The sequence below is a fragment of the Canis lupus genome, chromosome 15, assembly GCF_048164855.1.
Source record: "Canis lupus baileyi chromosome 15, mCanLup2.hap1, whole genome shotgun sequence".
NCBI classification, from domain to species: Eukaryota; Metazoa; Chordata; class Mammalia; order Carnivora; family Canidae; genus Canis; species Canis lupus.
This window is the reverse complement of record NC_132852.1, coordinates 5,378,275-5,449,873: the sequence shown is the minus strand read 5'-3', so window position 1 is coordinate 5,449,873 and position 71,599 is coordinate 5,378,275. Positions and strand designations below refer to the sequence as shown.

At 49.3% G+C, this 71,599-nt stretch overlaps 1 protein-coding gene and 1 long non-coding RNA gene across 2 annotated transcripts; one reads left to right on the top strand and one right to left on the bottom strand.

The window, feature by feature from the left end:
• Window positions 1-23,127: 23,127 nt before the first annotated feature.
• On the bottom strand, window positions 23,128-41,776 carry LOC140605392 (ubiquitin carboxyl-terminal hydrolase 17-like protein 6). The gene is made up of 4 exons (XM_072777661.1): window positions 40,454-41,776; window positions 25,238-25,431; window positions 23,527-23,711; window positions 23,128-23,252 (listed from the first exon to the last, which is right to left on the bottom strand). Exons 1-4 carry the CDS (start codon window positions 41,774-41,776, stop codon window positions 23,128-23,130), a joined length of 1,827 nt encoding a protein of 608 aa, XP_072633762.1.
• Window positions 41,777-52,908: 11,132 nt separating this feature from the next.
• Window positions 52,909-55,220, top strand: LOC140605442 (uncharacterized). Its single transcript, XR_012008099.1, has 2 exons — window positions 52,909-53,398; window positions 54,297-55,220. It is a non-coding gene; the product is annotated as an uncharacterized lncRNA (long non-coding RNA).
• Window positions 55,221-71,599: the final 16,379 nt, after the last annotated feature.

Here is a 71,599-nt window from a genome sequence, read left to right as displayed (position 1 = left end):
TGTTGCTGTTTCACTGTCCGGACTCTGGGGTGGTGCGTCACACAGAAATACAACCCGAGCACGTAAGTCAAGCTGGATTAAGAAAAAAGGAATTCATTGATTGATATCAGTCACTTATCCTGAAGCTTCCTTCCAGTGCACCCTCTCCACAGCCAAATGCCTCATCTTCCCTCCCAACTCGGGTCCTCTTGAGGGCTTTCTGTTTTATTGAGTCACTTCTGTACCTCAGATGTGAAGAACGGTTCTCCCTCTTGCCCACCGCAGCATCCGGTTCATTACAAAGGACTTTCCATTTTGCATTCTGACTTTCCACCGGATTCTATTCTCTCCGTTTTGACACACCAGACAACAGACTCTTAACAACGTTCATCCCTGGATGCGTCTACTGTGCGACCCCTGCCTTGGCTTCCTCGCCACGCTTGCCAGAGTCCACATCAGGATGAAGACCTCATCATCTTGCATTTCTGCGTACTCCTCAGTCGCCCTGCTCCATCCCTGAATGGGTACTGATGTCCTCCGCAGGACTCACATGCCCTAAATGGAATCGAGCCATCTGTTCAGCCTTGTCTCAGCTGACTCTTGGTGCTGGCTTTGCTCTCATGGGACAGTCCCGTGGCCCTTCTATTTCTTGAATGAGTTACACCGTTTCCTACCATGGGGTCTGCGTGCATGCTGCTCCCTCGGGAGCGCTCCCTCGCCCCTTCCCATAATGGGCTCTTTGACCTAGTTACCTAGAAGTAATCTTTCAAGTCTCAGCTTCTGCTATTTGCTTGGAGACTTCCCCACAACCATCTCACTGAGTTTAAAGGAGAACAAAGTAATATGTTATTCACCGAAGACAAAACTTACTGAATTTATGGTATATTGAATAGGGAGGACAATAGGAAAACTCTTCAACCGCAGAAAACCTTAACCGCAAACAATTCTGCACATGTGGAAAGAGTATTGGGGGGCACTAATTAGGGATGGGAAGATGGAATTCAACAAATGCTTAGAAAGGAAGTCATGAATTCAGAAGGGGCCTGTGAGCCATCTGAGCCCCGTGACACTGACTTCCACGTAGATCCCAGAGAGCAGGGAGCGGGCTGTGCTGGGCAGGTGCAGCCGGGAAGCTGGTGGGGTCGCAGGCCGGAGCATCCCGTGCTGCAGCCGGGCCAGGTGCGGGCACCTGTGCAGCAGGCGGGGCAGGGACAGGTGCAGGTGGCGGCCACCTGGGAAGGGCCGGCTGGCGGGTGTGGGCCGCCGGGCCCGGATGGTGTGGGCCGCCGGGCCCGGAGGAGGACATGGCCCGGGATGCAGGTGGTGGACACGCAGGTTCCCAGGAGGCCGAGGACGGGAGTGAACCCGCAGTAAGCAGACTGGAGAGGGAATCGGGGAGACCCCGGGCGATGAGCTGCAGTCGACCTGGGACGGGCCGGCAGTCCGCGGGCATCAGCGTGGGCACCGTGTGCAGGCCAGGCTGCGTGGAGTCCCGACCTGAAGTCAGGACGGTCCTCGCTCGGCCCGGCAGGCCTTGGTGGCACAGCACATGCTTGCCGAGAGCTTTGCAAGCGTGAAGCAGGATCTGAAGCATTTTGGAAGGCTTTTCGCATTGATTCCTCCCACAGACGTAGGGAACAGGTGCTGTCCTTATTCTCAGTTTTCGTTTGTGGACATTAAGACTGAGAGCTTAAATAAAATGATTTTCCAAAAACATGCAGTGTATTGGGCAAGGGCTATGTCTGCTTTCCCGATGACAGACATTTTCGTTGGGAGGGACCCCGGGGTGCCACTGCAATACAATTTAAAATGTGTCTAGATTGGGATTGTTAATGTTTCTAGGGCATTATTTCCCAACCATGACTAAGAGCCAGACACCATGTATCTAAGCGAGTATTTATCACATGTAATTTTGATCAAACATATTTTGATTGAAAAATCAAATCTTAAAAAAGAAATCAAATCTTACCACGAAAAGCATTTATAAATCTATTACATAAAAAGAAAATCAGATGCATAAGTATGTTGGATATTAAGAACGTTTTTGGGTGCCTGAGTGACTCAGTCGCCTAAGCGTCTGCCTTTGGCTCAGATCACAATCTCAGGGTCCTGGGATCGAGCCCGACACCTGCTCAGCGAGGAGCCCGCTTCTCCCTCTCCCTCTCTCCTTCCATCTACTTGTGCTCTGTCTCTCTCTCTGTCTCTCAAATAAATAAAACAAAAATCTCTCAATTTTTTTAAATAAAAGGCAAAAGCAAGAACAAGCAAATGAAGGAGAAATATAAATATGTAATAATAGAGATTGATGGTTGGCAAAAAGTAAGGCGAGATTGGCAATACCCGCTGCTGATGACAGTGGGAGTAAAGGCGCTCATCATATTCCTAGTGGGAGTTTAAATTGCTCCTGGGAAGAGACAGCACTTTTTTTAAATTAAGCTCTCTATTTTGAGAGCATTACAGAAGCACATACGGTTGTAAGAAACACTACGTGGAGGCTCCGTGTGCTCACTCCCCATCTCCCCGCCCGTGACCTCCTGCGGCTCTCCTGCACAACACCTCCACGAGGCCGTAGGTACTGACGCAGTCCAGAAGCAGGACATTATCACCACGCACCTGTCTTCCTCCCCTCCCTGCTCCTTGACCCCTTGGGGCCGCGGAATCCTGGCTCCTTTCCCATGGTCTCCTCACTCAGGAGCCTTAATGGGATGGGAAGACCTGCGGCATTTGGGGGTTGGATTTTTCCCCTTTCCTTCCTTCCTTCCCTTCTTCCTTCCTTCCTTCCCTTCTTCCTTCCTTCTTTCCTTCCTTCCTTCCTTCCTTCCTTCCTTCCTTCCTTGCTATTCCTTCCTTCCTTCCTTCCTTCCCTCCTTCCTCCTTCCTTCCTTCCTCTTCCTTCCTTCCTTCCTTCCCTCCTTCCTCCCTTCCTTCCTTCCTTCCTTCCTTCCTTCCTTCCTTCCTTCCCTCAGAGCAAGTCTCTAAAGGTCCATCCACGTCATGGCGTGCATTACTGGCTTAGTCCTACGTGCTGCTAAGCAGTGCCCCTCGGAGCTGATGTACGACCTTCTGTTTACCTGCTCATCATTGAAAGGCAGCTGGGCTGTTCCCAGTTAGGGCTGCTGTGAACAAAGCTGTCGTAAATACTTGCATAGAGTTCTGCTGGTCTATGTCTTGGTTTCTTGAGGAACAAGAGCCCTGGTTGGATGGACTGGGTCCTAGGGTAGGGGCATGCCTTGTGCTTTAAATTGCCTGGCTGTTTTGCAGAGCGGCTGTACCACTTCTGATAAACAGCGTTTCTGGGATCCCATTTCTCTGCATACCCACCGGCATTTGGAACCATCACTATTTGTCACGTTAGCCATTCTCATTGGTGCACTGGGGTGGCTCCTGATTATTTTAATCTGCATTTGCTGAAGGCTGATGGTGTCGAACATTTTTTCTTTTTCTTTTTTTTTTTAAAGATTTTATTTATTTATTCATAGAGATGCAGAGAGAGAGAGAGAGAGGCAGAGACACAGGCAGAGGGAGAAGCAGGCCCCATGCAGAGAGCCCGATGCGGGACTCGATCCAGGGTCTCCAGATCATGCCCCGGGCTGCAGGCACTGCGCCACCACGGCTGCCCAAAATTTTTTCGTGTCATTTGCCTTCCATGTACCCTTTGGGTGAAATACCTCTTACCCATTTTCTACTTGGAATTTGTTTTACTGTTGAGCTTTGAGATTCTTCACATGCTTTAGATACTAATCCTTTGCCAGGTATATGGTTCACAAGGATTTCCTTTACTCTGTAGCTGTTTTTCTATCCTATCAACAGTCACTTGAAGCATAAAAGTGTTTACTTTTGATGAAGTGTAGTGAATTGATGTTGTCTCTTTGTCTCTTACAGGTCAAGACCTGAGCTGAGATCAAGAACCAGATGCTTACCCGCCTGAGCCACCCAGGTGCCCCATAGTCAATGTATTTTTGAACTGACCGTGAGACTTCCTCTTTGACTCATGGAATATTTAGATTCTGATCAGGACTCTATGGTCATTTTTTTTTAATAATTTTTATTTATTTATGATAGTCACACACAGAGAGAGAGAGAGAGAGGCAGAGACACAGACAGAGGGAGAAGCAGGCTCCATGCACGGGGAGCCCGACGTGGGATTCGATCCCGGGTCTCCAGGATCGCGCCCTGGGCCAAAGGCAGGCGCTAAACCGCTGCGCCACCCAGGGATCCCTAGGACACTATGGTCATTTTAATTGCTGTTCACCTATAGGATTTTTCTGTGATTTCTTTCAAGATTTTAAATCTTTCTTTCATTTTCAAAAAAAAATTAATCATGATATCTTGGCACAGATTTACCCTGTTTGGCTGCCCACAGCTCTTGAATCTGTTAGTTTATGTGTCTTGTCAAAATTTGCCAAGATTTAACCATTGACTGTTTCCAGGCCCCTCTTCTATTTCCTCTCCTTCTGGAACCACAGTGACACAAATATTAGATATTTGGGGTCGGTCTCCAAGCATCTACGTTCTGGAAAAATCCTCAAGGGTCACGTGGCGTGGCTCCAATCCCACTTCCATTCCCAGCACGCCAACTGACACACCAGGGGCATGAGGCCCCACTAGGCTTCGTGTTGCCCATTTACAATGCTCGGCTGTCCTTTCTCCTATGGACCCAGCCTGCATATTACATCACCACGTGCCCACCTCCGAAGATCCCTTTCCTCATTCGCTTTCTAAACTGAGCTTTCCAGAAAGTACACCGACACCTGGTTTGCTTCCTTCTGCCCAGGGTCTTCCTCTTCAGTGGGTTTTCATGCCTCCAATTCATTTTCTCAGTTTCGAGATGGTGACATATCCCATCTCGGGGTGGTCAGAAAGACAGAGCCTTTCTGTCTTGTCTCTGCTCAATTTCTAGAAGATCTAATCTGGACCCGGAGTCTTTCTTCTGGATCCATGATCTCAGAGGATTAGTGGATGAAATTACCCAGCTGTGTAAAGTTTATTCTACTGGGGTACCCGTGAAGCTCAGAGTTATATTGTGTGACCTCCTGGCCACTGGTCTGTGACATCAGTGTCAAGTGAGGCAAGCAGAGTGAAACACATTTCTTCTCTCCACACTCCTGTTTGTGATGCTCCTCCATTCACCCCCAGAGGGCCAGCGACCATCGCAACACCACATGTGTACCAGATTCCTAAACAAACCCTATTTGCAATCAGAAGTTAGAATTTTTTTCATAAACTCTGGAACTAGAAATCCCACACACGGCGTACATATTTATTTCAGACAATAATGTTTGCTGCAATAAAAATCTACTTATCAGTAAATAGAACTTCTCTCTTTTTCATTTCAAATCTTTAATCATTGTGAGTCAAACTGAATTATTCATAATTCTTAAAACAACATAATGTTTGGACATGTTTGCTATAATTTAAAGCAGCAATGTAGATGGAAAGAAAACACTTCTCTTTATTCTGCGTTTTATTTATTTATTTATTTTTATTTTTTAAAAATTTTTTTTATTTATTTATGATAGTCACAGAGAGAGAGAGAGAGAGAGAGAGAGAGGCAGAGACACAGGCAGAGGGAGAAGCAGGCTCCATGCACTGGGAGCCTGATGTGGGATTCGATCCCGGGTCTCCAGGATCGCGCCCTGGGCCAAAGGCAGGCGCCAAACCGCTGCGCCACCCAGGGATCCCTATTCTGCGTTTTAGCATATAAGTAAGCAATTAATCTCGGTTTGAGTTTATATGACTGTTTAGTAGTAATGCCTTCCTTTCCATTTATGCATTTAACTCAACATGCATTCCGTAATTTTTATTTCCTTTTTTTGTTGTTGTTAGAAATTTAGCCCTTGGGCAAAATAAAGGAAGTAATTACTTTTTGTCAAAAGGTTGCAAGACCGTAGCTCACGGATTATAAAGGAGACTTCATCAAGCCTGTATGTCTTCTATGCCTACTGTTATTTTACTTATCCTGACAGCCCTCAGAAGACAAAGCTCTTCATTAATGGACTCAACTATTACACTTCTAATTTTAACAGAAGGTTTTGGATATGTGGTGGTGTAAATGGGATATTATTTGAAAAAAAAAGTGTGAGTGAAATCCTTTATAATGTTCTCCTTTGATATATTTCCATTTAAATGGCCAATTTTATTAAAGTGCAAAGGGACCCTAGGCATGCACATTTGGTCATGAGTAGCCATGTCTCTTAACTCAACACAAGAGAAATCTTAGATCTAATGAGAAAACAGCCTTTTAAGGACAGCTCTTCAGAAAGCGGCTGAGAGTCTACTCATGCATTTAGATTTATTTGTGGGTATAAACATGCATATTATAGAGCATCTGGTTTTTACCTTTTCATAGTTTATCATCATTTAAAACTGCTGAATATGTTCCTCCTTGGACAAGTGATTTTGTCATGATTTTTCATGGAATGACTTAGCATAGAAGAGCGAAAATTACCTCGTTCTCATACAAGTGATTCGGAACACGAATGAATGATGATGCTTTTATTTTAAGAAGGATGTGACCATTTAAAATAATAGATTATCACTTTTAATATCGATAAACTCAGGATCTACCTTGGTAAAGATCTTGCACGAACCTACTTGGAGCAAGAATGGATTGGAATAGGCCAAAATGTGGAATTAAGAAAAAGATATTAAACTATTTTTTTTCTTTTTCTACTAGACTCTTTCTACTTTATTTTGGTACTTATCATTTACTCTAGGTATTAAAGAGCAAACCAAACAACAAACAAACAAACAAAACCCATACATTAAAAAAAAGAAAATTGGAGTTTGAAGTCGTAGCCTCTGATGTAGGGACTACTGTACAAACATTTCCTACTGTGCATTCAGGTCAGTACATGTGGAGGCAGAGACGGTGCAAGAGCTGGGCCAGCAGAGGTCGGGGCTGTGGAGGGCTGACAATGCCCTAGGGGTCTGGACAGCACCCCTTCAGTGGCGGCCCAGGCTGGGTCATCTCAGCCAGTTTCTTCAGATCCCTGCTGGTCATTCCTGGACGTAGCTGCTTCAGGTGGGGGCACGGTCTGGGACAGGTGGTGGTTTCGGGTGGGGTGATACTTGCAGGGCCATCTGCTAGAAAGCACTGCCAGTAACGGGGGATACATCTTTATCTTCAAGGGTATGAGTGGCACATATGACAAGCTTTGTTCCCCTGGAAGAAAGTCCTTCCTGTCCTGAGAGAAGCCCCACTAAGATCCCAGTGAAAGGCCCTGTCTAAGAGGAACATGGCGGGGGGCGTTCTAGGGTACAGGAGCAGCCCCCCAACTCCAGAGAGAGGCTGATTTGGCAGCCACTCTGGGTATCTCCCACTCCCACCATCCACTGTAGGCTCCTCATCTTCAACTGGCACCTGTTGGCTCGTTAGCATGAGCCAGACTCTCATCCCTGAGGGTATGTGCTGCTGAGGCTGAGGCTGCTGTGCGTGTTCATTCACCATCCAGTGTTGGCAATGGGCACCTAGACACATCCAAGGGTGTCACCTGCATGCCACTCGGTGACAACATCCCCCTATCTTCCCCTTGGTCTCAGGCCATTATTATACCTGCTAGAAGAGAGATTCTTCTTGTCCGCAGCTCCATTGGCACAGAATCTAAGGTGAACTTTCTTCTCATGAGCCCCTGCGTGAAGTGTTCTCTCTTAATGAAGACCTCCAAACCTACAAAGCCCAGAGTTTCAGGGACAGGAGGTCAGACTCCCTAAGTGGGTCCCTGGGGGTGACAGTGAGGAACCCCTCCATTTGCACCTTGGCCAAGACTCTTATCATGTTCTTGTTGGAGACATGGCACCAAAATGTGCACTTCGTCCTGGAGCCTGGTGTCCCATCTTTGTACAGTGTAGGCTCCTGGTGGACGGTATCACCTGTCACATTACCAGCTCCTCCTGATGCTTCCACAGGCCAGCTGTTTCTGGGATGGTATGGCTTGTGATCAGAACGGTGGATGTACTGGGCAGGACCCATTCCCCTCTCTTGCTGTAAAATGGGTCCTCCCTGAGTTAATGTTACTGAGTTAATTGAATTAATGTTAGTCCATTCTTGTAATGGAGGAACAAATATTCCAAAGCCCCTCACAGAGTGGAGATGGCTAAGCCCCTGAAAGTGAGAAAGGTAAATTCACATGCACAATACATATCATTTCTAATCAGGATGGACTGCTTTTCCCTTCTGATGTAAAAGGGGATTGATTTAATCAGTTTACCACCAGCGGGTGGGTGGTCTCCTTTTTTTTTTTTTTTTTTATTTATGATAGGCACACAGTGATAGAGAGAGAGGCAGAGACACAGGCAGAGGGAGAAGCAGGCTCCATGCACCGGGAGCCCGATGTGGGATTCGATCCCGGGTCTCCAGGATCGCGCCCTGGGCCAAAGGCAGGCGCCAAACCGCTGCGCCACCCAGGAATCCCAAGGTCTCCTAAAGAAATGCTTCTTAGGATCGACTCTGTCACTGGCAAGCTGGGAATTCCATAGTTTCAGCAGCTACGTGCCCTTTGCTAGGTGAGTCTCACACACAGTGTCCTTTCTTGCCAGCAGGCTCACCTCATGTGACCCTCATGCCAGCACTTGTGTGGCCAGTGATAAAGGCCAGATGTTGTCATAAGTAATTTTGTCCACCTTGTTGCCTAGTGCTTCTGCTGGGGTGGATGCTTTCTGGGGGGCATGCCGTGCAATGCAAAGATCTCTACCTTCTAGGTTTATCCCATATGACCGCCACCATGTCTACACCAAGATTTCCTGTCCCCACCCTCCTGACCGTTCTCCTTCTCATCCCAGGATATGTTAGCCAAGCCCTTCAACGCAGATCACATCTCTCTATACAGTCCAACCTGAGGCTACTTCTATTTCCACATGTGTGGCCCACCAGGTGCCCTGCTTGAAGCAAGGTAGCCTTACCACTCTCTGGTAGTACCTTCTCTGGGCTGGGCTGTCATTCATTTGTGAAATGACATTCATTTCTAACTCACACCCAAATACTGAGCTGGCCCATCGTGAGCCAAGCTCAAGCTTTTTCCTCCCATGTCAGCTCGTCACAAAGGATCACCCATATGTGTGTATGCTGACTGACAGGCCGAGTGCAGTTAGTGATGGGTGACATGGGGCCACTCGTTACCTATGTGTGAGACTTAACCTATGATTTGCTTAATGCTCACCTTCCATCTTGCAATAGATTGTTTCTGGACCACCCACACTGATGGTTGAATGGGTACATGATAGCCTAGTTCACAGAGAGTAGCAGTGGCCATATGGTTACTTTTTGCCTGTGGGACAGGTGCTCTGTCCCTATCAAGACTCAGTAGCACATTGGGAGATGTTCTACAAAAGACGTACATGCTCATAGAGGACAGCATGCGCTTGATCCACAGCCCGAAGCATCCACGATGTGGACTCCTCAATGGGGCTCACACTAATTCATCACTGATATCTCCAGAACTAGAACATGCCAGGTCCTATGGCCCACGTGTCACTGTAGCTCAAACCTTCACCTGGGACCACAGCAGGATCCTTCCTGTTTGGAGCCCCCTTAGAGCAACCACCTTGGGAGTCAACTGCTGTCTGAACTGAAGCGGTATTCTCGGGTGTAGAGCACACTGTGGCCACAGCCTGGCCTACGAGGCACCGTATGAGTCAGGATTCTTTAGAAGGATGGAAATTGGGACAGAATTCTTGCTACTTTGGGAAATCCAAAAAGATCTTACTCGTAAGACCTCAGACTGATTGGGCGGAGCTCACCCATAGTATGGAAGGTCCTCAAAGTTGACTGAACATTTGAGTTCAAATGTTTCTGAACATTAATCTTATCTGAAATATACCCTCGTCAGAGCATCTGGCCTGGGGTTTGACCGGTCAGCTGGCCACTCTAGCCTACCCAGGTTGGCACATGGGATTGACCGTCCCAGGCAGTGTTGAGCCTTCTTTGTGATGGGAGCTGTGTGATCAGTGATTTCTCCCTTAATTTTGATAATGTGTTTCAGCACCCCCCAAGCTGCATCTAAATATTTCACATAACATGGTGGGACTCTGAACGTGCACGGAGGACATCCCCATCACACGGAACACATCTGTCTCTGCACGGGTACATGATACATTAGCACGATGCCACCGATTTAGTGGATTAACATGGTATCAGCAGGATGTTCAGATAATTCAGGCCTCTCTGGAGGATATTATGGCAGAGAGTAGGATATTTAACCCAGCCTTGGGCCAAGCTCTAAATGTACCCTGTTTTTTCTGTGTGGGGGGGGGGGGTTTAATCCATGTGGATATGAACTTGTTCTGATCCCTTTTCTGATTGTCACCAGCTAACCTGTGTTTACCCACTCTGCTAAGGCCACAGCCTCAGGCATGGACACTGATGTCTGATGAAGTGGTGAGAAGCCTCTTTTCACCCTCCACGGCCAACATGGGCTTCGCAGGACACTGACTGGCAACTGAAATGCTGAGATGACGGGCATCACCTCCAGACCCTTTATGTTTGTAAGGGTGGCTCCTAATCCCCAAGAGATGGGGTATTGCTGCTGATGTGAGGTCTTGGCCACATGGGGACGGGGGCAGTTTCAGAGGCTTCCATGTGACCATGTGTATACGACAGCTTCTCAGCCACTAGGTGAGGCCCCGGTATGGGACCGGTGACACACTCAGACATGCCCACTCTACTTACTCATTTAAGAACTGAAGACAGGGGGGGATCCCTGGGTGGCGCAGCGGTTTCGCGCCTGCCTTTGGCCCAGGGCGCGATCCTGGAGACCCGGGATTGAATCCCATATCAGGCTCCCAGTGCATGGATCCTGCTTCTCCCTCTGCCTGTGTCTCTGCCTCTCTCTCTCTCTGTGACTATCATAAGTAAATAAATAAAAAAAAAGAACTGAAGACAGGGGATCCCTGGGTGGCGCAGCGGTTTGGCGCCTGCCTTTGGCCCAGGGCGTGATCCTGGAGACCCGGGATCGAGTCCCACATCGGGCTCCCGGTGCATGGAGCCTGCTTCTCCCTCTGCCTGTGTCTCTGCGCCTCTCTCTCTCTGTGACTATCATAAATAAATAAAAATTAAAAAAAAAGAATAAGACAAGGGTGTTTGTTTAAAAAAAAAAAAAGAACTGAAGACATAGCCATGGGGTGGGTCTGTGGACTGAGTGGGCCCGTTACAGACAGATTTAGTCAGGAATTCATTTGTCACCTGGTCCCCGTGTGCTCCCAAGTTAGTCAGGGAGCATGAAGATGCTTCGAGTCTCTGAACATGGATGCTGGCACAGACCAATATACTGCCCTAACCAGACACCAAATATTGGACACCCCCTCCCTAGTGTCAGGGACTTTGTCTATATAAATTCTAGACTGTGTTTGTACTGTGAGCGAATTATCAAAATTTGCAGTATACCCAAGCCCCAGTCTCATCATTAAGTAAAAGAAAATATTAGAGCAAGAAAATGGGCAGATTTCTTATGAATCTAACCCTAAGCAATCCGATGATTATTGTCTCCTTTCTTGTAGCTAGATTAATATAAATCGCAGAGAATGCATGTGATAAAGTGTGATATCCCAAGAATTAAGTTGTTATGAGTTGCATTTAACTGGGTGATCCCCCAAAAGACACCGATATCCCTGAAAATATATAAAATGGATGCTTCACATCATCATGGAATGTTGAAGTATTTAAGATCACAGCATTCATGTAAGACAAGATCTGTTCTTGCTAGAAAAAAAAGTGAAGTCTCAGTTCTCTGAATTTCCCAAAGATATGGGACAAATAATACCTCAGATATGCAATTCATTGGCATCAAGTTCTCCAGGTAATTTCTCTGGGATGAAGAGCAAGCATTGTGATAGATGACAGGGGGTCTGTTCACAAACATTTGTGTATCATTTTTTCCCCAGAAACTAGCAGTTATGTCCCCTAACAAAGAAAAGAACAGAGATGTAAAATATATTCCTATTGGATAGGCACTGTGTGTGTGTTGGGAAGATGGGAGCGTAGAATGCTGTTCCAGAAAAGATTCCTTCAAACTACATTACAAAAATCAAAATGAGCTTGTAAAGCTTGAAAACCTTTGTCTCCTACGTTTGTGGGTAGAGAATTTACGAGTTTTAACACAAAACCTCACAACCCGCCGTAAGTGTGCTGTCCTTCCAAAGTGCCTTATTTAACGGCAGATTCCAGGGAGCACTGGCATTTACTCTAGAAAGCACTTCCTGCTCTTTTTCTCCCTCGGATAGATCCAGAAACAAAACTACTTTAAGAAATGAAGTCACAATTCCGCGATATTTAGGAAAAATGGCTTACATAAAAGCATCCAAAATAATACTCCTTTTGTTCAAAATTTAGGAGGTAAATCATCAAGAATTAATATTAAAATAGTGTTATGTATGTTGTGAAATGTAAGGTTTTCTGGGAAATGACACCTGCCATTTTGCCAGGCACCCCCAAGTATTTCACTGGAAACAGATGAGGAATGGTTGGGTCATCCAGCTCCTTAGTGTGATGTGTGACTTACAAACAGAAAAACACAGAGCATAGAGTTTTAGATGTGTGCCTCGGGGCTTTCTTACAAGAACCCCTGAGGGATCCCTGGGTGGCGCAGCGGTTTGGCGCCTGCCTTTGGCCTAGGGCGCGATCCTGGAGACCCAGGATCGATTCCCACGTCGGGCTCCCGGTGCATGGAGCCTGCTTCTCTCTGCCTGTGTCTCTGCCTCTCTTTCTCTCTCTGTGACTATCATAAATAAATAAAAAAATAAAAAAAAAAGAACCCCTGAGCCAATGACAAGCATTAAGAACATTATAGATCTACCTTTGGATATAGAGTGAAAGGCAGGCAGCATTGTACAGGGGACTTGAGGCAATATTTTTAAACCTAGGATTTTCTAGTTTTTCTTGAATATGGCTCCCAAAGGAAAATGTACATGTCAAAACAAAGCAGGTGCAAGCAAAAGAATTCTCACAGAGAGAGATGCAATTGCAAGGGGATTCGACATCGCCTCCAGGCATGTTTGCAATAAGAGTATTAATGACCGGGTAAGAAACATGGCAAGAAATATTTGATGCTGCTCAAGGGACAATAAAAGACCTGGAAACTTGCCTTCATTCAGTGGAGGGGAGTGAAAAGTGGGCACATGTCTACTTGCTTCTATAAATCTTCATACAGTGTTACGTAAATATTACACAATCCCAGAAAGAATACAGGTGGGCCATGTGGGAACATGCGTTCCCAGGGCCTGGGAAGGGGCCAAGGTCCAGAAGCCCGCCGGTGCTGATGGTCATGCGACGGGGACTGTCAAGCAGCCAAGTCTTTAGCACTGATACACACGCCCAATTGTTCGGAATTGTATTTTCCAGATTTAAACCTTGAGAAATGCGGGGGGGAGGAGCAAGATGGCGGAAGAGTAGGGTCCCCAAATCACCTGTCTCCACCAAACTACCTAGAAAACCTTCAAATTATCCTGAAAATCTATGAATTCGGCCTGAGATTTAAAGAGAGACCAGCTGGAATGCTACAGTGAGAAGAGTTCGCGCTTCTATCAAGGTAGGAAGACGGGGAAAAAGAAATAAAGGAACAAAGGCCTCCAAGGGGGAGGGGCCCCGCGAGGAGCCGGGCTGAGGCCGGGACGAGTGTCCCCAGGACAGGAGAGCCCCGTCCCGGAGACGCAGGAGCTGCACCGACCTTCCCGGGCGCAAAGGGGCTCCAGGGAGGTGGAGCAGGACCCAGGAGGGCGGGGATGCCCTCGGGCTCCCGGGGACAGTAACAGCAACTGCGCGCCCAGGAGAGTGCGCCGAGCTCCCTAAGGGCTGCAGCGCGCACGGCGGGACCCGGCGGGACCCGGAGCAGCTGAAGGGGCTCGGGCGGCGGCTCCGCGGAGGGGGCTGCGCGGCCCCGGGAGCAGCTCGGAGGGGCTCGGGCAGAGGAGGAGGCTCCGTGCGGAGGGGGCTGCGCGGCCCCGGGAGCAGCTCGGAGGGGCTCGGGCAGAGGAAGAGGCTCCGTGCGGAGGGGGCTGCGCGGTTCCAGGAGCAGCTCGGAGGGGCTCGGGCGGCGGCTCCGCGGAGGGGGCTGCGCGGCCCGGGAGCGCGAATCCACCAGCGCAGGCTCCGGAGCACAGGGCGCCGGGACACAGCCCAGGATCCCGCCTCCCCCGGGACAGGCAGAGGCCGGGAGGGCCCAGGACAGCGGGGACGCTCCTGCCCCAGCTGAGCAGAGCAGCGGCCCCGCCCCGGAGCCTCCAGGCCCTGCAGACGGAGTTCCTGCCGGAGCTGAATCCAGGGCTCCAGAGCTGCCCCGCCACTGGGGCTGTTCCTCCTGCCGCCTCACGGGGTAAACAACCCCCACCGAGCCCTGCACCAGGCAGGGGCACAGCAGCTCCCCCAACTGCTAACACCTGAAAATCAGCACAACAGGCCCCTCCCCCAGAACACCAGCTAGACGGACAACTTCCAGGAGAAGCCAAGGGACTTAAAGTACACAGAATCAGAAGATACTCCCCGGTGGTTCTTTTTTTGTTTGTGTGTTTTTGTTTTTGTTTTTGTTTTTATTTTGTTTTGCTTTTTGATTTGTTTCCTTCCCCCACCCCCTTTTTTTCTCCTTTCTTTTTCTTTCTCTTTTTCTTCTTCTTTTTTTTTTTTTTCGTTTTTTTTTTCTTTTTCTTCCCTTTTTTTTTCTCTTTCTCTTTTCTTTCCTTCTTTCTCTCCTCTCTTTTTCTCTTTTTCCCAATACAACTTGCTTTTGGCCACTCTGCACTGAGCAAAATGACTAGAAGGAGAACCTCACCTCAAAAGAAAGAATCAGAAACAGTCCTCTCTCCCACAGAGTTACAAAATCTGGATTACAATTCAATGTCAGAAAGCCAATTCAGAAGCACTATTATACAGCTACTGGTGGCTCTAGAAAAAAGTATAAAGGACTCAAGAGACTTCATGACTGCAGAATTTAGAGCTAATCAGGCAGAAATTAAAAATCAATTGAATGAGATGCAATCCAAACTAGAAGTCCTAACGACGAGGGTTAACGAGGTGGAAGAACGAGTGAGTGACCTAGAAGACAAGTTGATAGCAAAGAGGGAAACTGAGGAAAAAAGAGACAAACAATTAAAAGACCATGAAGATAGATTAAGGGAAATAAACGACAGCCTGAGGAAGAAAAACCTACGTTTAATTGGGGTTCCCGAGGGCGCCGAAAGGGACAGAGGGCCAGAATATGTATTTGAACAAATTCTAGCTGAAAACTTTCCTAATCTGGGAAGGGAAACAGGCATTCAGATCCAGGAAATAGAGAGATCCCCCCCTAAAATCAATAAAAACCGTTCAACACCTCGACATTTAATTGTGAAGCTTGCAAATTCCAAAGATAAAGAGAAGATCCTTAAAGCAGCAAGAGACAAGAAATCCCTGACTTTTATGGGGAGGAGTATTAGGGTAACAGCAGACCTCTCCACAGAGACCTGGCAGGCCAGAAAGGGCTGGCAGGATATATTCAGGGTCCTAAATGAGAAGAACATGCAACCAAGAATACTTTATCCAGCAAGGCTCTCATTCAAAATGGAAGGAGAGATAAAGAGCTTCCAAGACAGGCAGCAACTAAAAGAATATGTGACCTCCAAACCAGCTCTGCAAGAAATTTTAAGGGGGACTCTTAAAATTCCCCTTTAAGAAGAAGTTCAGTGGAACAGTCCACAAAAACAAAGACTGAATAGATATCATGATGACACTAAACTCATATCTCTCAATAGTAACTCTGAATGTGAACGGGCTTAATGACCCCATCAAAAGGCGCAGGGTTTCAGACTGGATAAAAAAGCAGGACCCATCTATTTGCTGTCTACAAGAGACTCATTTTAGACAGAAGGACACCTACAGCCTGAAAATAAAAGGTTGGAGAACCATTTACCATTCGAATGGTCCTCAAAAGAAAGCAGGGGTAGCCATCCTTATATCAGATAAACTAAAATTTACCCCAAAGACTGTAGTGAGAGATGAAGAGGGACACTATATCATACTTAAAGGATCTATTCAACAAGAGGACTTAACAATCCTCAATATATATGCTCCGAATGTGGGAGCTGCCAAATATATAAATCAATTATTAACCAAAGTGAAGAAATACTTAGATAATAATACACTTATACTTGGTGACTTCAATCTAGCTCTTTCTATACTCGATAGGTCTTCTAAGCAAAACATCTCCAAAGAAACGAGAGCTTTAAATGATACACTGGACCAGATGGATTTCACAGATATCTACAGAACTTTACATCCAAACTCAACTGAATACACATTCTTCTCAAGCGCACATGGAACTTTCTCCAGAATAGACCACATATTGGGTCACAAATCGGGTCTGAACCAATACCAAAAGATTGGGATTGTCCCCTGCATATTCTCGGACCATAATGCCTTGAAATTAGAACTAAATCACAACAAGAAGTTTGGAAGGACCTCAAACACATGGAGGTTAAGGACCATCCTGCTAAAAGATAAAAGGGTCAACCAGGAAATTAAGGAAGAATTAAAAAGATTCATGGAAACTAATGAGAATGAAGATACAACCGTTCAAAATCTTTGGGATGCAGCAAAAGCAGTCCTAAGGGGGAAATACATCGCAATACAAGCATCCATTCAAAAACTGGAAAGAACTCAAATACAAAAGCTCACCTTACACATAAAGGAGCTAGAGAAAAAACAGCAAATAGATCCTACACCCAAGAGAAGAAGGGAGTTAATAAAGATTCGAGCAGAACTCAACGAAATCGAGACCAGAAGAACTGTGGAACAGATCAACAGAACCAGGAGTTGGTTCTTTGAAAGAATTAATAAGATAGATAAACCATTAGCCAGCCTTATTAAAAAGAAGAGAGAGAAGACTCAAATTAATAAAATCATGAATGAGAAAGGAGAGATCACTACCAACACCAAGGAAATACAAACGATTTTAAAAACATATTATGAACAGCTATACGCCAATAAATTAGGCAATCTAGGAGAAATGGACGCATTCCTGGAAAGCCACAAACTACCAAAACTGGAACAGGAAGAAATAGAAAACCTGAACAGGCCAATAACCAGGGAGGAAATTGAAGCAGTCATCAAAAACCTCCCAAGACACAAGAGTCCAGGGCCAGATGGCTTCCCAGGAGAATTTTATCAAACGTTTAAAGAAGAAATCATACCTATTCTCCTAAAGCTGTGTGGAAAGATAGAAAGAGATGGAGTACTTCCAAATTCGTTCTATGAAGCCAGCATCACCTTAATTCCAAAGCCAGACAAAGACCCCGCCAAAAAGGAGAATTACAGACCAATATCCCTGATGAACATGGATGCAAAAATTCTCAACAAGATACTGGCCAATAGGATCCAACAGTACATTAAGAAAATTATTCACCATGACCAAGTAGGATTTATCCCTGGGACACAAGGCTGGTTCAACACCCGTAAAACAATCAATGTGATTCATCATATCAGCAAGAGAAAAACCAAGAACCATATGATCCTCTCATTGGATGCAGAGAAAGCATTTGACAAAATACAGCATCCATTCCTGATTAAAACTCTTCAGAGTGTAGGGATAGAGGGAACATTCCTCGACATCTTAAAAGCCATCTATGAAAAGCCCACAGCAAATATCATTCTCAATGGGGAAGCACTGGGAGCCTTTCCCCTAAGATCAGGAACAAGACAGGGATGTCCACTCTCACCACTGCTATTCAACATAGTACTGGAAGTCCTAGCCTCAGCAATCAGACAACAAAAAGACATTAAAGGCATTCAAATTGGCAAAGAAGACGTCAAACTCTCTCTCTTCGCCGATGACATGATACTCTACATAGAAAACCCAAAAGTCTCCACCCCAAGATTGCTAGAACTCATACAGCAATTCGGTAGCGTGGCAGGATACAAAATCAATGCCCAGAAGTCAGTGGCATTTCTATACACTAACAATGAGACTGAAGAAAGAGAAATTAAGGAGTCAATCCCATTTACAATTGCACCCAAAAGTATAAGATACCTAGGAATAAACCTCACCAAAGATGTAAAGGATCTATACCCTCAAAACTATAGAACACTTCTGAAAGAAATTGAGGAAGACACAAAGAGATGGAAAAATATTCCATGCTCATGGATTGGCAGAATTAATATTGTGAAAATGTCAATGTTACCCAGGGCAATATACACGTTTAATGCAATCCCTATCAAAATACCATGGACTTTCTTCAGAGAGTTAGAACAAATTATTTTAAGATTTGTGTGGAATCAGAAAAGACCCCGAATAGCCAGGGGAATTTTAAAAAAGAAAACCATATCTGGGGGCATCACAATGCCAGATTTCAGGTTGTACTACAAAGCTGTGGTCATCAAGACAGTGTGGTACTGGCACAAAAACAGACACATAGATCAGTGGAACAGAATAGAGAATCCAGAAGTGGACCCTGAACTTTATGGGCAACTAATATTCGATAAAGGAGGAAAGACTATCCATTGGAAGAAAGACAGTCTCTTCAATAAATGGTGCTGGGAAAATTGGACATCCACATGCAGAAGAATGAAACTAGACCACTCTCTTTCACCATACACGAAGATAAACTCAAAATGGATGAAAGATCTAAATGTGAGACAAGATTCCATCAAAATCCTAGAGAAGAACACAGGCAACACCCTTTTTGAACTCGGCCATAGTAACTTCTTGCAAGATACATCCACGAAGGCAAAAGAAACAAAAGCAAAAATGAACTATTGGGACTTCATCAAGATAAGAAGCTTTTGCACAGCAAAGGATACAGTCAACAAAACTCAAAGACAACCTACAGAATGGGAGAAGATATTTGCAAATGACGTATCAGATAAAGGGCTAGTTTCCAAGATCTATAAAGAACATATTAAACTCAACACCAAAGAAACAAACAATCCAATCATGAAATGGGCAAAAGACATGAACAGAAATCTCACAGAGGAAGACATAGACATGGCCAACATGCATATGAGAAAATGCTCTGCATCACTTGCCATCAGGGAAATACAAATCAAAACTACAATGAGATACCACCTCACACCAGTGAGAATGGGGAAAATTAACAAGGCAGGAAACAACAAATGTTGGAGAGGATGCGGAGAAAAGGGAACCCTCCTACACTGTTGGTGGGAATATGAACTGGTGCAGCCACTCTGGAAAACTGTGTGGAGGTTCCTCAAACAGTTAAAAATATACCTGCCCTACGACCCAGCAATTGCACTGTTGGGGATTTACCCCAAAGATACAAATGCAATGAAACGCCGGGACACCTGCACCCCGATGTTTCTAGCAGCAATGGCCACTATAGCCAAACTGTGGAAGGAGCCTCGGTGTCCAACGAAAGATGAATGGATAAAGAAGATGTGGTTTATGTATACAATGGAATATTACTCAGCTATTAGAAATGACAAATACCCACCATTTGCTTCAACGTGGATGGAACTGGAGGGTATTATGCTGAGTGAAGTAAGTCAGTCGGAGAAGGACAAACATTATATGTTCTCATTCATTTGGGGAATATAAATAATAGTGAAAGGGAAAATAAGGGAAGGGAGAAGAAATGTGTGGGAATTATCAGAAAGGGAGACAGAACGTAAAGACTGCTAACTCTGGGAAACGAACTAGGGGTGGTAGAAGGGGAGGAGGGCGGGGGGTGGGAGTGAATGGGTGACGGGCACTGGGTGTTATTCTGTATGTTAGTAAATTGAACACCAATAAAAAAAAATAAAATAAAATAAAAAAATAAAATAAAATAAAATAAAATAAACCTTGAGAAATGCATTCACAGAAAAGTGCTATATATGAAGAAGTCAAGGATATATATATATATATATATATATATATATATATATATATATATTTTTTTTTTTTTGTCAGTAGATCATGTAGTTCTGCACAACATTCCCTGGGTTCAACAAATACCAACTCATGAAACACACTACCATATTTTTAAAAGAACACACTAAAGTTGATAATTCGTGCTCACATGGGATACAGATACCAATCCCAGATGTGATATGCCCAAGAAAAAAAAGGGATATAGAGAGGGAGCATGAATTTCTGCCTCAAGCGCCCCGAGCCACATCACTTACTAGCAACACAGTCTTGAGAAAGCCATGTAGACTCTTTCTCTTCAACTATTAAATTGAGATATCACCACTTGCTTTACAGCGTTGTTGCAAGATTTCATGCAATCATGCCTGTAAATTGCACAGTGCTGGGCGCATGTGGGGAGATGGGCACAAAAATACATTTGTATTCTTCCTGTGTCAGGTTCTGTGGCCAACGTCAGGGTACCCAACCCCTGGTTTGCTTAAAGTAAAATTCTTTGCAGTGCCTAAGTCTTTTAATTTCTTCAAAAAACCATGATCAAATTCAAATGTGGATTTTTAGGCTACGAGTAGATTATGAATCCAATGCCTGAGAGAATGTAATTATTTCAGAAGAATAAGACACTGCTTTATGAAAGCATTCTAAAAAGTGCTCCAGACATGGAAGAAATTGCACTTAAAATGGATTCTTGTCCTTGTTATTTAATGCACTGGTGATGACAGGTGTGCTTTGGGAGTTAGATGTTTAATTGGGTCACTAATTCACACCATGGTAATAAAAAAAAAAAAGTAGATCTTTTTAGTTTCATACTGAGAATAATGATTTCCTTATCTTACCCAGTTAGATTCAACATATCGTGCAGTCAGCTTGTCAATTATAATGATTGTGTGTATTGGAAAATGAGAGACCCTTCAGGGCATTTTTGATGGTGTAAAAATTGAACTTTATTTTATTTGCTTATTATCTGACTCTCTGACTAGTATGTGAGATCCATGAGGCTGTGACCCTTATCTGTTTTGTTTGCTTAAACGGTGCCTGGTACATAATAAATATGCAATCAATTTATTTTGAAAGATTTGAATGAATGAAGGCTTTCACCTGGAAAGTGAATGGAATATTTGATCTTCGAGAGTGACTATCCTTGAGGCATGCATTAGATAAAGGTTATAAAAAAAGAGGGGAGAAAAGACCCATCCATGAGTGTTCCCCCAAACGTTCCTGACTTACCATTTGAGAATTTATTTTCCTCTGTGCATAGATTTGTTCTAGGCCATTCTGGGGCTACTATTTTGCTTATGTGATAAAGATCCTCTTCTTTGGTGATGGGTTAACAGTAGCATTTCCCTCGAGGCTGCTACACTTCCCTTTCTTTTTATAATAGGAGAAGCAAGTGTTTGCAGAAGGAACCCATCTCTAGTGAATTTAGGTAAAGATACAAATATGAAAGCTGTGAATGCAGATTCTAGTTTTACCAAAAAGTCTGAACAGAATAGAGAATCCAGAAGTGGACCCTCAACTTTATGGTAAACTAATATTCGACAAAGCAGGGAAGACTATCCACTGGAAAAAAGACAGTCTCTTCAATAAATGGTGCTGGGAAAATTGGACATCCACATGCAGAAGAATGAAACTAGACCACTCTCTTGCACCATACACAAGGATAAACTCAAAATGGATGAAAGATCTAAATGTGAGACAAGATTCCATCAAAAATCCTAGAGGAGAACACAGGCAACACCCTTTTTGAACTTGGCCAAAGCAAATTCTTGCAAGATACATCCATGAAGGCAAGAGAAACAAAAGCAAAAATGAACTATTGGGACTTCATGGAGATAAGAAGCTTCTGCACAGCAAAGGAAACAGTCGACAAAACTAAAAGACAACCTACAGAATGGGAGAAGATATTTGCAAATGACGTATCAGATAAAGGGCTAGTATCCAAGATCTATAAAGAACTTATTAAACTCAACAGCAAAGAAACAAACAAACCAATCATGAAATGGGCAAAAGACATGAAGAGAAATCTCACAGAGGAAGACATAGACATGGCCAACATGCACATGAGACAATGCTCCGCATCACTTGCCATCAGGGAAATACAAATCAAAACCACCATGAGATCCCACCTCACACCAGTGAGAATGGGGAAAATTAACAAGGCAGGAAACCACAAATCTTGATTCTATATACTGTAAATCCCTCCACTTCCCCTGGAACTTTCCAGTGCTGCTTGGTCAATAACTGGCTTTTCCCCTTACCTTCTAGCAATTCTTCTGGGGGAGGGTCCTGCTGTGCTGATTCTCAGGTGTGTGTACCTGGGGAGCTGCCCCGCCTTCTGCCAGGTGTACGGCTCAGTGGGAGTTTATCCTGTGAGCCCCCTGCTCAGTCCCAGGTACAGGGTGACACCAGGAGGGACAACAACAGTGCAGGCAGCCAGCTGTGCAGCCCTGGAGTCAGCTCCCGCAGTAACTACAACAGCCCCCAGTGTGCAGGGCCTGGGTGCTCCAGGGCGGGGCTGCTGACCTGCACAGCTCTGGGCCTGGCAGCAGGAGTGACCTGGCTGTCCTGGGTCCTCCCGGCCTCTGCCTGTCCCGGGGGAGCAACGGATCCTCGGCTGTGTCCCTCGGCGCCCTGGGCCAGGGGGCTTGCAACACTGTGAATGGACCTAAAGTACCACGATGTGAAATTCAGAAGCATCAGAGTAAATTTTGTACCAGGTTAACTTATCCCTTATTACAAATAAAATATATAAGCCCTTACAAAAGGTTTACGAAAATCATAAAATAGAGTAACAATGCAATGACAGGGAGGGGAAGGCTCCATTGGGCTATAGCCACCACGAGCCCCGTGGCAGGAGCTGGGGCGGGCTCCCGAGGTGACCAGGGGGCTGCTCAGGGGTCGAAGCAGGTTGTTTCGGAGGCAGGTGGTGGCTCTGACACTCTGGGGACCCCAATTGCAGGCTCCTGGGCCTACTCCTCTGGGGTGGCCGCGGGTGCAGGTGGCTCTTCCTCATCAGGGCAGGGAATCATAGGTTCGACCAGCATCTGCACTACCTTAAACTCAGGAGCCAGCATCTCGGCTTTGACCAAGTCCTCAGCTCCAGCAGCCAGGACCAGCTCCATCACCCTGAAGCTTCAGCAGGCCCCACAGTCGGAGCTGGGGCGGGCTCCCGAGGTGGTTCACAGGGTTGCTTCGGTCCTATGGCTGGTTGCTCCATCGAGTTAGGAGGCTGCTCGGGCACATCCATGACCTCGAGAGCAGGGGTGGCACCTGCTCCTCCTCCAGGCTCGCAGGGGTGCAGGGGGCTCCTGCAGGGCGGAGCAGTGAACTAGACCAGTGACGACTTTGCCTCCCCAGTGGGTGCCTCAGCGCAGGCCAAGCCCTCAGCCCCAGCAGCCAGGATGGCCTCGATCCCTTCAGGCCCCGACGGGGCAGTAGGCCCCACGGTCAGAGCTGGGGCACACTCCAGAGCGGGTTCAGGGTGTTTTGCTCGGTCCAAAGCTGTAGCTCCAAGAAGACAAAGTATCACCATCAGGGCAGACTGTCCACGTTCCTCCCAAATCAAGGCCACTCTTCCCACTGCTCCACATGTGTGGGGGCAAGAGCCCTGGGAGGTGTCCCCAGCCCACAGCCCGTGGGGTGGGGTGTGAGCCCACCCCCTGCTCCCGGCCCAGCTGCATAGAGGCTGGATCCGCCGGGCACCCCCTGTTCCCGCTCGGCCACCCACTCTGGCTCCGCTGCTGGAGGCGTCTGAATTGCTGGAGGTAACGCCGGGCATGGAGTTCCACGTCCGAGCCTGGCATGCGCTGCCTCATGAATTCCAGAATCATCCTCAGGGAGGGAAATTCTGGGAGCTGACAAAATTCATCCCGAAAATAATCCAGCCATATTTCCAGCATGCAGGAGATGGCCCTGGGGAGGGACAGGAGGGCACAGGTGTCAGAAGACAGGGCACCATCACTCACAGGTGTCCTGAGGAAGCCCTGCAGGACCCAGGGACCCGGCATCCCTTGCAGGATGTTGGAGGCAAGTCCTGATCCTCGTCCCCTTGCCACCTGGCGGACCTGCCTGCCACAGGCCTGCTCCCCGAGAAGGGGCTGGGATGCAGCCTCTGTGCGGGGAGCCCAGGCCCAGCGGGGTGACCATCACCATCTCTCCTGGAGAAGCGGGGCTCCCTCATCAGCCTGGTCCCTGCCCACCTGCCCCTTGAGTCCACCGGCAGGCGTACGGGGACGGGGGGCATCTGGCCTGTCATTGCCCTCACTGCACACACTGTCTTCTGGGTAGGTCCAAGCCAGGAGGGCTCGGGCTCTGTGTCCTGCCAGGGCTTGCCAGGAACTGCCCAGGACCGCCAACTTCCCTCCTGTGGCTCTGGGCTGCCTCACTCCCGAGGGGGCCCTGGGGGTGTCCTTCCACTGACTCTAATCTCCCATCTCCCACGGGGCGGGGGCCGCCTGGTCCGGGAGCCCCCACCAGCCCTCCTGAGCACCTGCTGTGCCCCCGGGTCCAGGTGCTACCAGATTGGGGAGTGCAATGCTTCCCACCCCCTCTGCTCTGGCCCCAGGTGTGGGGCAGAGAGAGGGTTGGGGGGCATGGAGAAGGACTCCTTAGGGGTCCCAATGCCTCCCACCAAGCCCGCATCCCATCCACTGCTCTCCTGTGCTCTTTTCCAGAAGGGGCCTTAGACCTTTACCCTGTCACGGGAATTGCAGATGTGTGGGGTGAGGGTGCAGCCTCCCCACCCCACAGCCCCCTCGCTGCCCTCCTGGAGAGGGAAGGCCCTCCTGCAGGAGCCGGAGTCACTCACATTTTCCAGCGCTGCAGGACCATGTCATTGTTACCCCACGCATCTACGATGCACCCATACCTAGAGGAGGGCGGGGGCATCCCATGAATTGTGCTGGGGACGTGACTTCTCATCATGGGGGCTGTCACCCTCTCACCCCGACTAGGCTGGAGCCCCGGGAGCCGTCACCTCTGTTCGTGGGGCCACGGGCAGCTCCCAGAGAATCGCCCGCACCTGCTGGGGACTCCTGAAGGCTTGAGCATGAAAGGGCTCCAGCCAGGCCCATGGCCCATATCCTAGTGGGCCTGAGGCACCCCGGGGTCCCCCGGTCTGGTTGCCCCAGGACACAGACCCCCGATGGACTCTCAAACCTCCCTTTCAATGGGGAAACAGGCCAGCTCAGGCCCCTGGTGATGGGTGGAGGAGGCACAAGTCTCCTCACAAGTGAGGAGGATGGCTGCTGAGCACAGGCAGAGCCCCTCTGGCCGACCCGCCACAGGCCAGGCCCCGGGGCTGCCCTCCAGGACCTGCTAGGCCCTGGGTTACCCTGCTCCAGGTGGGGGAGCAGCCCGAGGCCGGGAAGCTCACACCATCCCCAGCCTCCCCAGCAGCAGGTGGCCCAGCCCTGGGCTGCGGAGGGGCAGGTGCTCACTCGGTGGACAGCAGGTCCAGCACCTTGTCCGTGGTGGCGAATCCACGATAGTCGTCTAAGAAGCTGCAAATGGAGATGACATCTCTGCGCTGCAAGGCGAGCAGCAGTTGTCGGACTTTGTGCTCCAGCAACTCCGTCCGGCTGGACTTCATCAGGGCGATCAGATGCCCATTCCCGGCCAAGGCCCCTGCACCCTGAGGTGGGACGAGGGGACATGCATACTGCAGGGAGCCGCCGTGAGGCCTGAGAATCTATTTGCAGAAGATAAAATTGACATTCTACATGGAAGAGTAGCCTTTGTCATAGTGCATGGATTTCCCTAAGGAAAGTACAAGGTGTGTTTTGGGGGTGGGTGCATGGCTCCAGGAGCATGAGAGGCAGCACACTGTAGACCCGGGAATTTCCACACAATGCAGCTGAGCAATGGCTGATTCCCCACATGAGTCCAGGAGGGGCCACGTCCTGAGGTCTTCAGTCACCCCGTCAGGTGGCAGTGGGGTGGAGGACAATGTCTGAGGCCAGGAGCTGCCTCATTCACTATCAGTGTCTTCTGAGGATGAGGACACCTGTAGGTCACTGTGGAGGACACTCCAGGGGCCACAGACACAAGCTCCGTCCAACAGGTGGGTGGCAGGAGGGCCCTGAGCAGGTCCTGGCTTCTCAGGAGGAAGGATAAGGGAGCTGCGAGGAACCAGGAGCTCCAGCAGCTTCTGTCCAATCTGGTGAAGACCATTCTCAGGGGCTGAGTGGGGGCCCGCGCAGAGGGCGGCCGAGGGGGCTCGGTGCATGGCTGCAGCATCTCCAGGTGACGTGTGGCAGGTGTGGGCTGGGGGCTCTTGCTTGGCCAGAGGGCAGGTGTCTTCCTGGGCTGCGGGGGCCCGGCTGTGCATCCACAGGCATGACTGCTTCCTGGAGGACACAGATTCCCTGAATTCCCCACAGGGGCTCCCTGGATGCTCCTGCGGGTGTGCTAGCTGGGGCTCCACCGCGCTTTCTTTTGGGGGTTCTGGGTCCTGTCTAGGGGCATCTGGGCACATTTCTTGCCTGGAGTATGGAGGGGCATTTGGGAATTGTCTGCCAATTCGTTCCTGACAGCGGGACGGGTGTTCTCCTCAGGATACTTGGGTGGTGCCTGGGTGTGTCCTAACCCATGGCCCTGGGAGCCTGCCTGGAGCCCCTCGAGGGAGACTCTGCTGCACACCCAGGCTGTCAGCCCTGACACAGGGTTGGCGAGCTGGCTGTGGGGTGTCAGCGATCGGCACTTCCTGGGCACCAGGAGGTCCACCAGGTGGGCTGAGGCTAACTTTAGGGCTACTCAGAGGAGATGTGGAATGGGACTGGACAGTCTCATCAGGGGTCTCAGTATGTGTCTTCATTGGCAGGTTAGGCTCAGGGATTAAAACTTTCAGGTAAAAATGGAGATATCATATAGAACATCCTACACAAGCTTTTATTGAACTCCATGGGTACAGAATCAATATCCTAAAACATGGTGGCTTCAGAGATGACACTTTTATTCTCTTAGTGTCCAGGGATGACAAGTGAACATCAAGAATTCACCAGGGCCCCAGGGCTTGTGAAGCCCAGTCACTGACCAAGGCCTGTCAAAATGTTCCTGTTTCTCTTGGCCTCTGGTCAGTAAAGAAGACAAATAGACTTAGGTTTCAACCTTTCCTAGACTTATACAATTTCCTATACTTCATTATTCTTCACTATTTTATCCTGCACAAAGATGCCTCCTTTCCCAATGCAAAGGATCATGGTCACAAGTAGGAATGAATTGTCGTGACGACTCAAAAATGTTTCAGCAGACACTACCAATTCTGTGGGCGGAAGAAGCCATAATGACACTTTCAAACCACAAGCTAACCAGGTGCCCTCCTACCTGCATCTACACCTGCCAAGCCCACAATGTGGAAAAAGGCACAAGCCTACAACATATTCCAACTGAATCAAGAGAATATAAAGGATATTGGGGTGGAATTCCCTGAGGAACAGTTAAAATGAGGCATATAAACACTGGATTAAGGATAGAGACTCTTGTAGGAAAGGGAGTTTCAAAGGAATGTTTCCCAAAAGCATAAAACCAGCCAGAGAATTTCTCTTGTGGAGGACCCGGACCACACCTAGGCAGAAACTGGTATTCATCAAAACCTTCACAATCTTTGTAGATTGGGATCATAGTCCAGAGAGATGGAAGTGTAGAAGCCAAGCAATGGATGCCATATTCCCAAATGATTGGTTACAGCTACAAACATTCTGGCTGGTGAGGAGAACCTGTTCCTATGTGATACCTGCGCACCTTTCGGAGAGTGATCTTCCTTGTCCTAGAGCACTGACGTCTAACACTCCTTGGCTCGCTTGAGGTAACTGAGGAAGAAAAAGGACATTCATAGAGATATCCATTGAACATAGAAACTGATCAAATTCTGTTCAGAAAGGAGCAGGGGCAGTTAGGGAGGTTGAGAAAGACCTGAAGGTGCTGTCTGATGAGAGAGCCACCATTAGGACCTGGAATGGACTGAAAGGTCTCTATGAGAAAGGGACCACCCCCAAATCCCTTAATCCAATCAAGCAATTATAGCCGATTGGAAGATCTTGCTCTTTATGATATTTCAGTTTTTAACTGAAAGTTAGTTGACAAAATGGATATAACATCTTGAATAACCTCAAACCCTGACCCCATTTTTAATACCATTAGGTCTAAATTCAGCAGAAGTGTTGGTAAAATACCAATAGTTCAGGAAACATGAGTCCTGAGGCTAATTCCCATGCTAAAATGTACCAATATAATTTCACTTGCAGAAATTCCAATCTCCACCAAATCCACATGGACTCACACCTCCATTCACAGAGACACACACACACAGGCACACACACGGAGTCATAGAAATCGCTCTCATGAGGACATTAGCCTGTTGAAGCTGCTGATTGGCTCAATCCCTGCAGCAGCTAAGAGGATTAGGTGGATGTCTTTCAAGTGGCTGAAATGTCACGTGACCTTGGGGCAGTATAAAAGTCCGGGAGCACAGAAGTCGCCATTACTGACCGTCCCTCTCTCCCACGGGACACCCAGTCTCCTGCAGCGGAGTCTGTCCAGGACCTTTCTCAGCCTCTCCTGATGGGCGTGAGGACCACAAGTGCACTTCAGGTGAGTTTTCGGGCCACTGGTCCGACCTTCCCTGACAGAGCAATGGGACAGTGAGGAAATGATGGAGGGATTGGCCCTTCCTCCACGGGTTAAGGACTCTTTCTGGTCTAACATGTTCTGAGGACAGAGACTGAGCCAAGGCATGGCTGTGAATGCCCTGGACACCCGGAGGTTCCAATGCCAGTGGAATGGGGCCTCAGGTGTCACATGGGTGTGGGGTGGTGGACAAGCAGGGACAGAAGGCCTGTAAATGTCTCACTGGGCCCTGCAGACCTAGAGAAGACACAGGATCAGGGCGCCTGGGCAGCTCCGTTTTTCAGGGACTGACTTGGGTCGGGTTGTGATCTCAGGCTCTGGAGATGGATCCAGGCCCTCACTGGGTTTCTGATAACTGAGTGTCTGCTTCTCCCTCTGTCCTTCCTACAGCTCAGGTGATCACTCTCCCTCATACACACACACACACACACACACACACTCACTGTCCCATAAATAAATAAATTGGTCAATAAATAATTGACCTTTTTTTCAATAGAAGAATTACCTGGTTCCCAAGGTGAAAAGAAATTCACCTCCCAAACCTTCAATGGCAGTTAATTGGGGGCACTGCCACGAACACATGGAATGGAAGTGTTCAGATGGGCAGCTTCCCATCGAGTAGAGAAGAATGTGTTTTCCCAATGAATTTGGACTTAACTATGGCTTCCTCTGGAGTCACAAGGGGCATTCAGATATGAGAGAGGGAAGCCCACTTTCCTGACGCTTTTGCCCTTTGCGTGTTCCATGGTGCATCCCACTGGACCTCAATCGGGAGAGGTCCCGTCCCTGGTTTTGTTCCCACAGGGGATTTGGAGAGACTTAATGATAGTGTCAACAAGAGTCCTTCCTTAAGGGCGGCCTTCCTCAGAGCGGGGATGTGGCTTGGCCAGGAGAGCGTAGGCAGGAAGGAGGAAAGAGAAGTGACAGGGGGAAATGTGTTTGGCACCACTGTCCTGAAGCTCACTAAGGCCTCTTGGGAAGATGGTACAGTGAGGACGCCTAGGTCAGGTGAATAGGACTCTCTTGTTTCTTTTCCCTCAGGCTACCCGAAACCCATCCCTGAAGCAGACTGACTTGTCCCTCCAGAAGGTGGGACTGATGGCGGCTGGTCATGCCCACCTTGGGCCCGACAGTCCCTTGAGACCCCAGAAAGGCAAGAGGCCACAGATAGCAGGACTGGCCCTCAGAGTTCCCAGTCCAGAGGAGGAGGATCCCAGGGTGAGTGGGGAGGCTGGCATGGGTTTTGAAGCAGGAGCTCTGCCAGGAGTCTTGAGACAGGCTAGGCTCCCAGAAGATCGTGGCCCAGACTCAGTTGTCCATCGTGACATGGGCAGGAAATCCCCCAGGCTACACACTGGGACACTCAGAGGCTCTGAGCATCAGCCCCAGGGCACCATAAGATCAGATCGAGCCTTGTGTTTGTCCCGAGTCTTAATGATGTTTCCAACTGTCCTCAACCTGACACCTCCAATCCCTCTTCCCCTTTCCTTCCTTCCACGGGATGGGGAGTAAGCATCCAGAGGTCTTCACTATACTGACACCTCACTAGCAGATACGATGTCCCCTGTCCTCATCCCATGTGCCACTCCATGAGGATGGCGTCCCATTCGTGTGCTTGATAGATTCACTGGCATTTGAGTGGATGCACTGACCGTTGCCCCTTCCTCCCACAGGTGAAGTGCAGGGACTGTGGCGCCATTGGACACAAGGCATCAAGCACCAGATGCCCCATAAAACACTGAGCACGACCCTCGTTCCCGTGGCCTTGGGCTCCAGGAGGCTGAAGGAGAATGTGGAGCCGGGGAGTCATTGGGACCCAAGACACCAGGCTGGGCTGTTGAACCAGGCTGAGAGGGAGAAGGCAGGGAGACGAAGGTGAGGAATGGGGTTTGTGACCCGATGCCAGGGCTGATACGACAGACCCCGAGTCCGTGTGCATGCACAGTGTGCAGGGCGGCTGCGGGCAGAGCCAGGCTGGGCGATGCAGGCAGAGGAGCTCCCAGACTAACAGGGTCCACATTTGGGTGATGGAGCTGTCCCTGCTGATTTGGTGTGGGGTTTGAGGCTGGACAAATGTCCCTGCACCAGTGAATGTATGGAGCTTGGCACATGCCAAGGCAGACCCTTTCAGACTCTGAATGTAAGAAACTGCCTGGACGACCTGTTCAGCTCCCGATAGTTAGGATGAGGGGCAGAGGTGGGCGTAGAGTGGCTGCGGAGGGAAAGGACCAGGTGGCCCAAGCCCCGAGCAGGTGTCCGGCTGGAATCCAGGGAAGGGAGTTCCTTCTCCTTTCTATGCCTTCATTTCTGGTGCAGGCAGGAAGCCGAGCAGAGGAAGGCCCTGCTCCACAGGTTCCCCAGGAGACCCCGGGAGGGGCAGAAGCGCACCTGGAAGGAAGACACGGAATCTTGTGACTATGTGAGGGTGAGAGTGCGCTGCTTCCCGGGCTGTGCCCTTGGGGACTCCCTGGGCTCCATGGGCCTCCTGGGGGAGGCGGGGCTCCACTTCCTCTCTGACCAATGGCAGTTGAGCAGCGTGGATTTGCACACTTTTTTCCCTTGGTGCCCATGATGTTGCCTTATGCCTGGTATTTGGGCGAACACTGGCTGTTTGACGTGTGAAGGTCATTGGCGGGCACTCCTGGAGCACATACCAAACTCAGAGAAGAACAGGCCGCTGTCCTTTGTGACACATCATCCCACACTGCCCATCCCCACTCAGGAGCTCCCACCATGACTCTCCAGCAGCAGGACTCCTATCTCCTCATGAGCAGAGAGGATGGAAGCGCTGGTCCAATGGAGGAAGCATCGCTGTGAGGCAGGACTTTGCGTGTCCCCCCCATGTCTCAAGGACATCAACAGCATCCTGTCAGGCCTTTGTTTGGACGAGCGCTGCAGCCAGATTCCCTACTCCTAGGTCAACAGATCCCAACTCTTTCTTTCCCTGTTCCGGGGTAGGGGGTGGTTACTAAGGTCGTGGGCGTTTGTTGGTTTCTTTCCTGAATGTTCATTTTGCCTTGGTGCCGTGGCCAAACTCATGGAGTCCTGTGTGTTCTCTTTTCCCACAGTGTCCACACATGCCGATGCCCGTCTACACCACCAGGAGGCCTTCTATCCCTGAGCCTGCCCTGCCGATGGAACCACGTACTCAGCCCCCTGACATAAGACTCCGGTCCCATTCCACCTCTCGTCTCAGAAGCCCTCAAGTTAGCCTCAGCCCACCTGGTGGACGTCCTAGTGCCCAGGAAGTGCCGATCGCTGACACCCCTCTGCCGGCTCGCCAACCCTGTGTCAGGGCTGACAGCCTGGTTGTGCAGCAGAGAACCAAGAGGCCCTGCAGAGTCTCCCTCGAGGGTCCCCAGGCTGGCTCCAAGGGCCATGGGCTGGGACACACCCAGGCACCACCCAAGTATCCTGAGGAGAACACCCGTCCCGCTGTCAGCAACGCATTGGCAGACAATTCCCAAATGCCCCTCCAGACTCCAGGCAAGAAATGTGCCCAGATGCCCCTAGACAGGTCCCAGAACCCCTGAAAGAAACCGTGATGGAGCCCCAGCCAGCACACCTCCGGGATCATAAAGGAAGTCCCTTTGGGGATTTCCGGGAGTCTGTGTCCTCCAGGAAGCAGACGTGCCTGTGGATGCACAGCCGGGCCCCGGCAGCCCAGGAAGACACCTGCACTCCGGCCAAGCAAGGGCCCCCAGCCCAAACCTGCCACACCTCACATGGAGATGCTGCAGCCGTGCACCGAGCCCCCACGGCCGCCCTCTGCGTGGGCCCCCACTCAGCCCCTGAGAATGGTCTTCACCAGACGGACAGAAGTTGCTGGAGCTCCCGGTTCCTCGCAGCTCCCTCATTCCTTCCTCCCGAGAAGCCAGGCCCTGCTCAGGGCCCCCCTGCCCCCCACATGTCAGACGGAGCCTGTGTCTGTGGCCCCTGGAGTGTCCTCCACGGTGACCTACAGGTGTCCTCATCCTCAGAAGACACTGAGAGCGAATGAGCCAGCTCCTAGCCTCGGACATTGTCCTCCACCCCACTGCACCCTGACGGGGTGACTGCGGACCTGAGGACGTGGCCCCTCCTGGACTCATGTGGGGAATCAACACTTGCTCAGCTGCTTTGCATGGGAATTTCCGGGTCCACAGCCTGCTTCCTCTCATGCTCCTGGGGCCGTGCACAGACACTGAACCCCAAAGGCACACAATGCCCTTTTTTTAGGGAAATCCGTGTGCTGTGGAGAAGGCTACTCTTCCCTCTGGAATGTCAATTTTCTCTTCAGCAAATAGATTCTCCAAGAAGTGGAGGGAATTTCGAATGAGCACTTGTCACTCCAATGGAAATAGAAACTCAGACTTTAAGCTCTCATTGGCATACACATGTCTGCATTTGGGTTTTCAGCTGCGAACAGCCCCTGTGGGCTCTGCAAATGGACACTGTGTTTTCTCCTGAGATGAGTTTTCTAGACTGTGGTGGTAGCTTTGTGGGCACTGTGATGGGCAATATTTCATCTGCGCATTTCGATTATTCTCAGCCATAATTTAGAATCGTGTGTAGTGTTTTATTTCCCTTAATAAAATGTTACCACTGATGAATAGCGTGCATGTGTTTCATTTGATTTGGTTTCTGGGTTTTTTTAATCTCAGCAATTCTGAAACTCTCTATAGTTAATTTAATTCCTCCAGCCTTAATTAACTGAGAGGAGACAACAGCGTGATAGTTTTGGGGGATATGTAGACTTTGAGGGTCTCCTGCACACCCAGTCTCCTTGGTGAAGTACTGCATAGGGAACATTGACCCTGTGCACCCTGTGAGGGAGCCCTGTGTACTGTATGGGCCCTGGGTCACAGGTTGGTCTTTAATGGGATGAGTGGGTGGTTTCCCTCTATACATATTCTGGATCCATCTTTAATGTTGGATCATGATGCCTCCTTTCTGAGACCTGGGCAAGGAGATTTTTTACCCTCCTGATGATTTCCTAAGGAGGCAATGGTTGACAAGTCGTCCAAATAGCACGAGACCAAGGCCACAGTCTCTATCTATCTATCTATCTATCTATCTATCTATCTATCTATCATCTATCTATCTCATTCTCTCTCTGTCTCTCTTTCTCAGGGTTATCTCTGATATGGGCCCATGGGAAAAAACAATACAACACCATGCCAAATGAAACCAAACCACACCAAGCACCTCCATACTTGTATTTAGAGAATTTCTTTTTTTTGGAAAAACAACTGACTGCTCTTTTCTCACTCCAAAGCATCTGTTTAAGGGTGTTCCCTCTGTCTGTGCAGATGCCTGTAGGTGGAGGTAGAAGAGCTCCTCTATGAGCACACTAGGGTTTAAAAAGTCAGAATGCAGTAGAAAAGCCACAGTGTGTGATCCTTCTCCCACCCCCAACCCCTAAGTAACTCCCATTCAGGCAATCATTATGTGACCCAGGTCAGAGTCTGGCCCCTTGAGCCTCAAGCCCATGTCTCATCCCATGGATGTCGCCCTATTGCTATCTCATGGCTTCTGAGGAAAATGCAGCTTCCTGGGCACTCATGGGATGTGTGCAGTAATAGAAATGTTCCCTACTTTCTGGAAGCCTCAGAAGATCCCAGAGGTCCAAGGGTGCGAAGGCCTATCATCATGAGGGGATGCTGGGATTGGAACTAGCAAAGTAGCCTAAGAATTCTTGGACTTGCAGGAATATAGGGCGCAAGGGTGAGGATGCAGGCAGGCTTGAGCATAGGGCTTTAATGCTGGGCTCTCCAGCAGAATTGGGACTTCATGTGCAATTGAGAGGATTCCTTCCATGTGCACAGGGAGTCCAGAGAGAAAGGCTAGCGGAAGAAGGTCTGAGCAGGCCTGTTCTCCCCCTCTAGTCACCTTACATGTCTTTTGCTTCCCTGCCATCAAAACACCAAACCAAACCAAACCAAAGCAAACCCAACCAAACAGAGCCAAACCTATCTTCCCAAAGCAAAATCCACTCTCATCCAGATATGGAAGACGACAGAGTTATCTGAGCAAGCTGGTATAGGTTATGGATATTAGTAATAGATGGATTTAGCACCGTTGGAAGCACATTGGGTGAATCCTCCCCTCCTTCAGCCTTGGGGAAAAATGGGGCCACTTGAAGGTGGCAGGATTAGAAGCAGTGAGCAGCCAGCTTTGAGTGTGGAAATGATGCTGAGGACCTAGGGTCAGTGTGAGCATGTCTGACCGTGTCCTCATGCATCCCTCATCCCATTGCTTATCTTCTCTTTATATTGAAAGACCATTTGTCCAAACCAGGGTGGGTGGAGTGTTGGCAGCAATGTTTTTGGTCATATACAACCAGCACCGATTTGAAAACCCAGAGCACCTACACAAAGAAATGACAAACTACCGTGTAAGTCAATGACCTACAGCCTTGTATGGCGACAGACTTCTTTTCAGGAAATTATGGGCACAAAATATATATTGAGAAGTTAACCTATAAACCCGGCGTTTGATAATATTTGGAAATGCAAAGAGGCAATGAAATGCTTATATTTCAGGAGTTAAACGCATCCTGCCTGATTAGATCATGTTGATTGAATCACAGCCCCTTCACAATCCACCCCCACCTTTGACTGAAGAGAAGGTGCCTGGCAAGGACCCATCTCCCACAGGGAATTGCTCCATATCCCAGCAACTCTAACCTGTCCAGAACACTTGACAGTCATCCGTCTGTGTAACAATCTCCTGACAAGGAAGAGGTGGGCACAGGATTTCAAATCACTTCCACTCCAATATTGGTCCTTGGGTGACACCTCAGAAAGACATTCTCCACTGAATGAATGTGGGTTTTGAGGTTAACTAATGGGTGCTATGTAACAATTATATTTCTTAGGGGCAAGATTGACTAATGCATTGTTGAAAGGTAATTAATGCGTGATTATACAGATTCTTATGATTTGGGAGGCCATTCTCATGCTGTTTTAAACTTTGGTGACATATACATGCATTTAATGTTTCCATTATTTCCTTTAAGAATGAATTATAACATTCACGAATCACAGTTATTAGAAAAATAATGTGACAGTTTGAATTTTGTAGAGAAAATATCAGGGTTTTTAAAATTTTTATTTATTCATCAGACAGATTGAGATAGAGAGCTAAGCGGATAGATCTGTGCCAGTTGGAGAGTGAGATGGAGCCTCTCACTGAGCAGGGATCCAGACTGTGCACGGCAGACCCCAAAACCAAACCACATTGTTGGAAAAATCTTGAAAATGTCTCTGAGTTGGGAGGTGGATCGGACACGAGAGAGGAGGTCAGTGTAGCAAAGTGGAAAGGACTCAGTGCTTCCCACACCCTGAAATACTGAGTAACACCGGGCTCCCTGGATCTAATCGACTTGGATGTGGGGACATAGATGCCAAGACATGAACACGTTTCATTGTTTGTTTCTGTTTAAGATTTATTTGTTTATTTGTTTGAGACAGGGAGAGACCAGAGAGAGACCACAGAGTAGCGGGAGAGAGGGGGCCCGACAAAGAGAGGGAGAGAGATTCTCAAGGAGACTCCCCAGTGGCCGTGCTGCTGGATTCGGGGCTCCCTCCCACATTCCTGAGACCCACATGTCTGGCGTTATTTTTCATTTCCAGGTAAGAAGCATGAGACAGCAAGGCCCTCAAGCAGACATTATCTAGGACACTCCAAGGGCAAAAGCAGCCACATTGGAAGGAATTGGCAGCATCGGATTCCCTCCTGACGGCGGGGCTCTTCCTTATCCACCACCGTCTCCCGTCTGTGCACCCAGAGTGTCTTCACTCCATGCTCTTCCTCCGTGAGGGATTTCTTAAAATTCCATTCTCTCCCCGAGTTCCCTCCCTTGCTTATGGAGTCTTCAGGTTCCATGTGTCCTTCAATTCTTTGCTTCTGTGTGATCGCTGACAGGTGAGCCCCAACATGCTAGAGCCACCACGTGGAACTGATTTACTGAGATGTCTCCAAATGGAAAAATCCCTAATGCAACAAAATGTATTGATTCCATATATATTCCAAATCGTGTATCACACACAGTATCACTAAAAATTTTAAAGACAGCTATGGTTTTCTTTTTAATATTCCCCTGGCTATTCAGGGTCTTTTCTATTTCCACACAAATCTTAAGATCATTTGTTCCAAATCTCTAAAGAAAGTCCTCAGTGTTTTGATAGGGATTGCATTAAATGTGTGAATCGCCCTGGGTACCCTTGACATTTTCATAATATTACTTCTTCCAATCCTTGAGCTTGGAATATTTTTCCATCTCTTTGTGTCTCCCTCCATTTCCTTAAAAGTGTTCTGTAGTTTTTAGGGTATAGATCCTTTACCTCTTTGGGTAGGTTGATTCCTAGGTATCTTATGTTGAATAGCAGGGGTGAGAGTGGCCATCCCTGCCTTGTTCCTGATCTTAGGGGAAAGGCTCCCAGTGTTTCCCCATTGAGAATGATGTTTGCTGAGCTGTTTCCGTAGATGGCTTTTAAGATGCTGAGGAATGTTCCTCTATCCCTACACTCTGAAGACAGGATTAGCTCGGTCCACTGCCAGAAGAGTGAATGCAATGGCTTCTTCTAAGGAAACTAAAACACTGTATTGAAACCTTCTCATCTGACCCTCTGGTAACAGGAGGCTAATGTATTTTATGTCCCCTTATCACCACAGGGGTGGGGTTCTTTTCCCATTAAAATGAGCACTTTTAATAATATCACCGTGGAATGGATTGTTCTCATCTCCATGCCTTTACTGTGCTTGATTTCTATGAAGTGGAGAGGCAGAGCTAAGATGTGGTCCATCTGTGGTGTCTTCTATTGGAGCAGCTGGTAATGGGATGATGCACACCTCACAGGAGGAGACAATCTCCCTAGAAGCTGTTTCCTGTCTCCTGCCTGAGCTCAAACCTGCCACGAGACACATGCCCTAGGATATCTCCTGTGAAAAGTCCTGACTTTGTTTTCTCCTGCTGGACAACAGAAAAGCTCAGGAAGGGGAGTCAGGTAATCCTTCTGCTTACATTCACCCACCATGGCCAGGAACCTACCCTCCTTGTCAAGCTCACAGATCATTAATTGGATGTGGCCTCCCAGATTAAACCTCCATATCCTGCCATGGAATCTAGCCTTGGGGCTGTCCCCAAAACCCAGTTTCAGCCCAGATTTCTATTGTGAAAACAATTCCAGCCTGAAATCTTGCCGCAGGTTGATGGAGCCAGGACTCAACACATTGTAGCCTGGAAACAGGTATGAGGTCCACCTAGAACTCCATCCAGGATTGGCAATTCCAGTTTCCCAGGAAAGAACTCATGAATCTGGGGATCTCTGGGTGGCTCAGCGGTTTGGCGCCTGCCTTTGGCCCAGGGCATGATCCTGGAAACCCGGGATCGAGTCCCACGTCAGGCTCCGGGCACGGAGCCTGCTTCTCCCTCCTCCAGTGTCTCTGCCCCCCTCTCTGTCTATCATAAATAAATGAATGAATGAATGAATGAATAAATAAATCTTTAAAAAAAAAGAACTCGTGAATCTGTTCTGTGGGTCGCTCTGCAGATTCTTTGGTCTGTCCTCATGACTAATAGATCTTGATATAGAGAGACACCCCTCGATTGACTAATGGATACCTGGACAGGATGAGCATTGACGTCCAGACACCTAACCAGAGAATCCATCTGCTGACTGCCCAGCCTCCACCGTCCCCACAGTGTGCTATCCAACCATCTCCCGTCATCCCTCCTAGGGGTCTCTGCTAGCCTTGGGCAGAGATGGTGTGCTTCTGGTTCAATCTACTCCTCCCCCTTAATTTCTCATACAAGCATCTTCCTGGTCAGAGCTCTCATAATTGAAGAGACCCTGAAGAATAATGTCCCTATGTCCCATTGCATTTCTTCTTAAATGGCTGCTGGCGCTTCCCCTATATTGAGCCAGTGAGTAGGAGTGAGAAATTCCCATGGGGGGAGGATATGAATTTGAGCTGCAGGTGACCTAGAGGTGGCTGTGGAATTCCACTCAGGGGAAGCAGGCAAAGAAGCCTCTGTGAGGAGCCAGCCTGGAAATAAAACAACTGTTTCAAGGTTCTGAAATACTGGGGAGAAAAAGCCTGCACACCAAATCATATGTGGGAATTTTTTATTAAGAATAAAAAACCACACAACTTCGTAATAACATTTTAGAGCAAAAACAAACAAAGCAGATGCAATATTCTGCATAACAATTTCAGAGAAATAATATCAACAAGTACAGAAAATGTCTTCTAGGAGAAAACATGGTGTAATTTGCAGAACTCTGGATGGGATCTTTTTCTAAATCAGAAATTCAGACATTTATAAAACAATTTCAGATTAACTTGTTAATTTCTGTTTACAACCAAGTTACAAATTGCCAGGATGATTTCCCTACATTTGTTAGAAAATGGATTTCACTAAGACAAACTTGACATTCCGGATTGGGAAGCACGCTTTGACAGTCCTATAGATTTACCTAACGAAAAACTGTAGCATCTGTGTAGTGGGGGGAGTGTATGTGTAGGCGCACAAAAGCAGGACACTCAGCACGTGGTGGACTTGACCGTTTCCATCCAGTTCAGCGGAGGAATTGCTGGTTCACCACAACAGTCCAGGTGGAGACATATCCTCATTCCCACAGACACCTCCTCAGGGTCCTCTGCTGTGGAGGACAAGTCCCCGAGTCCATGAGCTGTCTCATTCCCTATGACAGTCTTCAGAGGACGGGGATACCTGCAGGTCCTCTTACGGAACTCTTGGCAAGACATGCACACAGGTTCCCTCACTTTTTATGACACAGTAAACTGTAATGGTCAAAAGAAACACAATTTCCAGACATGAAAGAAACCCTGACACTTTATATCTCTAATCTGTTTTTGTTACATGAAAATCTAAAAAAAAGCGTGATTTCTTCTGCACAGATCCTATTGTCCCTTACTCTCCAGTAAGGGTGCATGTCCAAGTTTGAATACAGAGTGAAAATAACATTATGATGTGATGTTACAACTGCACATCTACGGTCACAGTCAGAGGCGTTTGCTGGTCATGCAATAATTTCCATTCTACAAAGAACTTGTCAAACTCCTCTGTAAGAAATGAAATGATAACACAGAACACCTATAACCTGACCTCAAAAAGCTTTTGCTAGATTCATGAACTTGGCACTGTTTTCCAGAGGTATCAACCCAGGTCCAAATTTGAATTTGAACTGGTCTGAAATCCAGAGTCCACTGCTTCTGGGTCAGGAGGTGCCACAGAGCAGATGGTAGCAAAATAGTCATAAAAAGTTATGTTCAGTGGGAGGCTGGGCATTTCCCTTTGGAATAAGAGTCCTTGTTAGTTTGCTTCTCTTCAGTCTTAATGTGGGAGAGAGTGAAGGGAACATAATAAAATCACTGTGGTTCAATCAGGTCTGGATGCAGTTATTGCCCCAAAAGTAAGCACTTAATTTCCTTCCTACAATTTCCAAGCATTGACCAAGACACATCGCTAGCAAGACCCAATACATACTTATGTGTTCAGACAAAATTCTTTCAATATAAATAGAAGAAAAGCATTGGGAAGTGGGGAGCATGATGAGAGTGTCAAACATACTGACTTCAACCCCAGGTCCTCAGCATCATATCCACTCTCAACCCTGACTGCTCACTGCCTCTCACCTGCAAGTGGCCCCCACTCTCCACAAGGCTGAAGGAGAGGCAGGTTCCTGGATTGACCCCATATGAAATCCACACTATCCCAATATAAGATCATGACAAAGACCCAGGTTTAAATATCAGTGTCTCCTAGTTTCAGTTCAAGGCCATATCCCATGAACACACCAGATAGATGGTTCTTCCATACATACAGAACACACACTTCACACAACACAAAATATTTCCAGTATGGGACTGTGTTCGGGTTTGGAGTGTGTGAGTGACGCTGTGTGTGTGGGTGTGTGCGCCCATGTGCACCAAAGTTAGGAGACACATCCCTGGACTGCTTCCCCAGAACTCTGTCCCTTCTTGCTCGTCCTCTTGGTAGGTCGGGCTCTCCCTGGCACACGCGGGACTTTGGCCACGTCCCCGGCCACCTGAGGTGGGAGCATCCCAGCCGCAGTGGTGAGCAGGTCGACGGTCTGCTGAGGATGATTCTTCGGCATCTCAGGTCTGTATTTGGAGTGGTGAAGGATGACTGCGTTCGCAGGAAGAGCAATTTCTCTTCTCCTGACATTAAGTTCAGGCTTAGGGCGGTTGCATTCTTGGAGGCATCTCCACTGGTCTAATGTCATTTGTTGCCTTGAGGTCTCTTCCCCACGCTCCTCCAACGCAGGAAGGTTCACGGAGGGATCCGTTGCCGGCTCTCCTGAGGCCTCACCCACCACTGTGGGGTCTGCCTCGGGAGATGCGAGTCCTCCCTCTTTGACTGACTCCCTCCCAAGGTCTCTCTCCAGATCAGTCTTCTGCATATAAAAGAGGACATAGGCAGGTTGGCGCAGCGCGCAAGTCACATCACAGGCGCTGACCTTAGCATCATCCATTTTATACCACTGGCCATTTCCTGCCTTTACGAAACAGAAGTAATGTCCGCTGTGGCAACTCCTCCCAGCGTGCACCAGCACGGCATAGAGCACATAAACCAAGGGTCCTGCCCTCTGCTCAGACAGGTAGTGTTGCATGTCAAGGCGCTCAGGATATTGCACCTCCTTAGTCATTTTGTTGCCTGTCAAGTCTGAGAATCGTCTCAAGACCAGGATGAGGACCTTCGGGGAAGTGTGCAAAGTCAACACCTTGGACGCAGGCACCTTCTCCAGACACTTACTACAATGGTAGGCATTTTCACCTTCCAGCAGTTCGGGCTTCACCAACTGCTCCAAAGCTTGGCTGACGCTGTGAGCATCCCCGATGTCCAGGCTGATGTCCAGGTAAGGTTCCAGAGTGCTCGAAATGCCTTGGCAGTGGAGACACTGGATTTGAGACCTCCAGTACCCCCCAAAGAGTTGCTGGATGAGGGTGCTGTCCTGAGGACGCTCAGGGTCTGAGAGCTTGTCCTCAGGCAAGCATGCTTGCTGCATTGCATCCAGAATGAACATGAGATACTCATGGGCATCTTCCTGCTTGTGTCTGTGGAAGGCGGCGAGCAGGAGTGGCAGGGGCCGGAGCACACGTCCAGGATGGCAGAGAACCCGCGTCAGGTGAGCCTGCAGGGTACACAGCATGCAGGATGTCTGCCTCCTACAGGTGGTCCCGTGCTGCTGGGACAGCATGTAGCTGGCGAGGGGCTCTGTGTAGGTCAGACACTGTAGGGTCGCATTCACATAGCAAGTGTTGCCCATGTTCTGAAGCCCGGCTCCCACCTGGGAAAGGCTCTTCCGACTCAGAGGCATCTTGGTGGGAGGCAGTCCTGCTGATGCGGGAGCCAACGGGTCAGTCGGGGAGGAGAGAGTCTTTGATGCAGGGGATGTCGTCTCGGGCACAGAGGGTCCTCCGTGGACTTCAGCACCGCCTCTCCTTGACCAGCATGACTGGGGTTTGGGAGAGGCGCTGAACTGAGGCTCCTCTGAGGGGTGGAGGTGGGCAGCCTCCATGTCTGCAGAAACAGTGTCCACAAGATACATTCAACCAGGAGCTTCGGGTCGCAAAGGGATGCTCCTCTCACTGTGCCAGTTTCCAAATGTCAGATAGTGAACCTCACCTCCACCTTTATGGCTTTTGGGCCCTGGGATAAGGCACAAAGTCCTCTAATCCACTCTAATTGCTTGATTGGATTACGGGATTTGGGTGTGGTCCCTCCCTGACGGAGACCATTCAGGTCAGCCCAGCTCCTATTCTTGCCTCCCACAACAGGCAACTTTCAGATTATTCTCAACCACCTCAACTGTCCCTGCACCTTTCTCAACAGAATTTGTTCAGAGTTTCTATGTTCAGAGGAAACCTTTTTGAATGTCCTTTCCTTTGAGTAACCCCAAGGGAGCCAAGGAGTGTTAGACGTTAGTGCTCTAGGACAGGGAAGATCACTCTCCCAAAGGAGCTCAGGTATCACATAGGAACTCGTTCTCCTCACCAGCAGAATGTTTGTAGCTGAAACCAATTATTTGGGAATATGGCATCCATTGCTTGGCTTCTCCACTTCTATCTCTCGGGACTATGATTCCAATCTACAAAGATTGTGAATGTTTTGATGAATACCAGTTTCTGCCTTGGTGTGGCCCGGGTCCACCACAACAGGAATTCTCTCACTGGTTTAATGTTTTTGGGAAACATTCCTTTGAAACTCCCTTTCCTACAAGAGTCTATATCCTAAATCCAGTGTTTATATGCCTCATTTTACCTGTACAAGACTGCGGGACCTTGAACACAAGGCACCAAGCACCAGATGCCCGGTAACACACTGGGGTGCAACCTTCCTTCCCCTTGCCTTGGGCTCCAGGAGGCTGAAGGAGAATGTGGAGCTGGGGAGTCAGCGGGACCAGCGGCACCAGGCTGGGCTGTTGAACCAGGCTGAGAGGGAGAAGGTAGGGAAATGAAGGTGAGGAATGGGGCTTGTGACCCAAACGCCAGGGCTGATACGACAGACCCCGAGTCCGTGTGCATGCACAGTGTGCAGGGCGGCTGTGGGCAGAGCCAGGCTGGGCGAGGCAGCCAGAGGAGCTCCCAGGCTAAGAGGGGCCACATTTGGGTGATGGAGCTGTCCCTGCTGATTTGGTGTGGGGTTTGTGGCTGGAGCAGTGTCCCTGCACCAGTGAATGTATGGAGCTTGGCACATGCCAAGGCAGACCCTTTCAGACTCTGTATGTAAGAAACTGCCTGGACGACCTGTTCAGCTCCCAGTAGTTAGGACGAGGGGCAGAGGTGGGCGTAGATTGGCTGAGGACGGAAAGGACCAGGTTGGCCCAAGCCCCAAGCAGGTGTCCGGCTGGAAGCCAGGGAAGGGAGTTCCTACTCCTTTCCCTGCTTTGATTTCTCGTGCAGGCAAGAAGCCGAGCAGAGGAAGGGCCTGCTCCACAGGTTCCCCAGGAGACCCCAGGAGGGGCAGAAGCGCACCTGGAAGGAAGACACGGAATCTTGTGACTATGTGAGGGTGAGTGTGCGCTGCTTCCCGGGCTGTGCCCTTGGGGACTCCCTGGGCTCCATGGGCCTCCTGGTGGAAGCGGGGCTCCACTTCCTCTCTGACCAGTGGCAGTTGAGTAGGGTGGATTTGCACCCAGTTTTCCCTTGGTGCCCATGATGTTGCCTCCCACCTTCTATGTGTGTGAACACTGGCTGTTTGACGTGTGAAGGTCATTGGCGGGCACTCCTGGAGCACATACCAACCTCAGAGAAGAACAGGCCGCTGTCCTTTGTGACACATCATCCCACACTGCCCATCCCCACTCAGGAGCTCCCACCATGACTCTCCAGCAGCAGGACTCCTATCTCCTCATGAGCAGAGAGGATGGAAGCGCTGGTCCAATGGAGGAAGCATCGCTGTGAGGCAGGACTTTGCGTGTCCCCCCCATGTCTCAAGGGCATCAACAGCATCCTGTCAGGCCTTTGTTCTGGACGAGCCCTGCAGCCAGATTCCCTACTCCTAGGTCAACAGATCCCAACTCTTTCTTTCCCTGTTCCGGGGGAGGGGGTGGTTACTAGGGTCCTGGCCATTTGTTGGTTTCTTTCTTTCTTTCCTGAATGTTCATTTTGCCTTGGTGCCGGGGCCAAACTCATGGAGTCCTGTGTGTTCTCTTTTCCCACAGTGTCCACACATGCCGATGCCCGTCTACACCACCAGGAGGCCTTCTATCCCTGAGCCTGCCCTGCTGATGGAACCACGTACTCAGCCCCCTGACATAAGACTCCCGTCCCATTCCACCTCTGATCTCAGAAGCCCTAAAGTTAGCCTCAGCCCACCTGGTGGACCTCGAGGTGCCCAGCAAGTGCCGATCACTGACACCCCTCTGCCGGCTCGCCAACCCTGTGTCAGGGCTGACAGCCTGGTTGTGCAGCAGAGAGCCAAGAGGCCCTGCAGAGTCTCCCTTGAGGGTCCCCAGGCTGGCTCCAAGGGCCATGGGCTGGGACACACCCAGGCACCACCCAAGTATCCTGAGGAGAACACCCGTCCCGCTGTCAGCAAAGCATTGGCAGACAATTCCCAAATGCCCCTCCAGACTCCAGGCAAGAAATGTGCCCAGATGCCCCTAGACAGGTCCCAGAACTCCCGAAAAAAACCGTGATGGAGGCCCTCCCAGCACACCTGCAGGATCATTGAGGAAGCCCCTCTAGGGATATTGGGGAGTCTGTGTCCTCCAGGAAGCAGACGTGCCCATGGATGCACAGCCCAGCCCCCGCAGACCAGGAAGACACCTGCCCTCCATCCAAGCAAGGGCCCCCAGCCCACACCTGCCACACCTCACCTGGGAACGCTGCAGCCGTGCACCGAGCCCCCACGGCCGCCCTCTGCGCGGGCCCCCACTCAGCCCCTGAGAATGGTCTTCACCAGATTGAACAGAAGCTGCTGGAGCTCCCGGTTCCTCGCAGCTCCCTCATTCCTTCCTCCCGAGAAGCCAGGCCCTGCTCAGGGCCCTCCTGCCCCCCACCTGTCGGACGGAGCCTGTGTCTGTGGCCCCTGGAGTGTCCTCCACGGTGACCTACAGGTGTCCTCATCCTCAGAAGACACTGAGAGCGAATGAGCCAGCTCCTGGCCTCGGACATTATCCTCCACCCCAAGCACCCTGAGGGGGTGACTGCGGACCTGCGGACGTGGCCCCTCCTGGACTGATATGGGGAATCAGCACTTGCTCAGCTCCTTTGCATGGGAATCCTGGGTCCACAGCCTGCTGCCTCTCATGCTCCTTGATAGGTTCAGGGGATACGTAGACATTGAGGGTCTCCTGCACACCCAGTGTTCTGCGTGAAGTACTAGCCAGGCAATGTGGATCCCTGAGCATCCAGTATGGGTGCCATGTGCTCCACATGGGGCCGCGGTCGCACATGGTCTGTAATGGGATGAGTTGACAGTTTCATTCTTTATATATCCTGAAACCCACTTCAATGTTGGGTAATGATGCTTCCTTTCAGAGGCCTGAGCATGGAGATTTATCTCTCTCCAGATGATTTCCTAAGAAGGCAAAGTTTGACTAGTGGGCATGTAATGGTCCAAATAGCACAGGACCCAGGACTGGGTAGTTCCCTCTGACTGTCTGTCTTTCTCTCTCTGTCCCTCGTTCTCAGGCATATCTCTGAAGTGGGCCAATGGAAACAATACAACACCATGTGATACCAAACCAAATGAAACTCAGCAAAACCAAACCAACCCAAACGAAACCAAACCAAAGCACATCCATAGTTGTGTCGTGAGGATTTCTTTTTTAGGAAAAACAACTGACTGCTCTTTCCTCACTCCAGAGCTCCTGTTCAAGGGTGTTCCCTCTCTCTGTGCATATGGAGGGTAGAGGAGCTCCTCGATGTGCACACTAGGCTTTTAAAAGTCAGAGGGCAGTAGAGAAGCCACGGTGTGGGATCCTTCTCCCACCCTCAAGCCCTAAGTAACTCCCATTCATGCAATCATTATGTGACCCGGGTCAGATTCTGGTCCCTGGAGCCTCAGGCCCCTGTCTCATTCCATGAAAGCTGCCCTATTGCTGCCTCATGGCTTCAGAGGAAAATGCAGCTTCCTGGGCACTCAAGGGATGCATGCCACAACAGAAATATTCCCTACTTTCTGGAAGCCTATGAGGATCCCAGGGGTCCAAGGGTAGGAAGGCCTATTCTCACAGGGGATGTCGGGATTGGAGCTAGTGAAGTAGCCTAAGGATCCTTGGACCTGCAGGTGTGTAGGGCACAGGGGTGAGGATGCAGGCAGGCTTGAGCAAAGGGTCTTCAGGCTGGGCTCTCCAGCAGAACTGGCACTTCATGTGCTTGAAGGGGATTTGGTCCATGTGCCCAGGGAGACCAGGGAGAAAGGCTAGCGGAAGAAGGTCTGAGCAGGCCTGTGCTCTCCCCTCTAGTCACCTCACGTGTCTTTGCTTCCCTGCCATCAAAACACCAAACCAAAGCAAAGCAGACCAAATCTATCTTCCCAATGGAAAATCCACTCTCATCCAGATATGGAGGAAGACAGAGTTATCTGGACAAGCTGGCATAGGTTATGGATATACCATGAGCCTGAGACACTAAATCTCAAATTGTCAAGAAGCAAAACTTATATATGGAGAACAATAAAATTCATTCCAGTGACAAGAACCAAACATAAAGAATGTATCTATAAAATATGAGTGTAAAAAATTGAAGTTACCAAATGTCTTAAAATCAAAGAGTTGAGAAAACACGAAACCAGTGGAAAAGGGGAAAAAGACAAAAAAGCATCACGGAATTTTAAACTGCAGATATAGGAATCATTAGATGAACAGTCAAATTCTCTATACTGTGTTGTCCCACACCTGGAATACGCAGCCCTTTGATGTCCATACACATGGTGTTCATGGCATCTTGGGAGCTGATCTCCCGGGGGAGGGGCCTGCTGCACTGATGCTCAGGGTCTGTTCCTGGTCCGGCTTACACGTCCCCTTGCCTCGGGGCTGGACTCACTGTGAGCTCTTTCTGGTTTTCCTGCGTGGCTTTGTTCCCTGAAAGCCCCCTGTGCCTCTTTAGGAGACCAACACGAAATGGCTGGAATCTGATCTCCAGCCTGAGAGCAGAAAGATCAGGGTCCCGCTCTTCAGTAAGCACTCAGGGCCAAGCAGGAGTCACTGGGGTGTGCCAGATGCTGCAGATGCCTGTGGTGGGTGCCCAGACCAGTCTGCCAGAAGAGAGAGGGTTGCCCTGTTACTGTTCCTTCCAGGGTCTCTGCACTGAGAGCTGTCCCCCGGTGGTGCACCTACACTCTCTGCCTATCCCAGGGGAAGGGGCAGGGTCCCCACTTCCCTGTCCTTTGCAGGATTCCCATGTGGAGAGTGGTCAGCCGATTAGGCAAAGTGGTTCCAGTTTTAGGGCCAACTGAGCTGTGAGGCACCTTGCACTCTTGTTGGCCATGACCAGTGTCCACACCCCAAGGCTTGGGAACTCCACCCCCGTGGGCACCCCCATTCTTTCTGGGACTCTGAGAATTCTGAGACACTGTGTCCAGAGTAGTGTCTGCCCATTTCACCACCTGAGCTCATTTCAGGCAAGGTTGTGTCTCACCGGATCAGATTGCTAAGGCAGATTGAAATGTGGGCTCTGTGGCCCTTCCCTTTCCCGATTCTGGGGTGCGTAAACTGCCCGCCCTGCCATTCACCTTCTGATATATCACTTTGGATTCACGTCTCGCATCTCCCACCTTGCAGAGGGTGGTCGCTTTTCTACTGAAGAGTTCCAGCAATTCTTTTATTAAACGTCAGGTGGGATTCCTACCTTTTCACAACGATCGGATAGCATCTACCTACCATCAAGGATCCAGCTGAGCGGAGGTCCCCAGTTTTCGACAATCTTGCCCCTTCACTATCTTATTTCTTTGCAATTGTAATTTTGCCAGTGTTTTACACAGTTGAGCTCACTGAATTTTTAAATATATTTATTCTTGCGATAACAATAATCAATTATCTCAGGTTCCTCGGGGAGTTGGTACATACACAAAGCCTAATATATTCAGTAAGTAATTATGAAAATACAAGTATTGTGATGAATCAATTTTGAGTTTATGATGTGCAGAGGAACAGGGTTAGAGGATGACAATACCTTATTTCAAATCCAACAGTAGATACGGATGCATTTATCGGAAGCCGGAACGCCCACCGTCCTCCTAATTTCTGTTAAATGCACCGAATCCTATTTGGGAATTTTCAAATCGGATATAGAATACGCTTCTTGCTCAACTGTTGTTTAACTGATGTAGCAGGATCTGATGACTCTACCTTTGCTTATTTAATAGAGGATGCTCAGGCATAGCTGGTGGTTTTCCTATCCTGAGGAATCCACACACATGTAGAGAAAGTATCCTCTTCTCTTTTATAACGTAAAATAAATATGTGTCACTTGCTTCAAAAAGTTAAAATACATTGACACCAGACCTAATGAGGTATGAATACATGTGGAAAACCATTTGACTTTCTAAGACAGCATTTATAATCATTCCTTTATGTATGAATGTGTGTATTCTTTGAGTATCTGTGTGTGTTGGGGGTTTGTTTCAGGAAAGAGGGTCTACCTGGAGGAAGAGCAGACCTTGCCCATCCCACACCCCTGTCCTCCAAAGCCCCAACTACCCTGAAAATTCTAGTGATGAGTGACCTGTCACTCTTCCTGAAATTTTCTCTCTCCGACAACAATCATGTCTAAGTCGAGTTGTGACTCTGAGCCTGGGCTGTGGATCTCCTCCTAAATAGTTCCCTCTGTGCCCTGAAATCCTGTGTCAGTCATTCTGGCCGGAGCCACTTTGGAAAACCAACCATCCTCTACAGCCCTGGATCCAGGAATTCTAGATGAATGAAGACTGACAAGTATTTTTGGAATTAAAGGGTTTAAATTCACAAAGTGGAGTTAGATTTTGAATGACTACATCCAATGAAGTGTCTTTTATTGTTGATTTGATGTGAACTGACAGGAATCTTAAGTGAAATGGCAATAGGGCAGGACACATGAATGATGAAGGAAAAAGCCACAGAAAAATCCACATATGCAAGTCAATGTGTATAAATTTCTGTATCCAAACCTCTGCTGGATTAACATCTGCATTCAGACACACACACACACACACACGCTCACACACCCACACTATGAAAACCTACAGAATCATCCATTCAGCTCCCTGCACGATGTGGCCAGCACCTCCCGGATGACCTTCTCCCACCTGTGCTATCCACACCTGAGCAAGTCCACCCACCTATTCCCATTGCATAGGGGAGGTCACAGGAAGGAGCCTTGCACCGTGAGCTCAGACCAGCAGAGGGCGACGCTGGCCAGCCCAAGTTGTTCCTAGGCTTCCAAAGGACCCCACTTTGTGCAGCTGCTCAGGCTGGCAGGTGTGCAGCTCCACACTTTGGGCTGCAGCGTGTGCATTTGCTAGAGCTGCAGAGGCACGATGAGTATTGACAGAAGGTCTGGGGACGTGGTTCCCACCTTGCAACTCTAATGTTGCCACAGCTGGACACTGCCTGCTGAGGAAAGGAGAAAAATCTTTCCTGTGCTGTGCTTCCAATGCTCCGCAGTCCTTGCTCATCCCCTGTGCAGCCCCTGCACCTGGGGAAACCATGGCTTTCATTGGAAGCCTGGAGGCCCTACTGGGAGGTCAATATTGGTTTGGAAAAGAGTAGATCAGGTTGTGACCCTGTAAGTGCCAGGAAGTTTCTGATAATATTGCCCTGCGAGTAATGGGTCCTCCTGCTTCACCCCTGGCCAGGACCTTCCAAGCAGGGAAGGAGGGCTGAGGAATAGCTCTCAAGAGCAATGTTACTCCCTATCTATTTCTCCATCGACTGTGTGTCCATCTATCGCTGACGAGCTTCCCTGTCATCCATCTCTCCTCCATCATCTCTCCATCCTACACCTAGAAATTTCTCATTCCTCACAATGCACATATTCACTTTCACATAATAGGAGATGAGATGACTTTCCTGCCGCTCTGCACCTGATTTCACAGAAACTACTAAGGCAGGACTGTCTTGGCCCAGTACATGGTAGTTTTTAAACGTAACTGTCTCGTGTTTTCAAATGACTTAGCCTGTGAATAAATCCATTGAAAATGACATTGGCACAGGCATGTTGACTCCTCTCTTTCCTAGAAAGTCCTGCCTGCAAGGCTGCTGCTTCCTGGTGAATAGCTCCATGTCCAAGAGAAGAGAAAAAGGAAACACAGGAGCCCCCGTTTGGACAAACACCACAATGTCCTCCATTAACCTGGTCATGAACATGTCTGCACGTGGCCTGGCCCAGAGCCTGATCCTTTGTCCTCCTGAGCGCTTGCCCCATGGCCCATAGCCTTCCCCATCGCTGTGACACAGTCAGCACACGAGCTGCACTGGAGCTTCAGTTCTGTGAAAGCAAGCGTTCCAGAAGACATAGGACAACCACCCCCTTCTGGACTCTTCTAAATAGCACATGAGATAGTGAACATGCGTGTCAGCATAGATATCATTAAATTTGGAATAATTTGTGTGGAGTCAGTCTTCTTGGATGTGTAACTCATGAATCGAAAGTTGAGGAATAGATCGGTTCTCTGAAATAGCTGCAGTTTTGAACACCTGACCCAGGGTCACAGGGCACAGAGGGTCCCATTCGGGAGCAAATCCACAACCCGAGACTCAGAATCACAACAGGAGACCAGACGACACCTTCTGCAGGGTTTGCCTTGGATTCAGGAGCCTAGGATCCTGGGAAGCTGTTGCCCATCCCTGCCCAAGGGGACTGTCACCTTCTGGGCCTCCAGAATGAGGGTACCGGTGCCCACGTGTGTGCACAGAGGACCTCGTGGACCTGGACGCATGTACACACCAAGGAAGAACGTGTGGGTGGAGGTATGTCCTGCAGGTGACACCCGCCTCCAAGGTCATAGACATGAGGCCACAGTGGCCTGGGGACATCTGGGGGAAGCACCCGCTAGGATACTCCCTGTCCCACAGTCAAGACGCCGACCATCCCCATGGGCACAACGGCTTGTTGGTGTCAAACCGGGGAAGACTGGACAGTCATGTCTGAACCCAGGCGTGTGTCCAGGCTGGGGTCCTGGGTGCACACAGTCCTTCCCTGGGGCCTGTGGACAGGGCTGCGGTCGTGTCCCTGTGTGCACAGGCCATCGCCTGCAGGGAGGGGGGAAGCATTGGCAGCACGAGCACTGCCCCTGCAGCTTCCTCCAGGAGTGGGTCAGGGAGGGGGTCCCAGGGAGTGAGGTCACTTCCGTGTCACAGAGCCCAACAGAACTTGGAACCCCCGTAACCAGGCACCCACATCCAGTGCGCCCCAGCTCAGGCTCAGTTGGCTGGAGACATCTGCTAATGGAGGATGTTCTCTTGCTGCCGGCCCACCTCTCGGGGCTCTGGCTCCCAGGTACCCCGGGGGAGCCGCTTGTTCCAATGCTGTAGGCATTGGCTCCAGGATAGATACCAAGGCGTCAGGGCGGTGATCCGGAGGCGCCGTCAGGTAACACAGCGCAGGCCAGGCCAGGCCCCCTGTGCCACCATCCTGGGAGCCTCATCCCCTCCTCCTCAGTTTCAGGGTACCAGGAATGTGTGGGCAGGTCCCATGCAGGCTGGGGGACGCTGCAGGGCGGCACATTCCCCGGGGATCCCTTCAGGGTCACCCTGATGTCACAGTGGGCAGGGGGGAAACAGGGTTCCTGAGGTCCTCTACCCCCCCCGGAGTCACCCCGAGGCCCTGCAGCCACATCCCTTTCCTCTCTCCAGGGGCGGTGGGTGCCGCCTGCACTGTGGGGTGTCTGGGTGGAGGCAGCTGGGGGTGCAGCCCAGGCGAGGGGGCCAGACCAGGCGCTGAGGCCTCCTGCCTGGCTGCCGGGCACTGTCTCCACAGAGCTCCACCCGGGACGTGGGGCGCGAGCGGGAGGAAGGGGTCGTCTGCCCCAACACCTCCAGGAGCAGGGAGGTGCCCTGCGCAGCTAACAGAGGCCAGCGCGGGCTCAGGGTGAGTGCAGGGGCTGGGACCCCCGACACCCGGGCCCTGATGCGGCAGGAAGGGCACCGGGTCCCAGAAGCCAGCCTGCTACCCCCTGGGCCCCCCGACACTCCTGCTCCCACATGAGTCTGGATCCCCCCTCCCCACACCTGCCCCCATGGCCCTGCCCCTGCCTGGGCCAGATGCAGAGTCCCTGCGCACAGATGTGTGGGAACATCAGAATAGAGCCCTCAGGGGAGGCCTGGTCGCCCGGCGGTTAGCGCCTGCCTTCCACCAGGCCTGATCTCTGAGGCCCGGGATCGAGCCCTGCCTGGGCTCCCTGCACGGGCTGCTTCTCCCTCCGTCTGTGTGGCTGCCTCTCTCGGTCTCTCTCTCTGTGTCTCTGGAGGTCCTCGTATTGATCCAAATATTTTGAACATTTATCCTCTGAGATTGTTTCTTTATTGCATAGTTGGTCCTGTTTGTGTAAGAGACAGGCAGGGAGCTTGAGCGGGAGAGGGAGCCCCAGCTCCTCAAGCCCACGGGGCCCCAGCGCAGGGCCTGCCGGGGCGGGATCCCAGGCCTCCCGGCGGATCCCTGCAGGCTGCACGTCCCCTCTGTCCCACCTCAGGGTGCTGGGGCCGCGGCCAGGAAAGGGCATCAGATTGTCCCGAAGAAGCTCACCCGGACGGAGCTGCTAGGGCACGAAGACCGACAACTGCTGCTCGCCTTGCAGCGCAGGGACGTCATCTCCATTTGCAGCTTCTTAGACGACTATCGTGGATTCGCCACCACGGAGGAGGTGCTGGACCTGCTGTTCACCGAGTGAGCACCTGCCCCTCCGCAGCCCAGGGTTGGGCCACCTGCTGCTGGGGAGGCTGGGGATAGTGTGAGCTTCCCGGCCTCGGGCTGCTCCCCCGCCTGGAGCAGGGTCCCCCAGGGCCTAGCGGGGTCCTGGAGGGCAGCCCCGGGGCCTGGCCTGTGGCGGGTCAGCCAGAGGGTCTGTGCCTGTGCTCAGCAGCTGTCTTCCTCCCCCATCATGAGGCCTGGGCCTCCTCCACCCCGTCACCAGGGTCCTGAGCGGCCTGTTTCCCATTTGAAAGGGAGGTTTGAGAGTCTATCGGGGGTCTGTGTCCTCGGGCAACCAGACCGGGGGACCCCGGGGCACCCCGGGCCCACTCGGTTATGGGCCATGGGCCTCGCCGAGCCCTTTCATGCTCAAGCCTTCAGGAGGCCCCAGCAGGTGCGGGCGCTTCTCCGGGAGCTGCCCGTGGCCCCACGCCCAGAGCTGACGGCCCCCGGGGCTCCGGCCTAGTCAGGGGTCAGAGGGTGACAGCCCCCATTATGAGAGGTCACGTCCACAGGACGATTCATGGGATGCCCCCGCCCTCCTCTAGATATGGGTACATCGTAGCTGCATGTGGTGACGACGACACGGTCCAGCGTTGGAAACTGTGAGTGACTCCGGATCCTGCAGGAGGGCCTTCCCTCTCCAGGAGGGCAGCGAAGGGGCTGTGGGGCGGGGGGGCGGCTGCACCCTCACCTCACACATCTGCAATTCCTGTGACAGAGTAAAGGTCTAAGGCCCCTTCTGGAAAAGAGGGCAGGAGAGCCAGGATGGGGTGCGGTCTTGGTGGGAGACACTGGGACCCCTAAGGAGAACTTCTCCATGCCCCCCAACCCTCTCTCTGCCCCACACCTGGGGCCCAGAGCAGAGGGGGTGGGGAGCATCGCACTCCCCAATCTGGTGGCACCTGGACCAGGGGGCACAGCAGGTGCTCAGGAGGGCTGGTGAGGCCTCCAGACCAGGCGGCCCCCACCCTGTGGGAGATGAGAGATTAGAGTCAGTGGAAGGACACCCCCGGGGGCCCCTCTGGAGGGAGGCAGGCCAGAGCCACAGGAGGGAAGGTGGCGGTCCTGGGCGGCTCCTGGCAAGGTCTGGCAGGACACAGAGCCCGAGCCCTCCTGCCTTGGAGCTTCCCAGAGCGACAGTGTGTGCAGTGAGGGCAATGACAGGCCAGACGCCCCCAGTCCCCGGACGCCTGCCGGTGGACTCAAGGGGCAGGTGGGCAGGGACCAGGCTGAGGAGGGAGTCCCGCTTCCCCAGGAGAGACGGTGATGGTCACCCCGCTGGGCGTGGGCTCCCCAGAACAGAGGCTGCATATCAGCCCCTCCTCAGGGAGCAGGCCTGTGGCAGGCAGGTCCGCCAGGTGGCAGGGGCACAAGGAGCAGGACTGCCTCTGACACCCCGCACGGGAGGCCGGGTCCCCGGGTCCTGCACGGCTTCCCCGGGACACCTGCATGTGACAGAGCCCTGTCTTCTGACACCTGTGCCCGCCTGTCCCTCCATAGGGCCATCTCCTGCATGCTGGAAATATGGCTGGATTATTATGGGGACGACTTTTGTCAGCTCCCCGAATTTCCCTCCCTTATGAAAATTCTGCAATTCGTAAGACAGCACATGCCAGGTTCAGACGTGGAACTCCGTGCCCGGCATAACCTCCAGCAATTCAGACGCCTCCATACAGTGGAGCCAGAGGCTGGGGGTGAGGAGGCCTGGGGGTGACTGAGCTGGGGACAGGGTGGGCCCCGCCGATCCAGCCTCCATGCAGCTGGGCTGGGAGCAGGGGGTGGGCTCACACTTCACCCCACGGGCTGCAGCCTGGGGACACCTCCCAGGGCTCATGCCCTCACGCACGTGGAGCAGTGGGAAGAGTGGTCTTGACTTGGGAGGCACGTGGAACGTCCGTCCTAATGGGGATACTTTGCCTTCCTGGAGCTACAGCTTCAGCCCAAGGAAAACACCCTGAAGCAGCTCAGGAGCGCGTCCCAGCTCTGACCGTGGGGACTGCTGCCCCGTCGGGGCCTGCGGGGATCCAGGCCGTCCTGGCTGCTGGAGCTGAGGGCTCGGCCCGCGCTGAAGCGCCCGCTGGGGAGGTGAAGCCCCTGCAGATAGTGGTCACTGCTCTAGTTCACTGCTCAGCCCTGGAGGAGCCCCCTGCACCCGCGGCCACCCCAGAGGAGGAGCAGGCCCCGGCACCTGCAATCGGGGTCCCCAGAGTGCCAGAGCCGCCACCTGCATCTGGAACAACTGGCTTCGACCCCTGAGCTCGCCCCAGCTCCCAACGCAGGGCTCGTGGTGGCTGCAGCCCAACGGAGGCTTGCCCTCCCCTGGCATTTCACTGTTTCTATATTTTCCATTTTTCTTTAACCTTTAACCTGTATAATGGCTTATGAGTTTTATTGTAATAAAGGATAAGTTAACTTCACACAAAATTGACTCTGATGGTTTTAAATGCTACATTGTACTTAGGTCAATCACAGTGTGGCAGGCTCGGAGCCCAGGGCACCGGGGGACACAGCCCAGGATCCGGTGCTCCCCTGGGAAAGGCAGAGGACGGGAGGACACAGGACATCAGGTCACTCCTGCCGCCGGGCCACGGCAAAATTTTGAGGGTACTCAGGCCCCTGCTAATTTGTTTTCCAGTATTTTTGGATTGCAAGAGCAGTTGCAGGGCACCCAAATGACATTAGAAATTTTATGCGGGCTCTAGTGAGGCAAGGAGGGTTGTGTGACTCTCCCAGGTCTACAGGGAATGGTGCTGATCTCTGGACGGAACGTGTACATTTTTCTAGGATCTGCCAACCTGGGGACATTATCCACTTGGCTTCCCTGCCCTCATGGAGGGTATATGCCTCAGGAGAGGAATGTGGAACATGCTGAGAGGGTTTCCGCATGAAAGGAAACCAAGCAGTGGAGTGGGAGAACTGTAGCCTCGTTGTGTAAAAGTCTTCTGGGGAACAATCAGAAATGGTCTCCAAATATCAGACCCTCCTCTTGAATAGAAAATGTAGTCAGTGTTTTATAACAACCACCCATGAACAATCCATAATAAGAGACATAATAGTAAAAGTAATAATCAAGAGCAATGTAATGATTGGAGGACGATCACAGTGACTTTAACGCTATTAAAGCAATTAATACTGCCAAGTCTCCTACAACAAACCTAAGAAGTTGGGAGATTCCGGTACATATTTCTCAAATTCCTTGTCAAATCACAAGATATCAGGACCTTCTTCCTGGGGTATCTCAGGCTCTGAGCCCCATGTTCTGATCAAGAAAATTATTTCATAAGGCCAAAACAGGTAGCCTGTGGCATAGAAAGTCAAACCAACTAGGTCCAGGTAATGGGGGATCTTGGGAACTTGTGTGCACATCCCAGTGGGGGAGCTTTAAAGAATGGAGGTGGAAGGGGGGCTGTCTGGGGCTGGCCAGCCACATGATACCCATCAGATTTCAAGTATTTGGCCAGCCCAGGGTGCATGCAGAGAAGGCAGGAGCCAGACTCACAGCCAGGGTCCATGAACCATGCTATGACTCCCACTAAACCCCAGCATTTTCTTAGCCTTAGCATCCCATTGCCCTTCTTCCACCTCTTCCATCCAACCACTGGAGGTCCAGGTAACCATATTTGCATATAGAGGCTCTGGGCTGTTGGAGTGTGAGCCTCTGTCAACCAGACCAGCAGGGGTGACAAAGGCAAGAATCTGAGTTTCATATTGCCTTTGGGTGAACCCAGGAAGTGCTGAAGTTGCTGGAGTAGGTGGGCAGTCACCACCCGGTGCCTTCAAAAGGCAAGTTCCCCTTTTTTGGAACAACGAGAGGACTTTAAACATATCCAGGGACTCAGCCTGGCTGAGATTGCCCAATAGTGGTTCCCTGACGCTGAGCTGAAGTACAAAATTCTAAGGATATTTGGGCAGGTGTCAGCTGAAACCTCTCCAGGAAGACAAGAGCTGCTCCTTGGTTCCCAAGTAGACTCGAAAACATTTGACGACTCTGGCCATCCAAGAACAAAATCCCTATGTCTTCCCGCTCATCACAGGAGGTATCTGGACCTACAGGAGCTCTCATAAAGTTTTATTAGAGATTCAGTTAGGTCATGGGAAGCCTGGTTGGATTTCAAGTTTTGACACTATCAGTTCTCAGGGTCTGAGCTGAAGCAGATAATTCTGAGGATGCTTCAGTTCAGGATAACTTTCTCCATCATCTTCACAGAGGCGAGTGATCCCTGGGCCCCCAAGTGTTCTTTAAAAACTTTGTGGAGGTTCTGGTGGACCAAGGATGCCCGGAAATGGCCGCAGCTTGCTATGTGGAGAGGGTTTCTAGGAGGCGTTCAGAGGGAAAACCAGGCATAGCTCAGTTAACTCCCTGAAATGAGGATGGAGTAGAGATGGAACAGATAAAAGGAGAAGGGAGAGCTTCTTGGGGAGGGAACCTGAGCTCCATGAATAGGGACCACCAACCCCAACTGTCAGAGTAGACAAGCACATCTCCCCACCCCTCACCCCTGCCCCCAGCCTTATCCCCTGGGTGTTCAGGCACAGCCGTGGTCAGTGCTTGCTTTGGAAGTGGTGCTGTTTAGAGAGCGCTACAGAGTTCCTGTCCTGCTCGACGTGACATTCTCCCCAGGGCTCATTCTTTTCTCTTTTTTAATATATCTGATTTTGTTTCCCCCTTTTCTGTGTTTCAATCCTAAGCTCTCTGCCTTTTGTTCGACCCTCTTAAAAAGTTCAGTCTGATCAGGTATGTCCATCAATCTCATCATCTTGTAGAACTCTGTCTCAGAGATTTCTGAGGTGTCACAACCAATATTGTTGCCAGCTGTGCATGTTGCTCCCTGTCGCATGGAGATGTCTCTTGGCTCTCATCCTGGGATTCCCACCAGAGTGTTCTCTTGAGTTTTCCACTAGTTTCCTATTGTCACTGTAATGAATTACCATACACTTAGTAACTAAAAACAACAGAAAATATTTCTTTCTTTCTTTTTTTTTTTTTACAGGTTTGGAGGCCTAAAACCTACAATGAGTCATTTTAATAGTCGTATGGTGGTATCTCACTGGAGAAACCCCTATGGATTCTCTATGTTTCTTACATACTTCATTGTCTCATTTGATGAAAATACTTTGCTGCAGTTTTCACAATTGGCCTTGGTTCTTTAAAAGCAAATAACTTTGCTTAGTAAAATTATATATGGAGAAAATATAGAAGTGAAGTATACATAATTGTTTCATTGAAGATCTAGTAGGTTCCTTGAGACTAGAGAGTGTGCCCCATTTGTCCATAAGTCTGCAATGTGTGTTAATAAAAAACTCCAGGACCACCGTCATCATTACTCTTCCCCCATTTTGAGTTACTACCATTGGTAATTAAGCACTGTTGTCACCTCTGTGTCTACTTCATACATTTCAGCAAACCCTAGGTTTCTGTTCATCAAAACAAATGAATAAATATCCTACCTCAAGTGTAATAATATCGCCTATTCCTCCTTGAATATACTTGGCCAGGACTTTTAGATACTGGCTGTTCTCTTTTATACTTCCAGTTCTTTCCTTGGTCAAAAGCAGGGAGTCTGATGCAGGCTATGGTAAGGCATGGTTGGACAGGATGGTTAAGACCTCTAGTTCCTGTTTCTACCCTAAATGTAGAAGGGCACATTCGGTTTGGGAGTCAGCTGGAATCTCAGGAGGAATCCATTTGAGAAGACCAGAGTTGAAAGGTAACAGGGGGAGCCAAGGGTGGAATAAAGCCATAAAAAATGACTTAAGCCCCAAAGATCAGTTGTATGGAGCTAATTTTCTTAGACTCAGTTTTCCTATAAGTAGATCCTTATCATTTCCCATTGCCTGGGCCCCTGAGCTGTATCATGGCTCTGTCATGCTATTATCTGAAAGTCACTAACTCTTGGAGAATATAAGCAGAGGAGGTTTGGAGACAAAAAACACTGTTAGGAAAATGCCCCATTTTCTGTTACCCATCTCCTGTTCTGTTTCACTGATGAAGTACAGATGGTTCTAAACACCTGGAAAGCCCCTGACTGCAGTTCATCCAAGTCCATCTTACCAGACCTAGGATGTGATGCACACAATCAGGAGGGAGCATTCAGGTACCAGGGAACTATGGTCTCTCAAACACTGACTATCCCATAGGACGTAGTGGGATGTAGGTAGTGTAGGTCGTGGAGTCTTTGGCCTATGTGTAGGATTCTCTCAAGTGCTCAGTTTCTCAAACTGAATAAGTCTTTTATAAACTTGTTTTGTTATCTGAGGAGACTTGGTTCAAAAAAGAATAGATTTGCACGAAGATAGTAATGGTTCTCATGGGTGGTGGTGTCCATACAGACAGGTGGAAAATGACTTCATTTCAGTCCGCACTCACCAGGACTAGTAGAATGTCCCTGCATCAGGAGGACATTTTAATACCTCCCTACAGGTATCTGAGGACAGGGGTGTCCTATGGTAGCAGAACGGCCTTCAAGGGAGGACAGAGAGTCCTTGTTATTTTGGATGCTCATGGAAGTGGGCAGTTTTGAATGGAAGTAATTGTCAAATGGGAACATAAGCTACGGACACTTTGGCAATAAAATGGAACAGCAATCTTTCAGGTCAGTTAAAGTGATTTTGACTAGATTGACAAGAAGTTGGTTTGAACGAGGACAGGGTATTTTGTCTGAGAACTTGTTTCAGACTCTGCTAACTAAAGTGAAACTCAGTCATTCTGTTCTGAGCTCCCACAGGCTTCCCATCAGGCTGTGGAAACTGCCATGTTCTATGTTACTTTGCTGGACATGTATTTTCCAATGAAAGTCTGAGGTTCTAGGGCACCTGGGTGGCTCAAACGGTTAAGCATCTGCGTTTGGCTCAGGTCATGATCCTGGAGTCCAGGGATCCAGCCCCGTTTTGCTCAGCAGGGAGTCTGCTTCTCTCTCTGCCCCTGCCTTCCCACTTGTGTATACCAGCTCTCTCTCAATTGAAAAACAAACAAACAAACAAACAAACAAACAAATAAGTAAATCTATCTATAAAGTCTGAACTTCTCTTTCCCGAGCAAGGAGGTGAGCCATTTGTTATGTTCCTCTCAATATCTCCTTTTCAAAAAGTGCAGGACAGTGAAATACCACTGGGCTGAAAGACAGAACTTCTAGATTTGAGTTCTGAAGCTCCACTCTGGCTTCTAACTGGAAGTGTGGGACACAGAACCAGGGCACTTTCAAATCTCAGATGCTCCTCTGGTCGGTGATCTATAGTTGCCAAACATCACTATGCAGGAGATTTGATCGGACATGTGGTTTTAAAAATTCAGATTCTTAACTTAAGAATTCTGAATATGAAAGTGTGAGAGTCAGGAACAGACCTCTGATTTTCAAAAATATTCTAGGTGACTAGAATCAACTTTCTAAAAAAGATTTTTTTTTATTTATTCATGATAGACACCGAGAGAGATGCAGAGACACAGGCAGAGGGGGAAGCAGGCTTCCTCTGGGGAGCCCGATGTGGAACTTGATCCCAGGACCCCGGGATCATGATCTGAGTCAAAGGCAGATGCTCAACCATTGAGCCACCCAAGCATCCCTAGGTGACTAGAATCCATTTGGCTCTAGAAACACTGATTTATATTACCTCCAAGGCCACTTCTAGCTCTAACATTTTAATATTCTAAGAATTCTTGTAAATCTGAGTGTGACACTTATCCTTAGTTTTTATGATTGAACAAGAAACCCGGTCTGTGGGTGTGTATGCGTGTGTGCATATATGCATAATATGTAGCATGAAATGTAGAACCATATCCAATCCCTAATTCTTGGTAAATGAGAACAATGTTAGTGAGGAGAGAGAAGGGAGGAAAAGGTATGGCACAATTTGCACATACTGGGGAATAATCTATGTACATTTATGCTGTGAGGGAATTGTGTGATTTGTAAGGGACAAGAAGCCTGAGGAAGTCATTTTTAACTTGAGTGCCTGAGTAAGTGGTAACAATATTTACTAAGATCTAGAACAGTAAATGAAGATCAGTTTTGGAAAGGAAGGGATAAAGTGCAATAAAAACTAGTTATTTGTGGGTGCCCATCAGAGATCCAGTTAGGGAAGACCAATGCCCTGTAAAACTTTAGCATGAAGTTGAAGTCGGAAATACAGTGTAGGATTTTTATCAGACAAAGCTCATTTAGGTCAACAAAAATCATGCTGGGTATTCAGAACACGAAATTTAATGCAAAGGATTGCTTACACAGGTAGCAGATGGTCAAATGTCCACAGAGTTTAATAACTACGGGCCCAGAGGAGGAAATGGGAAAGGCGCTATCAGCGGCAGGGGTCCGAAATCCTGGTGTTAGCTACCTACAGCTGGAGGCTGGATGTGTGAGTATGGGACACAGCACAGCTGGTGCTCAGACCTCTAAGTCAAGAACAGCTCATGAATGATGCTTAAGACTTTAAGGAAGGAGTGCTCCATGGCTGGGGCCCAGACAAGTGGGGTGGAGACATCCTGCAGCCAATGTTCAGACTTTTGAGGAGAAGATACGGCCAAACAGGGGCCATGGAGAACCAGGGTACACAGCAAAACAGGTTGTGGCCCAGCCATGCCTTTATGGGTGCTGGGTGCTGTTAGTTCCTTCAAGGGTTATTGCAAGGCTGCTGAGAAAGCCAAAAGGAGTTGGAGCCTGGAGCCAACCATCTGTTGCTGTTGGGGTGCTGCTGGCCAGAGCTGGAAATGAAAGGGACTGTCTTCACCCTTCATCTTATTTTCCTGTCTACTGCCAATGTCTTGCATTAAAGGGGCTAATGGGAAGCAACTGGCCTCAAGGTCTGGAAGATGCAGTGTGCAGGGCATCCATGCACTGCCGTGGAGTGGAGTAGAGAATGGAGGCTTGGAGCCTGGAAAGGCTGGTGAGGAGATAATGCCACATCAACAGGAGAGGCTGAAACCACAGGAGCTCCTGGAATTGCTTAGAGACATGTGTAATATGAAGATGGATGAATCCAGGGTGTGTGCAATCGCAGGAAAGGGAGAACATAGGACAACAGGGAAGAAGAGAAAGAAAGTAGCTGGAAGACTTCTATCTTCAAGGGCAGAGGAGACAGGAATGAAGGAGGAGACAGACCACATTGTGAAATGCTTGCGATGTATCGAGGTAACAAGAGATACCAACCATAGATTGCCGAGGGTGCCCCTGGAGTCTTTACAAAGAGCATGGTGACCAACACATGTCTAAGAGGTCATGGTCTCCTCATTAAGAGAAATCCCAGCAGGCTGAAGGTGGTAGAGGATGTTTCTGTAAGTCGAGAAGCAGAGGAAGACACTATACACACCACTGTTAATTTTGCAAGGAAACAGGAGAAAAAAAAAAACAGAAAGAACAGGGTATGAGGCCTAAATACATTTAGATTCTCAAAGGCAGTTAGTTTTATCTGAGGCCTGGGTAAGCAACTTCTGGGAAGACCCCAGGACCTGTGATACTTGCAAAAAGAGAGCTTCTTCCACCCACTCGTCTCTTGTGTAGTTTTCAGAATAAAAAAATCAGCCCATTAGCCATGAAGATATGTAGCAGCACCAGAACATTTTTTAGAAAAAATGTTTTGATTTCTTATTTTACAGCCTTTATAAATTGGCTCATCCTTGGAAGTAAGTTGTGTTTTATTCTGCTCTCCTTTATTTACATCTCTACAGAAAGTAGGCTTAGTCAAATAGGTAAGGACATTCTCCAGACTGAGCCAAGGGGCTGTCTTTCTTCTGTTCTGGAGCAGTGTGCTGTCAGTCTAGGATGACAGTGGCCTATGACATATATATTGCTAGCCCTGAAAGCTGGGAGTCTGAATTTTGGCAAATAAGGGCAAAAGCAAACCTGTGTGCTGTTACCATCAGCCCAGACAAGCAAGGATCACAAGGTCACAGGAGGGATCTTGGAAAGTGTCCAACTCTTCTGCAGCTGTTTCCACCTCTTCTTCCACCCAGCTGCTCACCGGAGCTGCTATAAATAATCCCTGTTCAGGCTTCTGCTCTCAGCCAGGGCCCCATTTTGTGGACATGCTAAGAACATAAGACCAAAAGCCAAAGTGTTGCTGTGACTAAGCCGGCAACAGTGGCATCTTCTGGGGTCTCTATCTCCTCCGCTGTAATGAAGGTGTTGAATTAGACTATCTCTAGGAACCCTGCTCTTGAAGAGGCCATGACTGCTACATTCTCACTACAAGAGGCCAGCATGAAGACGCTACCCAATCTTTGGCCAGCTTAAACTTTGACACAGGCCCTTTTCATTATGGCACTTGATGTTCCAGATTGAAGAGGGAGGGGAAGCCATGCTAACAGCTATCTGTGAAGGAGCCGGAGAAGCATGAGCCAGCAGGACTGCTAAGGTGGCCACAATTTGTGTCCATCACGTGGGCATGTACTATGTGGTTGAGTCGTCTCATATTACAGAGACCAGAGTCTGAACGACAAAGACCCAGGGTCACAGCTCTGTCTGAAGCCAGGGTTTTAGAACATTTCAACCATGGTCCCACCTTTCCATTCTACCTGTTTAATCTGTTAATCTGCTCACTCACTTTATCAATCCATAAAATAATTAAGGGGGCCTCTGCCAGCAAGTGAGGATTCCGAAGGTCACCATAACACAGTGCCTTCCCCCAGGCCCCTCACGGCCTACAGTTCATATTTCTCTGCAGTGTCAGAAGCTGGATTGACAGCTTCATTCAAAGAATGCCCATGTTGGAGGTCAAGAGAATAAATCCAGAGATGTTTGCCGCATGGAGCTCACAGCCAGAGGATCTTTGCTTCTCACTTCCTGTAGCTCCGGCTTGGCTTTTAATTATTCTTCCTTTTTTTTTTTGCAGCAAAGTGGCGTCAGTTCAGCTCTACAGCCCCCAATCTTATCTTCAAAGGAAAGGCACTCAACCTCACAGCGACCATCCATCTCTGACACTGCATCCTTCTGTGTATAGCTCCATGGGCTGTGTGGAGAAAGCAAGGCATCAGTTATCCAGTACTTGGTGACCAGAAAGCAACATAACATCACCCAGGCCAAAATCACAATTCCCTATTACCGAGTCTCCTGCAGACACCGAGTACACGCCTGGTGATCAGAAAAAGCACATGTCACGTGAGCAGCTGTATGGGAGCTCAGATTCCCTGCACAACTTACACAGTGTCCCTACTGGGTATTCAATTCCTTCTGCCATAGTCATTTCTAGGATATCTAGAAGCAGAGTATGTCTTCCTGGGATGGAGGCAGTCTACTTTCTAATTTTAATAACATTCCTTCCCAATGCGTGATTGTTTTCATGTCTCCAAATTAATAGTCTCAGATATATGACAAAAGGTAAAGATGGTGCTGTTTATACTGTAGGCAGGTCAACGATAGGCCACATGCAACGATAGACCACAGCCATGTGGCTGTGGAGTTTCAAGATTTTAGGTGCAAAGATAAAAGAAACCTGAGGCTGATCCATTCTGTAAGAAATATCAATGAATAATGGGTTTAATTCTGGAATTCAGGGTGATGTGGACAATGAGTTTTTCTTCAGAACAAAGATTAAGATGAAGAGAGTAAAGGTATTTTGAGATAAATGATTGAAAAAGTTTTTGGTGACAGATGTTCTCAGGAGAAATAATACAAAGAACTGGCAGTCACTCCCAAAGGGAACTTGTTCTTGGAAAATACAGCTTTGAGGAGGAGAAAGAACACATATTGCTGTCTAATACTTGAGATAATACCATGCTGAAGAAACACTGAACCTGTTCGTACCCCAGTTAGGACTCAGACCAAGAGAAAGGAATTGCACAGCCTTAGATTTCTGCTCAAAGTAAGAGGAAATTTTTAATAGAGTCCAAAGTTGAACTGGGGATATTGTAATAGACTACTGAAGTTCATCAGGCATCTAGCCAATCAACTGACATAGAATACTCATAAGGTGTTTAAATACTTAATTGAGGCAGATAATAAGAATGAGAATGATGTATTAAATAACAATGATAAGCAGACAATAATAATATTGTACTTTCTCAGGCACAGAGGATGTGCCTGGCTTTGTTTAAGCAGATTATAGAAACAGAGGGATTGTTAAACCTTCCCAAACAGTTATTTCTCACGTCAAACAATGAGTAATGGGATCTCTGGATAACACGAGGAGACTCAGCAAAAGACATCATTCCTAGGCCCCATGTCTCTGTATGGTTGCTCAATTTAGAGCTAATGGCAATAAAAATGGGGTCATAGTTTGACGATATTCATGATGTAATATTCATTTTGTCAATTAAAACTTTCAGTTAAACACGGAGATATCATAAAGAGCATCCTACACAAAAGTTTTTTTAGACTCCATGGTTTCAGAATAAATATCCTAAAACACGGTGGCATAGGTGATGACACTTTTATTCTCTCAGTGTCCAGGGATGACAAGTGAACATCAAGAATTCAGCAGGGCCCCAGGGCTTGTGCAGCCCAGTCACTGACCAAGGCCTTGCAAAATTTCTCTTGGCCTCTGTTTAGTAAAGAAGACAAATGGACTTAGGTTTTCACCTTTCCTAAGGCTTATTCAAATTCATAAACTGGAAATGGTCATGGTCACAGTAGGAATTAATTGTCTTGTCGAATCAAAAATCTTTCAGCAGAGACTACCAATTCTGTAAACAGAATAAGCCATAGTGACACTTCCAAACCACGAGCTAACCCCGTGCCTACCTCCCTGCATCTACAACTGCCAAAACCATAATGTGTAAAAAAGGTGCAAGCCTACGACATACTCCAATTAAGTCAAAAGTATATAAAGAATATTGGTGTAGAATTACCTGAGGAAAACTTAAAATTCGGCATGATAACACTGGATTTAAGATATAGACCTGTCAGAAAGGAGCTTTAAAGGAATGTTTCCCAAAAGCATAAAACCATCCAGAGGATTTCACTTGTTGTAGACCCGAGACACACCTAGACAGACAATGATATTCATTAAGACCTTCATCATCTTTGTATATTGGAATCATAGTAGACAGAGATGAAGGTGTAGAAGCAAAGCATGGACACCATATTCCCAAATAATTGGTTACAGCTACAAACATTCTGGCTGGTGAGAATAAGGTGTTCCTATGTGATACCTGAGCTCTTTTGAGAGAATGATCTTCCCTGTCCTAGATCACTAATGTCTAACTCTCCTTGGCTCGCTTGAGGTTACTCAAAATGAAAAAGGACACCCATTAATATTTCCACTGAACATAGAAACACTGAAGAAAGTCTGTTCAGAAATAGGTAGGGGCAGTTAGGGAGCTTGAGAAAGATCTGAAGGTGCTGTCTGTTGTCGGAGGCAAGATTAGGAGCTGGGCTGACCTGAAGGGTCTCCGTCAGTGAGGGACCACACCCAAATCCTGTAATCCAATCAAGCAATTAGAGTGGATTAGAGGACTTTGTGCCTTATCCCAGGGCCCAAAAGCCATAAAGGTAGAGGTGAGGTTCACTATCTGACATTTGGAAACTGGCACAGTGAGAGGAGCATCCCTTTGCGACCCGAAGCTCCTGGTTGAATGTATCTTGTGGACACTGTTTCTGCAGACATGGAGGCTGCCCACCTCCACCCCTCAGAGGAGCCTCAGTTCAGCGCCTCTCCCAAACCCCAGTTATGCTGGTCAAGGAGAGGCGGTGCTGAAGTCCACGGAGGACCCTCTGTGCCCGAGACGACATCCCCTGCATCAAAGACTCTCTTCTCCCCGACTGACCCGTTGGCTCCCGCATCAGCAGGGCTGCCTCCCACCAAGACGCCTCTGAGTTGGAAGAGCCTTTCCCAGGTGGGAGCCGGGCTTCAGAACATGGGCAACACTTGCTATGTGAATGCGACCCTACAGTGTCTGACCTACACAGAGCCCCTCGCCAGCTACATGCTGTCCCAGCAGCACGGGACCACCTGTAGGAGGCAGACATCCTGCATGCTGTGTACCCTGCAGGCTCACCTGACGCGGGTTCTCTGCCATCCTGGACGTGTGCTCCGGCCCCTTCCACTCCTGCTCACCGCCTTCCACAGACACAAGCAGGAAGATGCCCATGAGTATCTCATGTTCATTCTGGATGCAATGCAGCAAGCGTGCTTGCCTGAGGACAAGCCCTCAGACCCTGAGCGTCCTCAGGACAGCACCCTCATCCAGCAACTCTTTGGGGGGTACTGGAGGTCTCAAATCCAGTGTCTCCACTGCCAAGGCATTTCGAGCACTCTGGAACCTTACCTGGACATCGGGGCTGCTCACAGCGTCAGCCAAGCTTTGGAGCAGTTGATGAAGCCCGAACTGCTGGAAGGTGAAAATGCCTACCATTGTAGTAAGTGTCTGGAGAAGGTGCCTGCGTCCAAGGTGTTGACTTTGCACACTTCCCCGAAGGTCCTCATCCTGGTCTTGAGACGATTCTCAGACTTGACAGGCAACAAAATGACTAAGGAGGTGCAATATCCTGAGCGCCTTGACATGCAACACTGCCTGTCTGAGCAGAGGGCAGGACCCTTGGTTTATGTGCTCTATGCCGTGCTGGTGCACGCTGGGAGGAGTTGCCACAGCGGACATTACTTCTGTTTTGTAAAGGCAGGAAATGGCCAGTGGTATAAAATGGATGATGCTAAGGTCAGCGCCTGTGATGTGACTTGCGCGCTGCACCAACCTGCCTATGTCCTCTTTTATATGCAGAAGACTCATCTGGAGAGAGACCTTGGGAGGGAGTCAGTCAAGGAGGGAGGACTCGCATCTCCCGAGGCAGACCCCACAGTGGTTGGTGAGGCCTCAGGAGAGCCGGCAACGGATCCCTCCGTGAACCTTCCTGAGTTGGAGGAGCGTGGGGAAGAGACCTCAAGGCAGCAAATGACATTAGACCAGTGGAGATGCCTCCAAGAATGCAACCGCCCTAAGCCTGAACTCAATGTCAGGAGAAGAGAAATTGCTCTTCCTGCGAACGCAGTCATCCTTCACCACTCCAAATACAGACCTGAGATGCCGAAGAATCATCCTCAGCAGACCATCGACCTGCTCACCACTGCAGCTGGGATGCTCCCACCTCAGGTGGCCGGGGACGTGGCCAAAGTCCCGCGTGTGCCAGGGAGAGCCCGACCTACCAAGAGGATGAGCAAGAAGGGACAGAGTTCTGGGGAAGCAGTCCAGGGATGTGTCTCCTAACTTTGGTGCACATGGGCGCACACACCCACACACACAGCGTCACTCACTCACTCCAAACCCGAACACAGTCCCATACTGGAAATATTTTGTGTTATGTGAAGTGTGTGTTCTATGTGTATGGAAGAACCATCTATCTGGTGTGTTCATGGGATATGGCCTTCAACTGAAACTTGAGGACACTGATATTTAAACCTGGTTCATTGTCATGATCTTTTATTGGGATAGTGTGGATTTCATATGGGGTGTATCGAGGAACCTGCCTCTCCTTCAGCCTTGGGGAGAGTGGGGGCCACTTGCAGGTGAGAGGCAGTGAGCAATCAGGGTTGAGAGTGGATATGATGCTGAGGACCTGGGGTTGAAGTCAGTATGTTTGACCCTTTCGTCATGCTCCCCACTTCCCAATGCTTTTCTTCTATTTATATTGAAAGAATATTTCTCCGAACATAAGTATGTATTGGGTCTTGCTAGCGATGTGTCTTGGTCATTGCTTGGAAATTGTAAGATGGAAATTAAGTGCTTATTTTTGGGGCAATAACTGCATCCAGACCTGATTGAACCACAGTGATTTTATTATGTTCCCTTCACTCTCTCCCACATTAAGACTGAAGAGAAGCAAACTAACAAGGACTCTTATTCCAAAGGGAAATGCCCAGCCTCCCACTGAACATAACTTTTTATGACTATTTTGCTACCGTCTTCTCTGTGGCATCTCTTGACCCAGAAGAAGTGGACTCTGGATTTCAGACCAGTTCAAATTCAAATTTGGACCTGGGTTGATACCTCTGGAAAACAGTGCCAAGTTCATGAGTCTACCAAAGCATTTTGAGGTCAGGTTATAGGTGTTCTGTGTTATCATTGCATTTCTTACAGAAGAGTTTGACAAGTTCATTGTAGAATGGAAATTATTGCATGACCAGCAAACGCCTCTGAGTGTGACCGTAGATGTGCAGTTGTAACATCACATCATAATGTTATTTTCACTCTGTATTCAAACTTGGACATGCCACCCTTACTGGATAGTAAGGGACAATAGGATCTGTGCAGAAGAAATCAGGCTTTTTTGGAGATTTTCATGTACCTAAGACAAATTAGAGATCTAAGGTGTCAGGGTTTCTTTCATGTCTGGGAATTGTGTTTCTTATGGCCAATACAGTTTATTGTGTCGTAAAGAGTGAGGGAGCCTGTGTGCATGTCTTGCCAAGAGTTCCGTAAGAGGATCTGCAGGTATCCCCGTCCTCTGAAGACTGTCATAGGGAATGAGACAGCTCATGGACTCGGGGACTTGTCCTCCACAGCAGAGGACACTGAGGAGGTGTCTGTGGGAATGAGGATATGTCCCCACCTGGACTGATGTGGTGAACCAGCAATTCCCCCGCTGAACTGGATGGAAACCGTCAAGTCCACCACGTGCTGAGTGTCCTGCTTTTGTGCGCCTACACATACACTCCCCCCACTACACAGATGCTGCAGTTTTTCTTTAGGTAAATCTATAGGAATGTCAAATTGTGCTTCCCAGTCTGGAATGTCAGTTTGTCTTAGTGAAATCCATTTTCTAACAAATGTAGGGAAATCATCCTGGCAATTTGTAACTTGGTTGTAACAGAAATTAACAAGTTAATCTGAAATTGTTTTATAAATATCTGAATTTCTGATTTAGAAAAAGATCCCATCCAGAGTTTTGCAAATTACACCATGTTTTCTCCTAGAAGACATTTTCTGTACTTCTTGATATTATTTCTCTGAAATTGTTATGTAAAATATTGCATCTGCTTTGTTTGTTTTTGCTCTAAAATGTTATTATAAAGTTGTGTGTTTTTTTATTCTTAATAAAAAATTCCCACATACAATTTGGTGTGCAGTCTTCTGAGGATGAGGACACCTGTAGGTCACCGTGGAGGACACTCCAGGGGCCACAGACACAGGCTCCGTCCCACAGGTGGGGGGCAGGAGGGCCCTGAGCAGGGCCTGGCTTCTCGGGAGGAAGGAATGAGGGAGCTGCAAGGAACCGGGAGCTCCAGCAGCTTCTGTCCAATCTGGTGAAGACCATTCCAGGGGCTGAATGGGGGCCCGCGCAGAGTGCGGCCGTGGGGGCTCGGTGCATGGCTGCAGGTCTCCAGGTGAGGTGTGGCAGGTGTGGGCTGGGGGCCCTTGCTTGGCTGGAGGGCAGGTGTCTTCCTGGGCTGCGGGGGCCTGGCTGTGCATCCATGGGCATGTCCGCTTCCTGGAGCACACAGATTCCCTGAATTCCCCACAGGCCCTCCTGGATGCTTCTGCAGGTGTGCTGGCTGGGGCTCCACCACGCTTTCTTTCGGGGGTTCAGGGTCCTGTCTAGGGGCATGTGGGCACATTTCTTGCCTGGAGCCTGGGGGGTTATTTGGAATTGTCTGCCAATGCGTTGCTGACAGCGGGACGGGTGTTCTCCTCAGGATACTTGGGTGGTGCCTGGGTGTGTCCCAACCCATGGCCCTGGGAGCCAGCCTGGGGACCCTCGAGGGACACTCTGCAGGGCCTCTTGTCTATCTGCTGCACAACCAGGCTGTCAGCCCTGACACAGGGTTGGCGAGCCGGCTGAGGGGTGTCAGTGATCGGCACTTCCTGGGCACCAGGAGGTCCACCAGGTGGGCTGAAGCTAACTTGAGGGCTTCTGAGATGAGATGTGGAATGGGACCAGACACTCATGACTGGATTGTCAGTACGTGGTTCCATCGGCAGGGCAGGCTCAGGGATAGAAGGCCTCCTGGTGGTGTAGACAGGCATCGGCATGTGTGGACACTGTGGGAATAGAGAACACCTGGGACTCCATGAGTTTGGCCCCAGCACTAAGGCAAAATGAACACTCAGGAAAGAAAGAAAGAAACCAACTAACGGCCAAGACCTTAGTAACAACCCCCTCCCCCGGAACAGGGAAAGAAAAAGATGGGATCTGTTGATCTGACTCACCCTGGGAGTAGGGAATGCAGTTGCAGGGCTGGTCCGGAACAAAGGTATGACTGGATGCTTTTGATGCCCTTGAGACATTGTGGGGGGACAGGGAAAGTCCTGCCTCACAGCGATGCTTCTTCCATTGGACCAGCTCTTCCATCCACTATGCTCATGAGGCAATAGGAGTCCTGATGCTGGAGAGTCATGGTGGCAGCTCCTGAGAGGGGATGGGCAGGGGGGTAATGTGTCATGAAGGACAGAGGCCTGTTCTCTGAGGTGGTATGTGCTCCAGGAGTGCCCGCCAATGACCATCACATGCCAACCAGCCACGGTTCACACACATACAAGGCATAAGGCAACATCATGGGCACCAAGGAAGAAAAGGGTGCAAAGACCACGCTGCTCAACTGCCACTGGTCAGAGAGGAAGTGGAATCCCACCTCCCCCAGGAGGCACATGGAGCCCAGGGAGTGCCCAAGGGCACAGCCCGGGAAGCAGCACACACTCACCCTCACATAGTCACAAAATTCCGTGTCTTCCTTCCAGGTGCGCTTCTGCCCCTCCCAGGGTCTCCTGGGGAACCTGTGGAGCAGGGCCTCTGCTCGGCTTCCTGCCTGCACCAGAAATCAAAGCATGGAAAAGAGAAGGAACTCCCTTCCCTGGCTTCCAGCCAGACACCTGCTCAGGGCTTGGGCCAACCTGGTCCTTTCCCTCCTCAGCCACTCTCTGCCCACCTCTGCCCCACCCTGACTAC

Bases quoted from the DNA above. Each gene is read 5' to 3' on its own strand.
- LOC140605392 (XM_072777661.1), bottom strand. From the start codon at position 41,776: ATGCCTCTGAGTCGGAAGAGCCTTTCCCAGGTGGGAGCCGGGCTTCAG. The intron at 23,712-25,237 runs GTGAGCACCTGC...GTCCCTCCCCAG, and splicing joins CTGGACCTGCTGTCCACCGA to GGCCATCTCCTGCATGCTGG. The intron at 23,253-23,526 runs GTGGGTGGCCGA...AGTGTGCCCCAG, and splicing joins CCTCCAGCAGCGGAGCCAGA to CTCTGACCGTGGGGCCTACT.